At 33.2% G+C, this 72,089-nt stretch overlaps 8 protein-coding genes across 10 annotated transcripts in view; all 8 read right to left on the bottom strand.

Moving 5' to 3' along the window:
- Positions 1–2,579, bottom strand: part of LOC122603003 — a 6,130-nt gene extending 3,551 nt beyond the window's left edge. Inside the window, exon 1 of the mRNA XM_043775616.1 lies at positions 2,485–2,579. The gene's annotated coding sequence lies outside the window, so the exon portion shown is untranslated. The remainder of the gene's footprint in view (positions 1–2,484) is intronic.
- Positions 2,580–6,739: 4,160 nt separating this feature from the next.
- On the bottom strand, positions 6,740–7,507 carry LOC122604784. The gene has a single exon (XM_043777651.1). It carries the CDS (start codon positions 7,505–7,507, stop codon positions 6,740–6,742), a length of 768 nt encoding a protein of 255 aa, XP_043633586.1.
- Positions 7,508–8,670: 1,163 nt separating this feature from the next.
- On the bottom strand, positions 8,671–14,443 carry LOC122606264. Its single transcript, XM_043779227.1, has 4 exons — positions 13,372–14,443; positions 11,808–11,911; positions 10,008–10,678; positions 8,671–9,829 (listed from the first exon to the last, which is right to left on the bottom strand). The coding sequence occupies exons 1-4, from the start codon at positions 14,389–14,391 to the stop codon at positions 8,811–8,813; spliced, it is 2,814 nt and encodes a 937-aa protein (XP_043635162.1). The 5' UTR covers positions 14,392–14,443; the 3' UTR covers positions 8,671–8,810.
- Positions 14,444–21,502: 7,059 nt separating this feature from the next.
- LOC122605794 (protein CNGC15b) lies at positions 21,503–25,288 on the bottom strand. Its single transcript, XM_043778748.1, has 7 exons — positions 24,978–25,288; positions 24,174–24,708; positions 23,877–24,089; positions 23,507–23,799; positions 23,297–23,408; positions 22,676–22,912; positions 21,503–22,588 (listed from the first exon to the last, which is right to left on the bottom strand). The coding sequence occupies exons 1-7, from the start codon at positions 25,004–25,006 to the stop codon at positions 21,896–21,898; spliced, it is 2,112 nt and encodes a 703-aa protein (XP_043634683.1). The 5' UTR covers positions 25,007–25,288; the 3' UTR covers positions 21,503–21,895.
- A 9,966-nt stretch (positions 25,289–35,254) lies between these two features.
- Positions 35,255–36,435, bottom strand: LOC122606278. The gene is made up of 3 exons (XM_043779239.1): positions 36,248–36,435; positions 35,852–36,022; positions 35,255–35,731 (listed from the first exon to the last, which is right to left on the bottom strand). The coding sequence occupies exons 1-3, from the start codon at positions 36,292–36,294 to the stop codon at positions 35,458–35,460; spliced, it is 492 nt and encodes a 163-aa protein (XP_043635174.1). The 5' UTR covers positions 36,295–36,435; the 3' UTR covers positions 35,255–35,457.
- Positions 36,436–51,193: 14,758 nt separating this feature from the next.
- Positions 51,194–53,569, bottom strand: LOC122603943 (exosome complex component RRP41-like). The gene is made up of 7 exons (XM_043776808.1): positions 53,357–53,569; positions 53,018–53,096; positions 52,610–52,712; positions 52,382–52,502; positions 52,072–52,160; positions 51,579–51,728; positions 51,194–51,467 (listed from the first exon to the last, which is right to left on the bottom strand). Exons 1-7 carry the CDS (start codon positions 53,493–53,495, stop codon positions 51,384–51,386), a joined length of 765 nt encoding a protein of 254 aa, XP_043632743.1. The 5' UTR covers positions 53,496–53,569; the 3' UTR covers positions 51,194–51,383.
- A 1,754-nt stretch (positions 53,570–55,323) lies between these two features.
- On the bottom strand, positions 55,324–60,332 carry LOC122603942 (receptor-like serine/threonine-protein kinase NCRK). Of its 3 annotated transcripts, none has more exons than XM_043776804.1 (11): positions 60,038–60,332; positions 59,295–59,406; positions 58,255–58,340; positions 57,984–58,103; positions 57,735–57,842; positions 57,330–57,602; positions 56,981–57,222; positions 56,606–56,902; positions 56,294–56,530; positions 55,973–56,200; positions 55,324–55,882 (listed from the first exon to the last, which is right to left on the bottom strand). In XM_043776804.1, the coding sequence occupies exons 3-11, from the start codon at positions 58,322–58,324 to the stop codon at positions 55,622–55,624; spliced, it is 1,836 nt and encodes a 611-aa protein (XP_043632739.1). In that variant the 5' UTR covers positions 58,325–58,340; positions 59,295–59,406; positions 60,038–60,332; the 3' UTR covers positions 55,324–55,621. The 3 variants fall into 3 exon arrangements, with proteins under 3 accessions (XP_043632739.1, XP_043632742.1, XP_043632740.1); XM_043776807.1 differs by having other exon boundaries at positions 57,984–58,100; XM_043776805.1 differs by lacking the exon at positions 59,295–59,406 and having other exon boundaries at positions 60,038–60,098.
- A 10,821-nt stretch (positions 60,333–71,153) lies between these two features.
- The window catches only part of LOC122605099 (E3 ubiquitin-protein ligase WAV3), a 4,394-nt gene continuing 3,458 nt past the window's right edge, over positions 71,154–72,089 (bottom strand). The window contains exon 2 of the mRNA XM_043777975.1: positions 71,154–72,089. This exon is cut by the window's right edge and continues 1,174 nt beyond it. Within this exon, the coding sequence (XP_043633910.1) occupies positions 71,368–72,089 (722 nt within the window). The 3' untranslated portion in view covers positions 71,154–71,367.

The raw sequence follows: 72,089 nt of genomic DNA, 5'->3' as shown, positions 1-72,089 counted from the left end.
CAATATAACAAACAAGTCATATGCTAAGAATAAGATAACACACAACACTCAAATGACGCCATCAATGTTATCAGAGACCCTGAAGCAAAGGTGGAAGGTGTAAAGTGGGCAGGGTGGCAGTTTGGCACCAAAGCATGGCTCAATCAGTACCCGTACCCGCAAAACACACAGGTCACTGGAGAGATCTTTGAGAAATTAAGGGTCTTGGGTTCGAGCCCTGCCTCCACTGTGGCCCACTGTGCCATGGTAGTTGCCAGAGAAATTCCTTGTAGGGTGGACAATGGCTGGTGCCAAAGGCAATAGGGATCAGGGAGTTCCCGTCATTTTACACCTTTTAAGAAAAGTTGGGAACACTCTGACAATGATATCTTAAACAATTCTATATCCCCTATCCCCTACACCAATCATTTGTCGAGGAAACACAATATCACAATAACTTCACAAAAAAAAAGTTTCTTTTAAAAAAAAGGAAAGGAGAAATAGAAGAAAACAAACTTTTCTTCAAGCCCTACATGCAATCTCAAGTTATGAACATGCTCAGTTTGGCCCAGACTTGTCTAATCCTCCTTACCTTCCCACACAGCTCATAAACTGTAAGGGCATCACTATATAACCACCATGGCACCATGGGTTGAATGATGAGTAACTGATAACTAGTAACTGATAACTAGATTAGATATAGCGAGATGGAGAACTTGCCCTTGCAAACAGGCAACTACGTTTACTAACCACTGAAAAATTATGTCTATGATCCTCTTGTTTGAAAAATACAGTGGCACCACAAACTTTAGAGGTACCACCGTCTTCTGTACTTTAGAGGTATGCAAGAACTGACCCATGTGTAGAGGCTTCCCTAGAACATTAAGCAGTGCATATAACTTTTTTGGATAGCAAAAAGATGCTACAACCATATAGTCGTCTTCTTATTTCAGTTTTATGATAATGCTAAACTTCTTAGTGACTTGTAACGTGCATTTAGATTCAAATCATAAGTAACCATATCAAACGTTGAACAAAAGATATTAAATTGTTCCGTACATACCATGAGTACCAAATGCTTTTTCATCTTTAACAAATCTGAATTTATGTGGTTTAAAGTCATGAACCGAAGAGGATTTCAGACTATTACCCTTTTTTGTTCTAGTACACAAATGATTATAAGAATATAAGGTGAGGTTTAACTGGTTTAAAATGTTATAACGACAACAGCGATACTCAATCCTGTCATGATCATGTCAATGATATACCGGTACTAAGATATATCATGTTAAATTGCAAACTACTGAACTCTATTTAACATGTTTCCGCATTTACAAAATAGATGCCCCATAAAGACACATGAATTTTATAATTAAATTAGAATATAAAAATTGGATTGATTATTGGCTTACAAAGGTATATCTTTTAAGATTTAAAAAGGATTGTTTTTTTTGGATTTGATGTTCACAATTGTATTGCATTGAAGTTGTCAAACTGTCAAATCAATTAGATATGAATACTTGACAAAGTAATACTTGCAGTATTTTCAAATGACTTTACCTAAATGAGAAAACAATTAAATGTGTTTACGTATTTAGCTATTGACCGGATCTTAAATTTGAAGATATATCTCCATCATTTTTATGTATAACTCCCTTTCACTTCTAATAATAGATCGACGATCGCAATTCTGTTTCTCTCTGGTTTCACAAGAATGATCAGTTTCATTATATTATAGATGTTAGAGAAGGTCAGCTTAAATTTTGTAGGTAGGCTGGCTTATTGCTCGTTTTTCTTGTTCCTATTTTTACTCTAGAAAGATGGTGAAAATCAGCCCAAATTAGAAATTTTTAATTCAATAGCCATTATAAATGATGCCAATAGCTAAATAAGAACAAAGTCAAGTCAGGACGAAAAAGAATTCACTGATCATCGATAAAAATAATCCATCATATCGTTCTCATTATTAGCACTCGAAGGATAGTTATCCAAAGATCTAAGCAATGAATCCGTAAACAAATTCTCGAAACTTAAATAATGTCACAAATGTCTTAAACATATCATACTAAATGCCAAAAGCAGTCCTAACGAACATCCGAAATCACTCATTCAACCGGCATTTTTTCTGATTCGAAGCCGACAAAGCTACGTAACAATTGATCTACAGTATCAATCACCTCAACAACATCCGCATCAAAAATAACAACACATGAACTTCAAAAACATAAGATCTAAAAGTTCAAATCAAGTGATCCGACTTAGCTCGAAAAACATCAAGCTAGTAAATCGTAACTATAAGCACAATATACATCAATTATAAACCCTAAATCACATCGATGCAGCGGAGATCAATCATATTACATCAAATGTGCAAATAGAACACGTGCTAGGAACTTAAGTAAACATAAATCGATATATGTATGCATATATATACATGTATGTATATGCATAATGATGAAGATATAATGAAATTCAAGAGATAAAATAGGGTTAGCAGATACTTACAGTTTTTGTAGGAGACGCTGAAGAGAGAAAGAGAGAGAAATGCAGGTTTTTTTTTTTTTTAGTTCTCCTGAGACATCGGTATGAATTCAAGGGGAAGGATTTTTAATTGCGGCGAAATATTTATTTTTATTTGGATTTTGATAATCAACCGTATAAAATATTTACTCGTATATTTTTATAATCGGTTTGTAATATAAAGGGTAAATTTATACAAATTATTGACAGTATTAAAGTTGTCGTTAATAAAATACTTTTCATTTCTATCTACATATAATTGGAACATCTTTATCTACATATAATATCTTCTAAATTCACTATGTAACCTTAAAGGTGAGATTTTATCAAGGTTTCGGGTTTGAGTCTTTAGTTTCTTATCTTAAGGTATTTTTTATGAGAAGGTGGTTGGAGGTCTAGTAAATATCTGGTTAAAATTCTCCGACTTATCTGAATCGTAACTAACTTTACAGGGGGGAAAAATTAAGTCATTTTAAATTATATTAGGACGGTACTCGCACGTTGCGGCGGTGTAATCATGGTGATGGTGACGTTGGGCGGTAGCGGCAATGTAATAACAAAGGCAGTGGTGGAGGTGGTGGAGGTTTTAGCGGTGACGATTGGTGGTGGTGACGACAGCGAGTAGTGTAGGTTATTGATGTAATTTGATTTTGATGATTTGCCGGAATGTTGAAATTTATAATTTTTTACAAAGACTATTTGCTTTGTAATATAGTATAGGCACTAGTATTTAGACCCGTGTCCAAAATGAGTTACAAATATAAGTTGGCTCGCCTATATCGATATATTTTGTTACAGGCCAACATTACAATAATGTATTTTTTATTTGATTTAGATGTGTACCTCTCGATATTCCGTTTTCTTATTATATAATTGATTATTGAAACTTTATATAATGATGAACCATGTTTTAAGTTATCTTTTGTTACATCTGTTATACCTTAATTAATTTTTTATATTTGTGTGTCTGTTTTTCATAAGATTTCTTGAATTGTTGTTGATTATGTTAATGAGTTTGTGTACGTGTGGATGTTGAATTTTAAGCTTCACAAAATAGAAAAAGATATAAAATTTTTGTTTTATAATACAATACAGATAACAAATCTTGTTTACTTTAATTATAAAAAGTAAATTAATCTTCTAAACTTTCTAATAACTATTTTTATTTAAAGAGTTAATTAATCTAATAACAACGTATACTTAAAATATACTTTAGCATTTACATAATTAAACACAAATAGATAATTTAAAACTTAAATTAAACAAAAAGCAAACTTTTATGTATCTATACAAGATTTTGAGATTATATATGATTAATTTTTCAGTATTCATACATATGAGATTAACTCTAAAAAGTTATATGTTAATTTATTTTTTTGATGAGTTTATAAATATAAAAATGCCAATATAACTAAACCATTTAAAATGTTGAATATAGTTACTTTAATCAATTTTTATATTAATTATATTAATATTTAGATAACATGTTAGAATTTATAGTTATATTTATATTCATAACATCTTATAAGAAACTTGACCCTTTTTGTTTTTTCAGAAAATAATTTGACTTACTCAAATTATTCATTTTTTTATAATTATTTTAAATGGAAGCAGCCTCTCTACTTAGGTAGAGGTAAGGTCTGCCTACATCTTAACCTCCTCCATGCACCGTCGAAGTATTAAGACTCAAAATTTGTGAAAGACAGCACTGAGCAGTTACTTACTTATTTGAATTTATTTATAAATACTTAAATAATTTTTTTTCAATATATATCTTTAAACTCCTTTGATATAAATTATTTTTACATTAATAATCATAATTCATACATTTACCATTACCATCTGTCGTCGTCACCATTGCCAACACCATCACACCCACGTGATTATTATTAGTAACTAATTTGATTTTATTTTGATATAGTAAGCTGCATGTATTAATAAGATGAGGTGTCCACGTTTTACTCTCTCAATTTGATCCCCTGTCTTTTTCTTAATACGCTTTCATCTTTTCCTGACTCTTGCCCATTAAGTTTGTTTTTTCATCCTTTGTCTTTTTATCTTGTTTTTAGTTTAAGCAAAACATTTTAAAATATTGTCATTTCACATTACTAACAACTTATATTGACAGTAAATTCTAATTTTAATATGAATAATAAAAATTTGAAGAACATGTAAATGTTAAATATTTTAATAACCATCTATTATTACATATTATGATTTTAGTTACATTATAAACATTAAAATACTATATCATGTACTACATTAATTGCCTGTTAATAAAGCGCAAGGTCGAAAGTGGAACATGTCGTTGTTCCTGTCTGTCTATGCTTATGCTCTTTTCTACTCCTTTCGGATTCCCTCGTTAAAATATCATAATTTAAGTAAAATCACGTACTTTGATGTGTAGCGTTTGTTTGTATTACAAAAAATTGCCTGAAAAAAATATCACATTACTTTATCAAAATAATTTCAAATATTTTTTTTTTTTTAAAAGTGTGGATCATTTGCTCGCAACAGGGGATCTAACTTACATTGTTCTAACCGGGTCCGCGCTAGAGAGCCCCCTCACCCTCAATACCTAGTAAGAGAAGAAACTCCCAACTAAACCACTCTGCCAATTAGGACTCAAACCTGATTCACTGGAGGGCTTTTATGATTCCTTTTAAATGTCCTTTCCATGTCTCAAACTCAAAACCTTCAGCATATAAAACTGGTGTTCAACCACTCAGCTATAATGGGAAGTACATCCTTTTCTTTCAAATCTGTAAATAAAACTTAAAATTATTTCTAATCCTCTAACAAACCCAAAATAAGTAAACAACCTTAATACAACAAATCTACGATGCCATGTGGAGTTCATTATAGGGGTAACAACAAAACAATCCATATGCCGCCCACCCACTCGGTTGACCTCTAAACACATTTCAAGTCCCAAACACGTTGTGACAAACCCAATTGTACAATGTTGAGAATCATACAATATATGTTTCACTTGAGTATATTATTTGACTCCAAAGTCCGACTTATGAACTACAATACTACATTACTACGTATAGTTTTGACTTTTGAGCATATATTGATTTCTTTGAAATGAAAATTAAGTAATCAAATATACAAGTAATCGCAATCGGCATCATAAACATCGCCATATTTCTTTTGATTATACAAGAAATACATAGGGTGGCCAACAAACTAAAGACCAAACTTTACTCTCCATATACTTACAAGTTATCTACCATGTTGGAACCCACAATTTACAAATTGATAGATGATCACACATATACCTCAAGGGTATCTTAACCAAATACTAATATCAATGAGAAATGATAATATATTTTTATTTCAAATATATTCTTTCTAGAGGTGCAATAAGCGGTTAACCGATTTCGGTTATTAATTTTAATAACTGAAACCGGATATTTTTAGAAACAATAATAACCGGTTAATAATCGATTTTTGTTTGAAAATAAGGATTGGTTCCTAACCGATGGTTAATGGGTTTGTACGATACCGGTTCCTAACTGGTTACTTATGTTAAGTTAACTGATTATTTTGTGCACCTTTCAATACAAGTATGGGGGTTAAATAGTTAGTACTTGTTATGGGAGTGATCATGGACCTCAATCCAGCTCGACCTAGATACTAAAAAATACTAGAAAAGTGAATTGAGGATCGGACAATGTTTCATGGGTCAGTTTCAATCCGTTTAATAATCTGGTCGCGGTTAGCCCATGATTAGCCAAAGCCCAAATCATGTGATGGAAGAACCTATGTATTTTGGATAATGAAGCAACACTAAACTTGTTTTATACATCCACATGACTTGATTGTGCTATGAAAGAAACAAACTTGACTGTATCAAGTAGTACTAACTTTCCTAATATCATAAGCAAACAAAACTTTTTTTTTTTTAGTTAGAATGGATGCATAGCTCCTTTACTCTTCCGGGTCGGGTTCTCTGGGGCCTCTGGGCTCATGTGTATTGGCAATAGGGCATGGTACTGCTGATGATGTTTTTTTTTTTTTTTTCACCAAAAATCTATACAGTAGCTCATTAGCTCTTTACAGATCATAGACTACACTATATATATTTTAATGTCTAAGTAGTCCATATGTATCATCTCTATTATCCATAGTAGTCATTCTTTTTGTTCAGTTGTATCTAACTTCTATTCCTTTCCACCATCAATCAGCATCCCTTCTTCAAACAAAAACCAATCCCACCTGCAGAACCAATTTTTCATAATCTTGGTCTATGCTCAGCCATATTTATTTCCCAATTCTCTTTCAACTCCTCATAAGTTGTGCATTGTTTAAACTTTAAACTCAAAATTCTCAGCTTAACACACTCCACAATCTTTTCCTTTATTGTTTCCTTGGGGATTACAATCTTTTTGAATATTCTACTATTTCTTTCCCTCCAAATCCAATAAACACTTGCAGCAAATACAAGTCTTTGTACCACATTCCACACCTTGTTTGGACATTTTGAATTTATAAACCAAGTAACAATTTTCTCCCACTCATTTGGAATATCACTCCCTTTAACTTTTTTCTTTACTTCCTTCCAAATCCAACTAGAATACTCACAATAAAAAAACAAATGGCAAACAGAATCACTTTGATTTTTGCAAAATACGCATTCAAACTCATTCTCCGGATACCACTTAGCCAATTTATCTTGGGTATTAAGTCTACCTCTCATTGCTAACCAAACAACGAACGCATGGCTTGGAATACATTGAGTGTACCAAACCATCTTAGCCCACTGCACTTTGTTACCATACTCCCTAGTATCGTTCCATACATTTCCAACAGAAAATTTAGTCTCTACCCCTTTTTTATTAACCCATACTAATCTATCATCTAATTGATTCTCAAGATTAGGAACAACAACATTTGTCAACTCTACAATCCTTTCTTTCCACTCGGTTGGCCACTTCCATTCCCCATTACCAATCATATCAGCAACGGTGGCATTTTCCTTTAACTGTGCAGCTTTTATCATGGAAACAGTAACATACTTACTCAACGGGCATAAGCAAACAAAACTTGTTTATATATACATCCACATGACTTGGCATCAACAGAATCACTTGCTACCTCATTAGCATATAAGTTAACATTTGATTCCCATTTAAACTTTTAAATATAGACAATTATCTAAAATTAAATTATGTTATAATCATTATATGATTCTTAAACTGTACAATTTTGCAAAATGGACAAGAGTAAGGAGGTAAATCAAATTAAAGAAATATGTGACTATGTGAGGGAGATTTAATTTTAATGCACCTTCATTTAATCACTAATGAAAACACGTGATTTTAAAATCGAGCTCTAATTAACTTGATTTCATCGGTGCAGCCCAAATGGTTACTACTGTATTTTAAATTTTTTAACAAATGACATCTACACATATATGCTAAAAACTCTCTTAATTTGGATGAAACGTGGGTCTTTATTTATAATAGCATGGGTTGGTTCTGAAGCACCATAACTAGACACAAAGAGCCCGACTCAAAAACCACATTGGTGAAACCTTTTTAGTCCTAGCGGCTGGAGGGAATACGGGTCATAGCCATTCAGTCCTTCTCCAATAGATCCAATAGCAGTAGATTTTAACCAGCCCATAAACATTACTTTTGGGCCTAGCCCACTCCAATGGACTTTAGGAAGAACTTCAGTCTCCAAGAACGACATTCACATCACTAATCACTCCATCGGACGTGTAGCTTTTTCTCAAAGCGTAAAGCCAAAAAAAAAAAAAAAAAGGGAAAAAAGGAAGACGACGGATTAGTCGACATTTTTCACAGGTACAGTTTCTTTTATTATTATATTGTTTTAGTCTATATATTAGATACAACTTACAATCTTACATGACCTTTTGTTACTGATTTTGTTATATGAATACTTATAACTCGATCAGTTGAGCAATCTTCACCAAAAAGTTGTAAGCAAAATAAAAAATACGAAAGTATGAAACAGAAAAAAAAAAAATGACCAAGAAATATTGAAGTTTCCTATTATCATTCTAAATTTCTAATAGGAACTAAAGCAAAATAAATAAAATTACTAATACTAGAAAACATGTCAAGGTAGAGAACTAAAATGTAAGATTGCCATTTTTGGCCTATAAAAGTATACAAATTTAATTTAATCGATCCCAACAAGTTAAGTCATTTCTTAACAAATTTTATCCCTTTCCTCCCCTCCAATTCCCATTCGTTTACAAATGGGAATCAATCATTCCAACATTTAAAGAAAATAAACATAAAAAAAATGAATCTGTTAGATATATATCATTACAATCAGAAAGTTGCACAATGTGAAGGAAGACCAGTTTCATGATCAACCATCACTACCTCAGTAACAGTGCAATTAATCACATCTTGTCTCAGTTTTGATCCTGCTGATTTCAACCCCTTCAATGAAACTGCTTGATTAAACAGATTTATGGATGGCAACTTTGAAGCCGGTGGCATTTTCCCATTTGGCAAATAGTTTCTAAAGTCATCCTTCAACAAGGGAACCTCGAAATCAGTCTTGTTATGACGAACGACGTTGTCTTTGGCACTAATATGCGCCCCGGGCTCCATATGGTTCGTCGAAAAGCTCATTTGGTTAGGGAAGTTTGGGTACAAACTAACATACCCTCTCAGATACATCATGTCAATCAAAAACTTCTTCCATGAAGCTTGCCATCCATTTGTTCTTGATTTCGGGATTTGTACAGGGTTTTTCTTTGCATCTTCGGTAAACCTCATGTTCATGTACACATAAAACTCTCTCCAGTGTTTTGGAAAGAAAACCGCACCCCAACTACACGGTAATTGATGGAGGTAAGGTGTGTTTGGATGAATGTGTTTAAAGTATTCGGTTGCATTCCATTTGGGTCGTTCTTTAACGACCTCAACCAAACGTGGTGTGTATAAAGAGATTGACGAAAGTTCAGGGAATGAAACTTGAGGGTCATAGTGATATGACAAAAGTGCGTATTTTACCCATAAGTAGTAATAAGGAGAGACTTCGATATCGTCTTCTAATAGAAGACCAAAGTCATCATCAGACGACGGGTACCAACTTTCACTAACCGCTCGTATTAGACCTCCTTGGATGATTCGTCTTCTTAGAGTTTTTGGTCCATGAGGCCAATCAAAGCTCTTTATGAGTCTTAGAGTTGAGTTGTCGACTCGAGTGTCCATGTTGAAGCTTATTGGGACCTCGTCTCCTAGGTAATATGCATCCTTTAGCGACTTGAGTAGCCTCATTAGAGAGTTCACTCGGTTTTGAGTTATAATGTTCACAGATATCGTCATTCGGTTCCAATCTGTTTTTGATCACAATATATATGATTAGTATATATAATTCTTAACATAGATTATAAATGTAGTCTGCGACGGCCCTGAAGATTTAAATGCTCAGTTCAAGGGGGGGAAAATGTCCCTTTCCCATAGCGAATTCAAATATATGAACCAAAATTATGATCGACATGGTTATAAACTTACTTGGTAAAGCGGTTGAGCGAATATCAGCCATCCAAAGAGCCTTTGTAATGGTGGGTCTAGGCAAATGAACCAGAGCCGAACCATTTGAATTTGTTTCAGTAGCCATTTTCAAGGCTTTCTTCACGCTTGAATCGATATCATCAACTGTGATCACGACACTCGGGTTATGAACCTTGATCAATCCTTTCATACTAGCATAAACTGCTTGCATCACCGGCACCTCAGAATTTGAAATTCCTGAAACCGCACCTACACCCAAGTCAAAAATCTTAAACCTTCTTTCTTTACACACTGTTTTTGGCCAATGCAGGGCTAATGTGGCTTCCTCACACGAACAAAACCCGCCCCCCGGGACTACAATGTAAGCCTTTTTCCCAAAAGTTGATCGAAACTTCTCAAGGAGTGGGGCCAAGGCTTTGACTTCGTCTACTGAGTGAGCGTAGAAAAGGGCGTCGATTTTTTGAGGGTTCATCGCGGCCCATTGAGTTACGTAGCCGGTTGAGAGAGCTCGCCACCATTGGTCATCTCGGACTTGAACCACGTCTTTGAAAATGACAGTGGTTTCAGAAACGTAGGCAAGTCTGTGCTCACTGTCGCCCCAAGTTTCCTTATCCTTTGGGTCGACAGGGAGCACAAATGAACCCGCGTTTCTGTACTTCTGAAGTTGGTAACTGCAATATTAAGTTGACAAGTTAATCCACAAACATTTTATTAGACATGATAAATACGTACGGAGTATTAACCAAATAGGCATGAATGATGTCAAATGATGGGATTACACATGATTAATCTCCAATGCATATCAGCATATGGCAATGCTTACTATTTTTATAATTTCTATTTTTAAACGAGGGAAGGAATTTGTCAGATGTTCATTGTTCAAGAGAATTATTTTAAGAAATAAAACAAAATTATTGTAGTCTCATAAATCATATAAGTTAAACATCTATTGATTAATATTGTTATTGCTTTTGTTAAGAAATACAAGTAGTTGACCAAATCTTTTGAAAAATAAACAAGTACTCGTATATATTAGGTGTTGATAAATGCATGCTTCCAATAATAGAAGGCAATAAAGTTCTTATTTTATAACCAAATTCAACTTAAGTTTATTTTAACTACACTTTGGTTGGATACGATAGAATTAAGTTTGTTTGGTCGAAATAAATTTACATATGAATTCTAAGTACGCATAGATGACTTTGTTTCGCTAACAATATATATAATTGAAATTCAACTTTATCATTTAGAGAATTCAAATTTGTATACGTTAGTGTCATAGTATTTCAATTAATTTTATAAGCATATATATCTACAATTGGTATTTGAATATTCCTAAGACGAGTTGAAATTTAGAATATATATACTCGTTTTTTAAGATGACGTGAAGTTAGTTAAATAATGGACTAGTAGTTTAGTTTATTGGATCTGTACCCAATCCATTGTAGGTACTAAGTCAAACATGTCTAGTTCATCAACATATATGTATGCACATAAATAGTGACATCCATACGGGGGTCATATATAATCATCATTAGCTAATAATAAGCTTAATTAATGTCGACTCAAAAAAGTTAATTAGCTATTTGTGACACTAATTTACTCAGACATAGATTACAAAACTTAAGATCGTAAAAGACAGTTTAAAGACGCAAGTTTATTCTTGGTAAAGTTGATTCCGGCCGACGTACGTACATGTTAATTATTAGTAATTTCTAAAATGTTATACAGTTGATATTAGATAAATAGTTATAACTTGGTTCTACTACGTACCCGGCCTTCTATGAAATCATAACGTACCTTAGATGCAGATCTTCGCCTGTCATGAACGTGAAAGGAGTCTCGATAAAAAGAGTTTTGACTAGTTCCGCTGACAGAAACCAAGAGCTTGAAAGAAAATCAACCTACACATGCACAATATTAAGAAAACATATAATCAGCATTGAAACAATTAATACTTCAAATAAACACATAGACAATTACTTTTCGTATTAAGTGTCTTTGACTTTCAAATTTGTTTTCCATTGACCATAAGTATGTATTATATAATAGTTGATAAAATTTATATCATTGAAAAATATATTAAAAACCCAATCTAGTCATTTATTTTATATCAAATATTATATAATACACTAAAAAATAATTACGGTCAAAGTTCAATGAAAAAGACTTTGAAAATCAAATTAAAACATTTAACATTTGACACACGAAGTAAAAGTTAATAACAATAGCCACTTAACACAAAGGTTGCAAAGCTAGGTTGATTTGAGCTGATTCATAATGCAGGTTTTTTTTTCCTGAAGGACTATTACTTCTAAACTTCTAAACTATCCCAGATAATACAAAACTATATCATGACAAAAGATTCACACAATGCTTAATTATTTAAAAAAAAATTAAATGTGAAATACTCTTCTATTTTTATGACACAAAAAGAGTTTGTAGTTACAAATTACAATTAATATTAATAAATCAACTTAAAAGTATGAAGCATGATTACCATATTACGAGTATATTGTTATAGAAGGTAAGGATTCTCTCAAGTTACTCGACTTGAGTAGTCAAGTTGTGGGAATCTTAACCTTTGAATTAAAAAAGAGTCAAGTTGTGGGAATCTTAACCTTTGAATTAAAAAAGAGTTAAAATTAAAAGATTAACTTTAAATTTTAACATTCAATTTTCATCCAAAGGTTGAGATTATAATAACTTGACCCTTCAAGTTACTTTCAACTTGAGGAGGGATCACCACACATTATAGAAAACTTTTTTTTTTTTGGGATAAGTATCTTGTAATGCAACAAAACTTTGAACGAATATCTACAGTAGGAAATAACTAAAGTTGTGTGTATTGTATGTAAACAACTCAAAAATAATGTTTATTATATGTAAGAAAATGTATTCAACCAATTAAAATCAGACAAGTGGCACCTCTATATGGTTGTCACGTATGTTTTCTTACATACAATAAACATTTTTTATAGTTATTTACATACAATACACAAAACTTTAATTATTTCCTACTGTAAACATTCGTCCAAAATTTATTACATTCCAAGATACTTATCCCATTTTTTCTTTTAACATTTGTTCTCTTCAACTTGCATTCTTTTAAACACTATTCAGTTAGTTGTCCACTATAATTTGAATAGCATAATAGCAATAGCAATAGCAATTTAGGACACTTCCTATCTATTGACTATGCAGATACATTTGTAATACAAATATAGCAAAACAAATCTACTTCGACATTAGGATATAGAGTGTATCATTAATTAAACTAAAAATAGAAACATGAATAAATACATGAGTAAAGTTTGTCAAATAAAAATGCCAGGAGAAAGTAATAATTATTATATAAACGAACCTGGACAATTTTATCAACTGTAATGTCATATGCAGGGTCAGGCAAATATAGTCCTGCTTCTTTCGATCTAAATTTGCGGTAACTCGGAAACGTAAAATCCTTTTGCCGGAACGGCAAGATCCTTCCAATACTCCCCAACACCGAATTCTTATATTTTTCGGTTCCAGCAACATGTGACATGATTTGCAACATTTTTGTCCCGGGTATCATGTCATCATCCAAAATGTACACAAGATCAGCTTCGGTTTGTAATGCCATTTGAAACCTCCCATAGTACTTGAAATCGTATGTCGAGCTAATAAAACTTATCCTCGTGTCGTTGTAGCTCTCGACGATTCTTTTTAAACCGGCCTCGTTTGGGCTTCCAAATGAAAGCACCCAAACATGATGAAAAGGCAGAGTTTGATGTAACAATGACTCTATTTGAGAACACAGGGTCTTACGTTTAAAATGGTTTAAAATAACCGTAACTTTTGGTGTATTTTCTGGACTTTTCATGTCCCATTTCGACTTCATTGCCATCAACTCTGTTAACGACTCGGTCCCAATGTTTTTGCTTTGAAATTTAAGCACTTCATCATAAAGCTCTCTTTTGATCTTGATCATAAGTGCATCGTTGGACTTTTTTTGTTCAAACTCGATTTTTTCATGCTCACAAACTTCAATAGGAGTCGAGATCGATACCATGGGTTGTGGTTCGAGGATCACGTTTGAAGTGGCTTCTTGATACCGGCTTATAACGTGTGGTGGAATAATGTAATGTTTCCAATGTTGCGCGATTCTTGAAGCCCAAGTGAAATCGGGTTTGGGTGTAGTACGTAAATCAATGGATGGGCTCATGTAGTATAACAAGAAAGTTGCATAAACAGCAAATGCAAATTGAAGGCAAGTAAGGAGGGTCACAAGTCGGGCCGATGTGCTCTTTTGTGACCTCCATTTGTTCGTTTTGACACCGTTGTCACCCAACATTCCGTCTAAGTAATCTGAGCTTCTTGTATTCGGGTTACGGGCCAAGCCCATTCCTAAAACCAATTCCAAAGCGAAAATGTTTAAAACGAGTCAAACTCGAGCTTTGATCAATGAAGATTAATGTATTGGCCGGAATAAATTGTGTTGGTTTTGAATGAATGAAAGAATTTTGGTGAGAAAATGAAGATTGCGGGAAGCTTGTAGCAAAAGATATAAGTTACGTACGTTATATATAGAAAGAAGAAGGGAGGTGGGGGGAATGCAATTAGCATGAGAAATTGAAGAAAATGTCACATGGAATTAACGACGTATCATAAAGATTAATGATAGTTCAAGAAACCAAAATTAAAAAAAGCCACTTTTGTTGCCGTATAAATGGCAATCCCACTGCGTTTTCATTGCTAGTTACCCCTACATTTTATTATAAAAATATAATTCATGGCTTAATTTGTAAGAACTTGTATGACTTATTTAGTTATCGTACGTTGAATAAGAAGTTTGATATTAATATTTAAATATGCTTCAAACTTATAATAAAAGGTTAAATTGATATCATATAAACATACTTTTAGGTAACTATTTAAACCTATCCCAAAATGAATAGATTTAGGTAAATTCATGACATAATAAGACACATTGAATGTAAACACCTAAGTACCTTCAATTTTTTAAAGATTCAGATTAAACATCAAAACAAAAGGGTCTAGACTATATTGTCTTAACCGAGCTGAGTTCACATTAAAAAGCCTCATAACTTAATATCTAATAGGAGGAAAACCATAATAATATATCCAAAAGCACGACAACATATTTAGGGAAAACTCTGTCTTAAAATACTTGAATCCGAGTCTTCTCTAAAATCCAAACTCTCATGAAGAGACTTCCGGGCTATTAACCTAAAGGTTGTCGATCCCAAACTTAACTATCTAAGACCTCTTTATTTTTTAAAATCTTTGGCGCGATAGACACGAACCTATTTATTCCTAATGTAGTGTTTGAATACCACTTGAGCTATGCTCAATTAGTAAAAACAAAAGTTCTCATTTTATGCATTTTTTTCCATATTATTTTTTGCTTTAACTCTTAGTTATAAATAACAAAGTATGATACTAAACTCATTTCATACATAATTACTTTTAAAGTATTTTTTAAGCATCTCAACTTATATATTTGTCTGTCTTTGCCTTAAAAAAAGTTAAATAGTCGTTAACAATTACGGGGCCGTTACAAGTTAAAGTGCACAATGGGCCTTTTTGTTGGGTCACATTTTTGTACTGAGTTATAATAATGAAAATCTTGGTTAAACTAATGTTGAGTATTTGGCTTTCAATTGAGAATCAAAATATTTTTCCAAAGTTTTATATTATACTACTAGAAAACAAACAATGTTGAAATAAAAACGATCTCGTGCTTATAAAATGTAGTTTCAAACTTTAAATAGTGAATCCATGACATTGATGATACATAGCTTAATTGTTAATTTGCTTTCCTTACGCACAAATTTAAAGCATATGAATCTAATTGCACTGAAAGACCAAAATTGTCAATCCCAAATTTCAAGAACAACAGATTCTCATAAGTCTATAATTAATTTTTAAAAAAAATAAAGTTATTTAACAAATTAAAAATGAATATATAAAACAAGAGGGAGAATGGAAGTCCACTTACTAGCTTTTTCATGAAGTAAGAATTCAGAAAACAAAAACCCTTTTCTTCATCAGCAAAACAAGTCCTAAGAATCAAACCACAAGCAGCTTACACACCATCAACAACTGAATATTTTAACAAAGTCAAAGATGGAATGGGTTGACTTTTTTGTTTGTATGAACATGAAGCAAATTGATCCCCTATGGCTTTTTGCCAACCCATTTTGGGAATGAAACTAGAAATAACGTCTCCCAGGTTGACCACCTAGCTATAGATTTACATCAATACTTTATTGAATAATACTCGTACTATATAAATATTTGGCCAGATTGGGTATTGTTGATATATATTGGCACCAAACTATAGCTAATGACTTTTAAGTAACAATGATGAAATTTGGAGAGATATTGGAGATGTTTTTGATCTTAGAGAAGAAGTGACACTACTAATAGAGTTGCTTAAACTGAGAATAGATATATTAGTTAGGTGATTAATCCCAATTTATTTACGCATTGGTTTATAACTACTCTGTATAAATTATTCCAAAAGTACGTATGTGTTTCTAACTATTTGGATACTAAAAGGCTAATGCATGAGAATATATGGGAGCGTATCATAACAATGTAAAACAAAATAAAAGCACATTTTGTTGATCGGAAGTGAACCGCTAATGTTATTTATAGAAATAATTTTGTTAACTTGTGTTTAGGACACAAACTTGTAAGAATAAATGGACTTAGAGCAATTTTTTAAATTGATGTTAACGAGGTTTATTTTTTTGTTAATTTTTTTTTTGTACAATACAAGTTCCGAAGGTTGATAATTGTAAGATTATACGCATCAGTTCAAGATATCCTTTTAACAAACATCTTAATAAACATGTTATGTCAGCTTTTCATTCATCCTTCTCACAAACACTTTTTACCCACGACAATAACATTTTCATTCTTCTTACAAACAACCAAATAAACTCCTAAGTAACTTTTATCTTTTACCTTTATATCTCATAATCCTTCCTTATTCTTCTCTACAAACAACCATGGATGGACATCCTTTATGTCATCACCCACATCAATAGTCTCCCTACAAATACTTTCCATGTCACCACAAATTTTCTATAGACATCCTTGTTGTGAATGGTTTAATATCAATCCTTGTTGTGAATGGTCTAATATCAATTTTTAGCATGGAGTAACCATCATCTCTTATTTTTTGGAATGCATTGCCATCTAATATGCGCACGTGGCTTTATTTGATTTGTTGATGATATGTCAATTTGTCAACCATACCTTTTATAATCTTTAGATATTTGACGGTATGAGAATATAATTGTGAAATTCTTTTAGATTGTGTACCTAAAAAGTATTGTAAATGGATTACCCGTCAGTAATGGTTTGGTACTGTTTAACTAAGGTCTTGAGAGTTTGATCTTTAGGGATGACAAAACTTTGAGTTTTTCAATCTGATTACTTGTAACGGTTCATGATCAACATCTCGTTATCCTTCACCATTATACGATGAGGTTTCTCTGATACCGACTGAATGAAGGGAAAAAATGAATTACCCTTTCTTCGGATGGAATATATTATTAATTAACGCGAGTATGCAAATACACATATATTAATTTTAGGGAGAAAAGCCAGTAATAAATCGAGGAGAGGCATAGGCCTGTATCACAATTAAAGTGGGGTATAGCCAGAGGCGAAGCCATGATTTCACGTTGAGGAGGGCTCAACTGTATTTCCTTTCCGATTGTTCTATACAGTATAATGTGAAAGACATAACCATTTAATAAAAAGTTAGCAAAATAGAATTTTATTGCGATGATTTACATTTATAGACCAAATATAAAGGTTTTACTTGAACTGTCATGGCTAGAAATCAAACATTATTAGATTGGGGGTGACTTGCTTCAAAAAGACCTTTGTATTAGTTGGCTATAAGCTAGCCTTACAATGGAAAACATGAATGGTTGGCGGGGACTAACAATACAAATAATATTGCATTTGTTCATACTTTTAGTAAGTGTGAACAAATTAAAAAGTTTGTCACGTTTTTTTTTGTGTATAAATATATAGAAATGAAAGTGTGTATAAATAATTAAATTTCTCCACACTAAAAAGTGTGTAGAACTAAAAGATCACACTTTTTAGTGTGAACTTTCATAATTATTTTGTAACACCTCATTTGTTCACGCTAACTTTTTAGTTACCGTGGACAAATGAGGTGTTACAAAATAATTATGAAAGTCCACATTAAAAAGTGTAAGCTTTTAGTTCTACACACTTTTTTGTGTGGAGAAATTTTTATACACTTTTAATTCTATATATTTTTACGCACAAAAAAATGTGACAAAATTTTTAATTTATTCACACTCACTAAAAGTATGAATAAATGTAATATTGTTTGTGGTGTAAACACCCCTACTAGCTCCACCCTTGGGTATAGCTTTATTTACATGGTTTCAAAAATGATGGGCCTGAAAGATTATGTACATGATTGTTGGAGTTTGTCTGGATGTTTGCATACCAAGTTATTTAGTTAATTAATTTTCACCTTAATTGCATACCAAGAAAAGTACAAAATATATACTCGTATTGTACTTTGTTTTCTTATTTAAAGTTTCCACCTTATAAACGTTGCATAATAAGCTTCCCACTGAATTTGATCCATCGTTTTGCACTATTGCTTTTAATGTATCGGGTAACTTATATCAGCATCATATTACTTTTTTTTTTCATCCATCACCAACTGATCATTATGTTTATCCAAGTTGAACAATAATTTAAGGGAAAAACCAACATGCTTATAACAGTAGGGAAGAAACATGTTTTCTCCTCACAAACTTCCCCTCATGAAAATCACATGTATAAATACAAAATCTTCTCCTTCTCTCACAAAATCATGAAAGTATGTTGCTTCTAGCAACATACTTGTTACCCCCATAATTTAAATTAAAAACATTCAAAAAATAATGATCAGTAGATCACAATTTAAACTAATACTACAGAAAGTCTTACATCTTGACTTATAAGTTTCGTACCGAATTTGACACTTTACTCTTTGGGTGGCAAAAAGGGTGGTAGAAGCTAGAAACTCACGACTTGACAAGTCATTTCGCATGCACGTGCAGTGAAAATCAATGAGACTGAATTGATCGAAGTAAAAATTAAACGAAGAGAATGAGACAAGTTGAGTTTAACTTGACTCTAATTCAACCAAAAAATAAAATAAATAAAATAAAAGGTGAGTTTAATACTTCAATCCTCATTTTATATTTGATGTGTATGACTGTTAAAATAGTACCAACGCAACATGTTTTGGTATACACCAAAGGCCTTAAGCCAATAATCGTGTACAACTAAATATTCAAGTAAATAGGTAAATGTTCAAAGAGATTTTCTCTTTTCATCTTATCCGAAAAGTGTATAAATGTATGTAGCTTAAACAAGATACTCTCGTGCGGGGGCGATATGAAAGATTTTGGGATTTTCCAAAAATGCAATTGGGATCACATTCATTTTGGCTTTTTCTTGACACAATTTTTACGAACATATAAATGCAAGTACCATTTATTAAAAAAAATTCAAGTATTTACGAATGGACTCTAAGATGGACGTCCAACATCCGACTATCAAAACACGAAGATGGTATATATATCTTACTACAGTGACGGAGCCAAGATTTTTATTTTGGGGTCGCTGAACATTTTTCATGATACTAATAAGTGTAAACTTTAACTATAAAATTCAATTACACTATTTTTGGGTTGCCCATTACCTTAAAATTGAATAATACTTAAAAATATTACTAGAAGTATAGAGTTTTATAAAAATTATGGGTTTGTCATGGTCACTCTTGGCAACCACTTAGTTCCTCCACTGTCATACTAGATTTTTATCCTGCGGGAAACCATGGCTAGATTAACAAAATTGTTTATAGTAAATTGGGTAAGAGTTAACTAAAATCATTAAAGAAGTTTTCGAAAGAGGTATTATATAATAAGATCGAAATGGAATTCGAATGATTTTTGATATGCAATATGCATGTTAATATTATTTTAACACTAAATTCAAAATTATTATTATTATTTAATCTAAGTTACGTTAACCATTTTATGTTGAAAAAAACTTTATTTTATTTATTTTAGTATAAGAATAACATCCCTGCAATTTTTAGGTTTTCGAAGAAAATAAGGGAGTCAAAATTTGTTGAGAGAGCACTTGGATTTTGACTTGGGTGCCAGATGGCCGAATTTTAAAGGCTGGCTATGTTTGACGAGTATGTCGATGCAGTCAAGTTCTAAATAAGAAAATCTGTCAACATTTTGACTTATTGAAATTGTAATTAAAATTGCAATTTCATCACATTTAAAAACGTTTATTAATTTATCATGAAAATCTGTTTTAACAAAGACAGAAAGTAAAACTTTACACATCACTACAATTACATTATGTTCTCATGCATCATATGTATATCACCGCTTTTAACAAAATAACTTTCTATTAGCAGTTATTTACTTATTTGTCATCATAACCATTGATAAAAGTTAGACGACCCTATATAACAAATTCAAGTCACTTCAACGTTGTTAAACAATGTAAAGATGATATATGAAGAATGTAACTAATGTAAATAATAATACAAACAAATCCTTTTAATGTCAATGTTGAAAAAAAGAACTTGATAAGTTAAAATTGAACATTTAACATGAAATGGATAACGATTGTGTGTGTATGTTGTTTAAACCAACAACATCAAATATATAAACAAAAAAATTATCCAATTAATTTTTTTTAATTCATTCTAATGATCTATGGAGTATTTATTATTTACTGTTGGGAGTGTTTGGTAGGGTGGAATAGAAATGGTGGAAATGGAATGAGAATCACTTCCCTTGTTTGGTTACATAAGAGAATGGAAATGAAGAAGTAGAAGGGGGAATCATTTCCATTCTCATGATTCCTTCCAAAATGGTGAAGAATGGAATCAAATTACCTTTTTTTTCTTTTTTTCTCATGTATTTAATTATTAATTTTAATTATTTATATTATGATATTATAATTAGTTTTTGTTAAAAAATAATTTCATATTAATTTGTTTATTTTTTAGATTTCTCTTATTATGATTCTCTGTTGTTACCAAACAATGTAATTATTCTTTTTTCAAATACTCATTCTCTTTCCTATTATTTCCATTCTTTATTACATTTTCATTCTCAATGATTTCCTCTTACCAAACGCCCCTTGCATATTGCCTTTGCATATTTGTACAACTTCTTCTAATTACAAAGAGATTAGGCTAAATATGTGCCTCACAATTTGTCACACTTGGTCCATCACGTTGAAATGTAAACTCAAAGTGGCCCAATACATCTTACTGAAAATTGGGCCAACGTTTAAGGATCTTTTTGGTGTCAAGCAATATATAGATGAGAAATTCCCCAGTACCAGGTAAACTCATATTGGCTAAAGTGAAAAAGAAGAAAATGGATACATGAAATCCAGTATCGCGATTGATAACTAGAAGAAAGGATTATGTTTATATATTCATGTAAAATTATCAACACTTTAAAACACAAATCCAAACACAAAATTTACCATACAGTAAAATAGTAAATACACAAACACAGAATTAATTAAAATAGATGCTGTGTCAACCAAATTTACAAGTACAATAATCATATCTATTTACAATTTGAAGTTTTGAACCTACTTCATCTCTCACAGCTTTCCTAAAGTTACTTTCTATTTATCTTCAAACATCAAAGGTCAACTCTTTTATGAAGTTTCAGAAAAAAGATATTTAATAATTTTTGTAATGAAGTTAAGTATTGAGATATACTCAAATTTTTTTTATTTTTTTTTATTTTGCTCTCTATCTATAAAGTGTTTCTATCTGTAATGAATCATTCTTCTACTGAAAAATCAGGTTCAGTTGGTTTCTGTAAGGAGCTAACACTACTTGATTTCGACCCCGAGTGTAAGTTCCCAGATCTCCTTGTACTCGCGCTATGAGCGCCAAACCCTGGCTCGGGTCCAACCTTTTGACCCATGTGCATTGGTGGACTAACATTTGGCTCATAATCAACACTGGCAAAACTCTCAAGAGCCCTGAGTTCACTTGCACATTTCCTTCGTTTATACCTCCTCCATGCAGCTTGCACGAAACAAGCTGCCCAAGTACGCCACTGGTGGCTATAAAACCGGAACTTATGCCTTAGTTGTTTACTATGCAATCTTCTATACTGTGATGCAACAAACTTTAAATCCTCAGCAATGAGTGCAAAAGCTTCTACTTCAGAAATGGCTTTTACTGTTCGAGTAGAGGAGGGAATCACGACACTTGGTCGTGGGTCTAAGGCCCACGTTAGAAGCTCCTCACCACAAAAGTCACCAGGACCAATTTTACACGAGTTGAAAAACCCTGTTCGGCCACCATTTGTAGTGTATGAATCAAGGTTTCCACGAATAATAAATAACATTTCGTCCACTGGATCACCCTCCCTGACCAAACATGTGCCTTGTGTACACAATGATGGTTTTAGGCGCTCACATATCGCGTCAAGCATCCTTTCGTCCATTTGATCAAACAACGGAACCTAGATCATCAATATAAACATTCATCATTAAGTGATATATAGATTTGAAGATTAAAGTTATATGCTATTGGTATCTGTAGAACTTACTCGTCGAACTAGGTCATAGCAAAGGTGCCGTTTGATATCTCGTCGAAGGTCTAGAGGAAGGTCTTTGAGAAGAGATTCTTCGTCAACTCCTCGGGTAGCCACCCATTTGTACTGATCGTATCTACGAACAGCTTGCCGGAGATCAGGTGGCAGTTGCCGGTGACGCATCCATTGTTCTGTATCAGTTCTCCTGATCCTCCATTCTTCTAAGCGGATGGTTGTTGATTGAAGATATGTCTAAATAAAGATTTACACCATCAGATCATTCATGTTACTGTCAAGGAAGTCAATTTCCACCAATTTAATTGAATTTTTAAAAACTTGGCTAAAATAAAATAGGCCCAGTGGGTCAACTGAATTAGAAGTCGTCCAAAGTATGAGCCAATGTCCTCAACCTTCTAAATCCATTTACCTAAACAATATTAGTATTAATTTCATCTGTATGATGGTTTTTACAGGTCAGTTCGACCCAAACCAATTTGACTAGTACAAAAAAATGACCCATTTTGACCCGTTGCCCAACTTGTCTGCCCTGTGCATCGTCGCACCTCTAGTTATCATAGAGTATATTAGAAGGAAGGACCACGGAATGGAAGAATATAATTATTAATGTTAACCTACCTGCATATTTCCGATCAACAAAGCAAAGAGAACTAGCCCCACGGTAGCTATAATGATTGCATAAAGGATTTCTCCAACATATGTAGTCGTTGAAAGATTCTGTCCCAGAGAACTACATATGGTGAAGGGACGAAAGCATTAGTGAGTTTCAGGTCTGTATTTGGACCAAAATAGTGTAACGAATATCGTTGTGAATATCCAAGAAGTTACCTGAGGTTCTTCAAGCCAAACCAAAGACAATAGAAGTACTTGTTGAAGAACAAAGCTGATGTAACTTCCGATGTGACAGCTTCACCATAGATACCAAACGGGTAAAATCCACTTGTGGGGACACATTGCTTTGAGATATTACTTGATTGGAACCAAGTTTTTCTGTTATTGTCATGAAATCTTTCACAGTCAAAGAACTTATCCTCACAAGTTGGATCCTCACGAATGCACAGGTCTCTCCAACAGGCTTCTTGTCTCTCTATCGATAAAACATACCAAGAAGCTCCTAAAACCTGCATCAACAAAATTGTTAATATAAAATTTTTAGTTTTGAATTATGTATTCTTGATAAGGTTGGTTGGAGGATTACATGACTTGCTAACATGAATAACATCAGATTATAAGCAGCTCCAGCCCATGCTGTTTCAGTGACAACACCTGTAGCCCCGACGATTTGTGATGTTAAAGGAAATATAAGATAGAGTCTCGGGAGGTATTGGAAGATTATAATGAACCGAAGAACGTTCTTTGTGTTAGCCATGGTTGAGCCACTTAGACTCGGTATGATCACCCAGATTAGCAGCTTCATAACCACAAAAATTAAACGGTTAGGAGCTAGGCATTTTTATAAAACTTACAAAAACTATGAGCTTGAAAAGTTGTATACCTGTGGAAGAGGCAGAGCAGCAAGGACGTCAATCCAAAGACCTCCTCTGATGTACTTTTTAGCAATCTTGGAAGAGTCTATAACAAGTTCGCCTCTTCCAAAAACACGAGAAGATGGTGCCACATAGGCAGTACGAAACCTAACGTAGATATGAAACATGTAAAAAAGATCTGCTATTGACCTCACAATAGTAAGACCGATCTCAAGGGTAATCCCGATATGGATGCAAACGTTCTCGGTACGGACAGATGGCAAGTAAAAGAATAAAGGGTCAACAAACAAGGAGATTAAACATGCTATCAAGAAAATATGGTTCCACTTTCGAATTGTATGCCCTCTAGGATCCAAGATTTTCCTTTTCTCCCTCTCATAATCTTCAGAGAAAACTCGAGATAGAACCTTTGATTTCAACGATTGTCTGTTTTCTTCAATTCTTTGCTCCGGAATTTGCTTGCCATCAAGATTGTATTTAACTTTAAACAAATTATCTTTTTTCATAGGAGGAAGTTTTAATAGCCCAGCATCATCTTGAAATCTACAGAATTCATTCAATTTCAAAATTCTTACTAGCCCAAGTTGTAAATATTCCATAACTAATACTAATAAAAACTAGAGCATCATATCAAAACCAAAAATGTTGAAATGCCAATATACTAAGCTAATTCAAGAATTTGACCAAGTCAACACAATTATAAACTAAGCTAATTCAATTAAATGGCTTACATTAAAAGCATAAACATGAAACAGCAATTACTACAAAACAACAAATACCGAAAGTTGACCGAATTCTGAAGAAGTAAATACCTGACTGATCTTGAATTTGCATATGCCATGTTGAAACAGTAAAAAGATTGAAACTTTGAATTGGGTTTCACTTTAAAACCTTCAAACTTCTTTTGTAGGAACAAACGAGACACGGGTTTACGATTACGAACACGAAAGCCAGAAAAGTTGGCCTAAAGTCACCGGAAAATAGACCGGTGATGAGTTGCAGACCACTAATGAAAAATCACCATAAATGGTGTTGCTTTAAAAAGTATCAAGAAACATGTGAAGTAAGTTAAAGCAAACAGAAATTTAAATTTTTATAATCAACTAGACATATGAAAATTTAAAGTGGTTCCATTCCTTTTAAACCAGCAAGTCCAGGTCAAACATGTGACCAATTCTTTGACAAAGAAACTTATAAACTTTATAGTAAAAATAATATTATTTTTTTTCTTGTCAATATCTGAACTTAACTAAAGCTTTAAACAGACCCATATTGCCCAGTCAAAACTTCTAAATTATATGACATACCCAGAAAATGATAAGCATAAAATTTGAAGCTTTTTAAGTTTTTATAAAGAAAAAGCATAAAACTTGAAGCCTTTTTTTTATATACATAAAATAAAAAAATGTAAAGCACATGCTCTTTCTCATATCTGTATTACAACAATTCAAAATATATTTAAAAAATCATGTCTTTGAATGCACAAGATATATTTGATATAATCTCATGGCCCAATAATAAAAGTTAATGTTTCTTGGTGTTAAGTTAAACATTAATGATAAATTTTTATGTTATTTTTTTTTCAGTGGGGCTTTTTATCAAACAGGTTGTCTGCAAGAAAAAAAAAAAGAGAATCTGATGCCATTTTGTGTGTGTGTGTGTGTGAATCACTTTTACACCTACAGGGGTTTGTGGTAATGAAAGAATAATTTTTAAGAATCCAGAAAATAAAATAAAAAGTGAACAGGGCTATACTTCAAAGTCACCAAGAATGTTTTCAAATCATTTGAAAAATCAAACCAAATGAACAATGATTACAGTTTGATTAATATATTTAGTAGGACGTGACATACAATCTAATTTTGTATTATTGTTGTTTACTCTAGATATAATGGAAAGAAAGAGTCAAATACGTTTAGGATAAAGCTATGATTATACCAATACGGGACGGCAGATTAATTTAGATTTTCTTTTAAAAAACAATTTGAGCGACCAGAAACTATCGAAATATCATTTTAACCAATTGATTTCCCGTTCTTAAAAAATAACAACGAAAACGTGATCTTCAAAATCGCAACGCAAATCCAAAAGGAAAATGATTAATCCTTACCAATATTAAAAATCCTCTTAGAACCTTATAAATATAACATGTGATTTCATTTATTTTCTTTTTTAATCTTACTTTTTAAGGAGGAGATTCTCTCAAGTTCCCTAACATGAAGACTAGTTATGTTATGTTAAAGAGATCTCAGCCCTTGGATTAAATACTAAGGTAAAGATTCAAATATCAACTTTTGGATTTAATCCAAAAGTTAGATGTTCATAACTTGATCCTTCAAGGCCTAAAGCTAAAAACAACTTGAAAAAAATCCCCTGCTTACTTTTTATCTTGTAAGTAGAACTTTTAGAGTAATTTAAGAAGATATATCATCTTTCTATGAAGTTGCTATTTTCATTTTCCACCCTCACATTCGTCACTACCATTACCCAAGCCCTAAAAACACTACAAATGGAAAACCAACCATCTTTTTATAGCGATGCAATTTTGGATATAAAATTAATATTTTGATTTGACGTCATAATTTTAAGTGCCTATCCCATCAATGAAAAATAAAAGAGAAGAAAGATAAAATAAATTTTAGGAAAAATTATACTTTTAGTCTCTAAACTCGACACGTTTTTCATTTTTAGTTACTAAACTTCAAAAATTGTAAATTATACACTGAACTTGTCACTTTTTTTCACTTTTGGTCACATCGCTCGGTTTCGTTAGTTTTGCTCCATTAAGTTGCCCAGATTCGTTAGTTTTTTTTTCACTTTTCATCTTTCCCATTATTGTATAGCTAAAATCGATAATCGACAAACTTCAGTTTAGTTTTTTTTTTCACTTCTCATCCTTCCCATTATTGTATAACTAAAATCGATAATCGACAAACTTCAGTGATGAAAAGTGTAATTTACCTAATTTTTTTATATATACCTTATTCGTCCAATTTTAAATGTTATTATTTTGATTTTTTCTTAGTATTTTTACTTTTAACTTTAACTCTAAACATTTTTATTTGTAATATATAATAGTTGGTGTAAATTAAATCAATGAAAAGTATATTTAAAAATTAGTTCATTATTATATGTTTATAACAAATTTATATAACACAGATAAAAATATTTATGGTTAAATCATAAGGCGTTATAGATTATCAGAAAAACCTACAACACGTTACTTCAGATAAACATTACAATATCATTTTTTTATTTTCGTTTATTAATAGTTAATAAAATGAATTAAGAAAAACTATATAAGTTTATATAACACACAAAAAAAAATTTACGGTTAAAGTAGACATAAGAAGACTCAAAATTCAAACATAGTCACTAAATAGATTTATCTTTATAAATAAAAATTTCAATAACAATTATTTCATCTAATCAAACTATAACCAATAGATAGTAACTGTAAACATAAAAAAATTGTCTCAAAACATAATAAATGAATATGTATTTTCATTAATCGGCCAAAACAATATATAAGACATGAAGTTGGACTGATTATCGATTTTAGTTATGGAATAATGGGAAGGACGAAAAGTGAAAAAAAATTAACGAATCTGGGCAAGTTAACGGAGAAAAACTAACAAAGTTGATGCAGTGACCAAAAGTGAAAAAATATGTCAAGTTCAGTGTATAATTTGCAATTTTTAAAGTTTAGTGACTAAAAGTGAAAAATGTGTCAAGTTCAGGAACCAAAAGTGTAATTTTCCTTAAATTTTAATATGACGGATTCATTACTCTACTTAAAAATTTGTATTTCAAAACAAAAGATCAAATACTTTGTGAGATGTTCTTTAACGACAATTTGAGATTTATTTAATAAAATTGGAAGTAGGGATAGGTAAGAGAACGTACCATACCGGTCTCAAAAAATCATCAAAGCTAAATACTAATTTCGGTCCCATATGAACCAATATTTTATAATGCATATTTTGCTTATCCCTAATTAGAACTATATATATATATATATAATATATATATAATTACATTATGTATACGATAATAGTTTAAAACCCTAGAGGAAAGTAACTCGAAATGGTAATAGAGTAATTCATAGATCTTTAGGCATTGTGTTCCAAGGATACATGGTGTGTGAATCAAATTATGTTGTGCTACATGCTAAGTAGCTATGATATATGTTAGGATATGACCGCCTGACCGGACCACTTGGTTTGCTACATGAAGATTGAGACATTTTAAATTTAAAGATTAAGACCAGAAGTGTGAAAATGGTCAAGTCAGAGGTTCAAAAATGTATTGACTAATGATTACGCACAACTTTAGCATATAGGATTATTTATAAATAACTTTTTAGCAAACATTATTTATTAATTTAGATTAATTTGAAGTTATAATAATTTAAGCAGGGACCGCTGTAGCTTGGGGGCAGCGGGGTCAGCTGCCCCCACTTTAACTTTAGTATAATGTAATTTTTTTCAAAATTTAAATGATATATTTGTAATTTTTTTTATAAGTAAGAAATAAATACAAATGTTACCTATATTGTCATAAGCTTATTATTTGGATGTCATTGGTCATTGAAACATTAATTTTGAGATAAATTTTTCCGTTGAGAGATTAAAAAAACTTGATTTGTTCTTGATTTAAATAGAAAGAATGAAGTATAGTTTAACAAAAAACTTTTGTGGTTTAGATATGTAATTATATAATACATTAATAGTGGAACTGTTTGTGAAAAATTTATTTTCTTTCAAATTATTATATATATTGATCACAAACAATTTATTATAATTATCAAAATGTAGGAAATATATATATATATATATACACACACAAGCTAATTATATTTCTAAAAAGTATATTTTTTTGGGTTTTCTTGCATTATATAATTGAATGCGTTTTCATTTAATAAGACCTTGTTCGACACGCGTGGTCATTATTTGTTTAAAAAAAAACTAGTATATTTGAATATGAGTGTTAGACCTAGTGTGAATTAGTAGATAACAAATTTCTTTTGAAGGTCCACTTTTTATTTTCGTGCTAGGGCCCTTTTTTTCATTATCGAATATAACTTTTATAAGTATGATAAACACATTTTAGAATTGCCCCCTACCAAAAATTTCCTGGAGTTTTTTCCAAAGCTAGTGTAATGGAAAATTTTATTTACCAAACTAGTATACTTTCAAAAATATTTACCAAATCAGTATAGTTTTAAAATTATGTTAAGTTTTTTTCTTCTCAAATTAGCGTGGTGAGCAAACTTATTTATTAAAATTAGTATAATTTCAAAAATATTTATCATTATAAGTAAATATCTAAATTAATATTATTATATTTAGTTATTTATTAAATTAAAAAATCCCCAATCGCAATTTTTTTTCCATATAAATTCGTAACTATAGAGGGCGTTTGAGTCTAATAAACTAGTTGAATGTCATTTATGAAACGAACATTTGTAACAACAAATACATCTATGCATACGTATATTCTTATTAGCGATTAACATTTTTTGATGCAAGTCATTCTTGATCATGCATACGTATATTCTTATTAGTTGTAACATTATTTGGTTGGAATGTCGTTTCTGAAACGAACATTTGTAATAAAAAATGAGTAATTCTAGGTTTACAAACCTTTTACAAACAAATTTTTACAAATTTAACTTCCACCAATTAAACCACCTCTATATGTTCTCCCTCTCCTTTCTATCTCTTGTTTGACTGAACCATCAAACATGCTACCTATGTTTTAACAGTTAGTTTGTAATTTGTTTGTCATTCTAACATGGCTCTTAACTTTTAGATGGTTCTCTTTTGAGCCAAACATATACATAGGTGTATTTTTTTTATGGCTCAAAAGAGAACCATCCAAAAGGTAAACCGTACATTAACAAATGTATTTTTTTAAACGACCCTCTCTTCGTAATATAAGTTATATGTTACTGTATTTAATATAGTCAAGCAGAATTATATATAATTCTTATAAAATAAAAGAAATGTGCATAAAATAAATAAATAGGATTTACATGAAAGTAAACTTGATTATCTTTTAATCAACACTACAAACAATGTTGCATTTGTCCACAATTTTAGTTAGTGTGAACAAACTAAAAAAAATTCACCCTTTTATTTGTGTAAAAATATTTAGAAATAAAAGTGTGAAGAAATTTTTACACACTTTTGTTTATTTTTATATTTAATAAATATAATATTAAAATAAATTTAACCTATAATATTTTATATTTTTAAAACTATACTAATTTGGTAAATATTTTTGAAAGTATACTAGTTTGGTAAATAAAATTTTCCATTACACTAATTTAGAAAAAACTCAATTTCCTGGCTCGTCTCTGAATTTATAGATAGAAACATCCGTCATGGTATTTGTTTCTTTATACCGTGAAATGCAAGTTATTATGCAATAAGTATAACTTTCACAATATCAACATAAACATCCACTAAGTTATTTACAAATATATTTGTACTTTTGTAGGGAGTATCTCATCCAAATGTAACAAAAATTTACGCATATACAGATGAATGGATGATCAATATAACGTAAGACCATCCTTAATCCTACTCTTTCACTGTACTTTTTCTAGTCACTTCAATATCATCTTCTTATTATTACCATTTTCACCTTAAGACATCACTTTCAAATTTAACACCTCACAATGTATTCGATTAGAATAAAACAAAACAAAACAAATAATTGTAAATATGAACCTCGCTACTCCATAGGTGAAACTATTTACCCATTTTTTCATTGCCTTTGATAATAATAATAATAAAAATAACAACAACAACAATAATAATAATATTTTCGCACTAAATACAACAATTGTAAACTTGCAATCCTTGGAGGGAGAGATAGGGGTGTTCGCGGTTTAGTTTTTACCCGGTTAAAATTTTAAACCGAACCGTTTAAAAAACCAAAAAAAACCAAACCATTTTTGAATTTGGTTTTAGGTTTGGTTTGTAACCGAAACCGAATTATATATTTGGTTTTTGGTTTGGTCATGGATAAAGGATAATGAATTTGGTTAAACCGAACAAACCGAATAACTTATATTACTATTATGTATTATTAAAACTATTTAATTCGTATTTTTTATGGACAATTATTAATGTATTTTTTAATTTTTATGTCTATTTGTTTATTATATTATGAGTAACATTTTTCTGAAATTAGATAAATTCAATTTTAATGAATAATTTTTAATAATGATGTCAAAGAAGAGTTTAGTTGTTTCACTTATGTTATTTGTTTATCCATATGGTGCTTGAAGTCTAAATTTACTACTTTGGTGAAAATTGAAATTATGAACCTATTTTGGTTAAACACAACTTAAACAAAAAGAAATGGTAAATTTGTGTTTTTCATATTTGTTTTTTTCGGTTTTAAACCGAACCGAATTCTAATTTGGTTTTTGGTTTGGTTTTTCTATTTTGAATTAGGTTTTGGTTTTGAAAAATAAAAATAAATAACCGAAAAAACCGAACCAAATAGACCAAATAACTGAAAACCGAACCGATGAACACCCTTAGGAAGAGATACATGAGTTGGGTTGTAGCTGGGTTTGGGCCTGGGGCCCAAGTTATAATAGCTTCTTAATTTTTTTTAAAGAAACAACTAAGCAAGGAGGCCATGAAAGGTAGTTTGGACTTTGGAAGCTGTATCTGTAATTTAATTATCTCATTGTTCATAAATGCAAACTTCAACTTAACGTGTTTTTTTTTTTAACAATCTGCACGGGAATCGACTTCAAGGGAATACTCTGAACTATACAATGGACCAGCCCAACATAATACTTCAACCCGTTAGAGGTTTAAGAGCTACTGATATTTAGGAAAAAAAAACTCATACTTGTTACTCTAGAAAGTCTAACTTAAGACCTTTTAGAAAAATCAAAAATGCATCTACCAATTAAACTGACTTCAATTTAACCTGTTATCAAGAATAAATTATAGGTGACAAATCAATATAATAGAAACTGAAAACATAATAGCTAATAAACGTGTAAAAATGGATGAGACTTTCCAGATTAAGTTTTTCGGAGAATATCCTTTCCAAATTATGACAAACTAACAGATCATCTTGAAGTTGTTTATACTTTATTTACTCCGTATAACTTAAAAGAAAAATAGTTTGTATTATAGCATGTAATAGTACTTGTCGTATACCTAAGATAAGTTGATAGTTGATAATTAGAATGTTTTGAAGATGCTTCTAAGTTATTTATTTTAAATGAATACGCCACTTATATTATAAGTTTGAAGCAAACGTTTAGGTGCTTTTGCCTTTTGGTTCATATTTTGTCGGAATTGCTTACATGTTTAGTTGTTTACAATAGATTTTATTACAATACATGATTTTTTTTTTTACCAATTTCTAGTGCTGTAGTGCATGCTAAAATGAAAAGAAACTATAAAGTAGGTAACAAATTATTCAACCAATTTATTTGTGATAAAAAAAAATTAAATAGGTTCGCTTGTGAATTGCGATGACTCTGTGGCATGCAATACACAAAGTGGGTCGTCATGACGTCATCCACTCATCCTGTGTCAGCTCACAAATTGGTTCAAATACCTAAAAAAAAATATTAATTAACAAAAATCACAACATACAGTATGTAAAAAGATATCATGTGAAGTAAGTACACTTCTTATAGAAAAATGATAATACGTTGAAAAGAATTATAGTCAAGGCCTGTTATTTACTTAACAGATATATTGATCAGTTCAATGTGTTACTAGTCAGTGAGGAGGTGACTTGGTGTGAGTCAAAAATCCCTTTTTTATTGTGAAGTCAAAATCCCTCCTTTTCTTATATTAACAGGGAATTTAAGACTCATTCTAAAAGACATGATATGCTAGCTTGTCAAAGTGGGATGCAACATTTTCTTCGTTTAGAAAAGATCAAATTTCTACATTTTTTTCCTTTTGATACATAAAACTGTTAAGGAATTATAGTTTCACACCTTATTGTAGTTGCATGAAAAGACTAATTTGCCCAAGTAACTGAAGTACAAGGATTTTAATATGTTGAGTGGTTTTATATTCTGAAGACATATACGTACATCTACAACTTAGGTGGTTAAATGACTTGCCTGAATAATCAGCCGTTTGGTCAAGTCTACTGGCGCCGAACTTTCAACGACTGCTGATTACTTAATGGTTTGCAGGGGCCAACTGATTATACATAAGACTAAAATTTTGGGAAAAACAAAATTACCAATTGTTGTCATGTAACCTTTTCCTTCTAGAACAGACCCTCCTAACTCCTAAGTCCTAACCTCTGACATATGCCCACCAGCACCAAAAGTTGAACGCAGATGAACACATAAAGTCCTTAATTTCATAAGCACCAAAAGTTAACCCCAAACAACCAAGTTTCCAGTATTCTTTTAATTTCTTTAATGCGCTTCGACTCCATCTTTTGTTGTCCATTGAAGTAAGAACCTGAAGCATAGAAGAACTATTACTACAAGTTTTTATGACTTGGCTATCAATGATTAGGAGATTAAATAGAAAGTTTGCATTGAAATCTGCCAACCACAAATTGCAAAAACTGTAAATAGACAATAGAGAGAACAATTTTGATCAGTTGATTTATATGTAGGGGTTGGATTTAACTTAAACGGGTCAGATGGGTAAATCAAAAAGTCAGCTAGAAAGGAAATTTATAAAATCAATCCAATTTCTTACACATCTTCTTGTGCTTATTAGTCAAACTTGTAAACCACCACTCTTATTATAGGAACTTCAGATTAACAGGTGGTTAAAATTGCTCAATTGTGACTAACTCAGCAGAAGTAGTTCAAGTAACTATCTGCAGTATAAATTATTCAACAGGATCTCAAAGATACATAGCAATGAAAGGAAGACAGCAGATAGATCAGTCCTGAGTATATCCAAACACCGTCACTTCACTTGATCAATTAAGTCGTCAATTGCAAACTTTAGCTCCATTATATTTTAGCTTTATAAGCATCCAAATCGCATAATACACCTACAAATTACTTATGCAAATACTAAGGAATTAAAAGTACACTTATTTGACTTAAATAGCAAACGAATATCATGCACATTAAAAACAAATACAGTGAATGTTTCCCATGCTCTAGCTACTTTAGCAATACCAGGCACTGCAGAATGTAACCCACCAACACAAACAAGTGGTTCAAGCAATGCAAACTATGTTTACAGTAACCTTATAAGTCAAGTGTACCGCTATGAAACTTTTTTTCAACCTGGACGAACAACTGTATCCAGGCAACAACTTTACGTAATCTAGGTAGCAGATTTATCGGGATGTAATGGGTATGTAACAGCTGTATCTTCTTCATCACCATCTTCATCATTCTTGTGCCTCATCTCCATGATCCTATCTTTTGATGATTCAGAAATTGGGGACATATCTGCAGTAGGCTTCTTACTGGGCTAAACTAACATCATATCCCCTTCTTCAAGATTCAATATAAAGTATGACTAATATTTCATCTAATAAAACGAAACAAAGAAAGAACGATTATTTAGTTAAATCAACACTACAGTTTAGATTAGGATGTACGTGTTTAATTCCACAGTTTAAAAAGTTTTTATGTAAGGCAAAATCCCAAAAACTCAAACAGAACCTGCTGTCAAATGTAGAAATTTTATTGCTTATTGTTATGAAGTAAACCCTTAGTGAACCTGACGGACAAAACTTACTAAGAACAGGTTGCTGAAACCTGACAGGATAATATACTAAGACTATTCAATCATTATAAAGCAAGAATAACAGCAAATCCTCTGTACATTTAAGGTTTACAGCTATATATATTTGGGCTTTTTATATAAAGAAATAAATCGAAGACACAAAAGAACGACATAACTACATAAAAAGAAAGATGGGACAAGTGGATATAGGATTATAGTTCATTTGTCCAACCTCATTCTATCAAGAACTTACGTCTGACAGGTGGCACCATCGTGCAAAATGACAGCCTAACTTCATACGTAAAATAAACCCACGCCAAGCATTATATCAATGACGCATACAAGGAGGGTGAGATATAGCTGCAAGCAATAGAGGTTGTAAAATGCCAATCTTCTTAATACATGAAACTGTAGACTTCAACAGAAGTTCAAGTTCAAATATCATGCACTAGAATATTATATTATATTTTACATAATAATATAGCTAGGAAATCAAGTCGTAATCACGACGAAATAATGTAAAACAGCAAATAAACTGTAAAGCAGTAATAGATTACAAAGTTCCACCCGGGAACAAAGTTCAAGTTGTTAAGGATCCATCTCGAAAGCGGCCACTTTCTGAGTGGACATTGTCGTCTCTTGACCACGTGCCTTCCAGCGCCTTTTGTTCATTAACACCCTTGAGTTTCTTTTTAGGCCCGCCTGGTGCATCAACGTCGTCATCATGACAGGCAGCAGCAGCAGCAGCAGCAGCTTCTTTGAGAGCTAACTTATTCTGATAACGAACCCAGGCATCATGGCCGCAAGGGGGCTTAACCAAACAATCAACCTTGTTCCTAAAAAATGGTTTGTATCTAGAAAATTCACACATGAATAAATCATCATTAATTAGTCGGTTTTATAAGAAGACAATTATAAGTTCAACGAATTAATAATATGAAAAATATAAAAAAGAGAGAAAAAGGATGAATTACTCCTCCTCGTCGCACTCCTCATCACTATCATAGGAGCCCTCTTGTCGTCTTTTTTCTCTTTCTTCGCATCGTCTAATACTTTCTTTAAGAAAGTAGTTTGCCAAGCTTTCGGGAGTTACGGCAAATTTCGACTTCAAATATTCTGCCCGTGTTAATGGTATATCCTTCACGCTGTATATCATGTCAATATCAATATCATCATGTATATATATATTCATTCACATCAATCAATCATTATAAATATTCACTCCTTAATTGATATACAATATAATATGACTTTGAATAAATAAATTAATTTATTCAAAAGGGGAAATTAGTATCCATCCATCCAATAAGCCTATCAAAATATTATATCCGTCCATCATTCCATCCCAACATAATAATAATAATACGTACCTTTTGTTGTTGCTGATGTTGTTGTCTATCGAGTTTTGGTCGGCCATGCCTCCCTCCCGTCGATTCCTTGCTCCTTTGTAGTTTTAAGTTTCGATATTCCCCTGTGTCAGTTATTTACAAGTAATTATACATATCGGCCGTCTCAATATAGTTTTAAGTTTCGATATTCCCCTCCTTTGTAGGTACTTTAATGCCAACACACTACACATATTTAGGTTCTGTTTGTTTTGATTAATACTTCTGTAAAGCATCTTATGTCTGCGGGCGTGCAGACGTTAGGGCCGAAGACGGTTTGTTTTTTAAAAGAAATAAGATCTTAAAAGTGCTTTTATAACCTTAAAAAAAAGCATTATTCTACCTTCTTATATCATCTGCAAAACAAAACTTAAAAACAAAACAAAATCTAAACACATTACAACCGCTCTTCCCCATCAACAAGACTCCCTCCATCTCATCTCCTCCACACACCACTGTTCGCCGGTCACCCTTCACCGGCCAACTTACTCGCCGATCATCTCCTTCATCGGAACCCTAGGTATGTCTTCTATCTATATTTTTTCCCCCTTTTTTTGCTATAATTGTATATTGTTTTTCTTTATGTTTGTTTTTTCTTTCTTTGATAAAGATACTTATTTTTTAGTGATTATTGTCATTTATATTTCTTTTTTTTCTCTTCTTATCTGATTGTTGTTGGTGCACCTTCAAAAGAGCTTTTTTTCTTTTGCTTTCTTCGATCTCAATGCATATTCTGTTTGTTTAATTTTTTGTTCATTCATATCTTGTTTTGTTTAAGTTCTTGTTCGTTAACTAGTAATAAGATACTAAAAATACTCTGCAAAATAATGCAAAATAATGTACTTTGAGTGTATTTTGCTTCTTTTTTTTTGTAGTTGTTATTTTGTGCTTTTATTGTATTTTTTATATAACTTGAATGTTAAATGACTTCTAGTCTTCTATCTAGTTATTTAAGTTTGATAGTTATATATTTTCGGTTTATGCAGACAGTAACCAGTTTATAAAACAAACAGTATTATATTTTCAGCTTACAGATCTTCAGACCACATCTTCAGTTGCAGACATGAAATCAGATTGCAGACAGTAATGTCTTTCCACTAAGGCCAACGTATAAATGTCCCCAGGTAACTGTCATATATCATGCTATCATACCAACATATCATGGATGTCTCATATCACTACACTAAAGACAATATATCAAGGTTCCCATGTCAAGTTCACAACAATTGTCCACTATCAAATCAAGTACAATACTCATATTTACCACATTATACAATATAAGTAACTAACACGAATGGTTCAAAGTATAATCTGAATTCGACATGTTTTTTAGTTATTGATCGGGTTTGTATACAGGGTGTACCAACGGTTAACCCTCCACCCAATCAACTTCCATAAAGCATGTCGGTTCCTTATTATACCCTAAGCCAAGCGCGTGCAATCCGTGATGTCATTAACTTGTTATAATACCGGGTGACCATAAAATAGTTGATCAGGCTCTTTTAAGGTTACCACAATATTATACTAAGTTAAAGCCATAACTTCACTTTGCCCTAAATCATCAAACTATCACCAAGCCATGACAACAAATCATCTCAACCACAATTAAGCCCAAATCAATATACACATTAATCACATTGTGCTCATCATACACTACACATTGTCCACCTTCTACACATCACAAAACAACAACTTGTCCAATTGTACTCACATCATCACATAAATGATCCTGTCTACGAACTCATAATGCATAACTTTTAGGGTTCATACAATTTCACGTTGCACACAAAATTCCTAATTAACCATGCATGTTATACGAAGAGTTTTAACTTAAGCCGTATTCTAGGTCAAACCGCCTAATTCTCTACGACCTGCATGGGCCACCATTCTGTAACACCCCGAGCTAGGCTCGAAATATTACCGAAAAGATATAGCGTATGCATGAAATTATTGTAGAATAAGTCTAAATAAATAAAAGGGATCCAGTGAATCCAATCCTCAATATAAAGTACAAAATGCACAATCAAAAGATGGTTATCGATCCTAAGCATAAAGTAAAGCAATGGGCGAATGAATCCTTGATCAACAAAAGTCCAAGCCCGAGTCCAACATAAGTATCTAGCAGTAACAACAAGTAGCCATCAAGGCTCCAACTTCACACGAATACCTGAAAAGTGCACTAAACAAAGTCAACACTAGGTTGGTGAGTTCGTAGTAATGGTTCACAAGTGACCATCGACAAATATCACGATAAGTAAGGTAAGTAAAGGCTTACAAGTAGCCTTTACAAGGCTCAACATCAACCAGGATAGGTAACTGAAAGTAAACCTCATTACATAGCAAGCCAATAATGTATCAACAAGAATGAATGGTGCGTGTCACACTTATGCATGAGTAATATCAACGTCAAAGAATATGCATAGCAATAAGGAATGGACAAAGTATGTATGTATGCGACATGATCAAGCAATGCATGAGTGTAAATCGTGTGTCTCTCAACCATCATCAAAATGTGCAAGTCCCCCGGGGAGCGAACGACCTCGCACACGTTTCCCATACAAAAGGGGTGCGTACGTTCTCGCTCACGTTTCCCATTAGCTTGGGGGCACTTGCGTCTCATCAACAACCATATCAATACGTACGCGTGTTTACGTTCCCCGGGGAGCGAACGGCCTCACACACGTTTCCATACAAGAGGGGTGCGAACATTCCCGCTCACGTTTCCCATTAGCGTGGGGATACGTACGTCTCATCCATAACCAACAATGCATGTTACCTCAATCACAAATCCATCAATCATCAACCAACCAAAGCCATACGTACATACACTTAGGAGGATTCTACTTTCAACGAGTTCTCGATGCTTATATATAGGGTCACCCGCAGCCTTCCCACCACATCTCAAACCCTTTGAAGGTATAACCGACTTCCATGTATGTACATCTATCCTAAATAATCACAATATCACAATCATATGCGTAATCAACCAAACGTGTCAATCAATCCATTATTCAATCAATCAAGACCATCCATCAATCAAACAATCAATCAAGACTATCCATCAATCAAACAATCAATTAAGGCTATCCATCAACCAAACAATCAATCAAAACTATCCATCATTTAATCAAACAATAAGTCGTCAATCAATTTAACCAAACAATGAAACAAGCACGTATGTGTACACCTTTCAGCCCGAATCTCAATTGAGTAGGGAGCTACGGAACTCACCTTGATTCAACAACAAGAAGTTAATATCAAGCTACGAATGTCCAATGATCGTTTAATGTCCACAACCTAGCAATATATGTCACAATACAAGCCATGGTCAATACTAGTTATACTATACCACGATTTCCTCAAAGGTGTTTTGGAAATGATTCGAGAATGTTTAAACGACCAATAAAGAGTTTTGGTTAAACATAGTTGAATGACTTAATTAGTACTAAAATTTGACTTGAAAATCAAGTGTTTAGAAATATGTTTTAATCAATTTTGTTGACCTTAAAATGATGATATAAGACTAATAAACAAGCTTTGGATCATTGAACATCGACCGATAACCGAACGAAAATGATAAGGGAGGTCAGGAATCTGCGGACATTGTGGCGGATGATCCGGCGGATGATGTGATGAACATGGATCATCCGCAGATTTTCGAAAAACAAGAAAACGGCTTTTGACCTCAAAATCGACCCACTTAGAAGCCAAATTCGGTTACCAAACTTTAACACAACTAAATTTCAAGTATAACCATGACATAAAAACATACCAATTCACAAACCCATTTCCAATTTATCAAGCTTTGATTTCAAACCCGTTTTTGAGACAAAACACACATTTTACACTCAAATCGACCACCAATCGTTAAGATCTATAGCAAGGAAGTATTCTACAATGTAAGAGGAACATTTTAAGCTAAGAAACACTTACCAATTTGACCCGAAGCTCAAAATCCGGTTTTTGAAGCCTTAAAGGGGATGAACACTTTTATAACCCAAAATCCTTCAAGTTTTGCAAGATATTGTTGTTATATATTCATTTACTAACACTTTTGTTACTACCACAAGTTCAAATCCAGATTTTTTAAGAAGAAAAGAATGAGATGATAATAAATGGGGTGTTTGGTCTTGCTTTGAAAGAAAGAGAGAAAAAAGATAAGATAGAGAGAAAAAGTGAGTGATAAATGCGAGGGGAAAGAGAGGTGGGTGGGGTTTTGTTCCCCTCTTGGGCTCTCGCGGCTCCTTCCGGCTTTTCCCAAGAAATGATTCGTTTAGCTAAGACTTTTAACACGACACTCGTTCAAATTCTTCGTTGACATATTGTTATCTATTTCAAAATTACGTTACTAATGACTATTAACAACAACTGTATGTGATCTAGGTAGCAAATTAATTGAGCTGTAATAACACCGTACCCGATGTAAGTAACATCTTCATCACCATCTTCATCATTCTTGTGCCTCTTCTCCATAATCCTATCTTTTAATGACTCAGATATCGGTTCTTCATGAATCATGTTCAAAATGAAGTATTACAAATATTTAATCCAATAAAATGAAGCAAAAGAAAGAACTATTACAAGTTTTTAATTAAATCACAACAGATTAGATTAGATTGTGTTTAATTCCGCAGTTTAAAAATTTGTAATGTTAGGCACAATTTGGTTATGATCCCAAAAACTCGAGTAGAAGTATTGAAACCTGTCAAACAAAGATATTTATTGCTTATTGTTATGAACTAAACCCATTTAATGAATCTGATGGAAGAAACTTATTAAGAGCAGGTTGCTAAAAAAATGACATCTAGGTTTGTCATTTGTTTGACCTGGAGATTGAAGAGCTCAGTCCAGCTCAGACTGAAGATAACTGGTTTAACCCAGGTAAACGTCAGCTTTAGAAACTTACTTGAAGTGGAAGAAAGGATATCTCGATCTTTAAAAGATAAGAATATATGAAGATCAAGATAGAGTCATAGAAGATATATATGAATTCCTATTTTAAGAATATATATTTTAAGCATGATGATAGATGTTGTGGGTGAAATCGGAAAAAGTAGGCACTGACACTTTCGTGAAGTACATATCTCAGTTAATCAAGAATATAATCAGGACAGTACCTGATGAGGTCTCATGCAATAAGCATCATCTTATAACCCTCTGATACAAAATATGTAGCCGTAGGAACATCCTCCTTTTTCAATGCAATATGTAATTTTGGAATATATATTTTTGTAAAAACCCAAAACAATAATTTGTACAGAACAGAATAACAGACATGATGAAAGAAGAACATATCAATGATTCCGAAATCAGGTAATTATAAAGCGGGAATCGCAACAAATGCTCTTTTCGTTCCAACTGCATTTGGGCTTTTCATATTAAGAAATAAATCGAAGACAGAATAGAACATAACTACGTATAAAAACCGATGGGACATATAGATTATAGTTCATTTGTCCAACCTCATTCCATCAAGAACTTACTTCCGGCAGGTGGCACCATCATGCAAGATGACAACCTAATTTCATACGGCAAATTCAACCCACATGAAACATCGATTTTCTTCTGAACAAACCATAGAAAAACTAGAAGCACGTATCAATAATACTTGCAAGGAGGGTGCAAAGATATACCTACAAGCGATGCCCTATCACTTACATTATTAGAAGAAAATAAAAGACATGAAAGAAGAAAATACTAATGATTCCAGCAAAATAGGGTATCAGATCATTATAAAGCAAGAATCGCAGCAAATGCTCCTTTTATTTCAACTAAATTTGGGCTTTTTATATGAGAAAATAGATCGAAGACACAATAGAACCTAACTACATAGAAAGGACGATGGGACAAGATATAGGAAATTAGGAATATAAGTTAACAAGAGGTACCCTTTACCCAAGACAAGATATAGGAATATAGTTCATTTGGCCAACCTCATTCTATCAAGAACTTACTTCTGAGTTCTGACAGGTGGCACCATCGTGCAAGATGATAGCCTAAGTTCATACGGCAAAATCAACCCACATGAAACATCGATTTTCTTCTGAACAAACTATAGAAAAACCAAGTACTGCATATTAATGACACATACAAGGAGGGTGCAAAGATATATCTGAAAGCAATGCCCAATCTCTTACATTATGTTATTGCTCATTATTATGAACTAAACCCTTAGTGAACCTGATGGACAAAACTTGTTAAGAGCATGTTGCTGAATAAAAGACGTCTAGATTTGTGTAACTTGAAGATTGAAGAGCTCAGTGAGATAAGCTCAGACTGAAGGAAACTGGGCTAAGCCCAGTAAACATCAGCTTTAGGAACTTAGTTGAAGCCGAAGAAAGAATATCTTTTAAAAGATCAGAGTATATGAAGATATATGAATCCCTACTTAAGTATATATATCCTAAGCATGATAGATGTTGCAAGAGAGATCGAAATATGTAGGCACTGACACTTTTCTGAAGTACATATCTTAGGTAATCACTTAATCAAGAATATAATCAGGACAGTACCCTGATGAGGTTTGCATGCAATAAGCATCATCGTTATAACCCTCTGAGACTAAATATTCACCCCCATTAAAATCCTCCGTTCTACCTGCAATATATAAATTCAGAATACATATTGTCCTCGACACCACATACAAAGCAAACCCATGATTAGGCCGCATTATTAATCTATAAAGCAGAGAATTTGAATACTTTAAAAATGAGCGAACCAGGATAAGCAAAGTTAGATTAAAGGTCCTGCATCTCCTTCGTTCTGACCGACTTTCAGATTCAATCTACAGACATCTATTTATAGAAATAATTTATACATGCACCATGAACGTGAACTCAAATCTGTAGACATGGCAACACGGGCGCCGGGCAGTAATACCATGGCTTTCAAAAATCCAATCTGTGTGATTGTTGTGCATCCCCAAAACAGTAACTTGTACAAAACAAAATAAGAGACAAGATGAAAGAAGAAAACACCAATGATTCAAACATAAGAGAATATCAGATCGTTATAAAGCGAGAATTGCAGCAAATGCTCTTTTCATTGTAGAAATAGCATTTAAGGTTGCAACTAAGGAAGGTGTATCAATGACACATGCATACAAGGAGGGTGCAAAAGATGTAGCTGCAATAAATTACAAAGTTCTATCCAGGAAACTCACACATTTATTTTATCAAGAGCTTACTTCTGGCAGGTGGCACCATCATGCAAGATGACAGCCTAACTTCTTCCGTAATATCAACCCACGTCAAAAATCGATTCTCTTATGAACAAACCATAGAGAAACTAAGAAGTGTGTATCAGCAACACATACAAGGAGGGTGTAAAGATATACCTGGAAGCAATGCCCAAATCTCTTACCTTAAAAGAAAAAGAAAACAAAGGGTCAGCCATATTAGAACAAAATCAAGCATACGGCTAGTTAGGTTCAAAAAAGAATAATCAGATCAACCACCCAACTATGCCGAAACCCTAAATGAAGGTAGCAATTAAAAAGATAAACATTGAATTTTGAAAAGAAAGAAAAAAACTCTATAAGAAATGTTCATCATGGGGTAACGTGCTGGCAACGAAAATAAATATTCTTCTTCAAGGACTTGATATGCAACAACAAAGATAAAAAGCACCAATTAATCATATGTATATACGACCGGAAAGGGCTAAGAAATACTAAATCAACAAGAAGCAACGTGGGATAAAGGTTTACATTAATTAAACAAAAATCGAGTCAATAGAGCTTGTAAAACACCAGTCTTAATACATGAAACTACTACTTCCAACAGAAGTTCAAGTTCAACCATCATGCACCGCGATAAAATATACTCCGTATTACATTATATAACTTCAAAGGGAACAGGCAAACACGTAGCGATAAAGTAAAACAGCAAGTAAACTATTCTCAGCTGTAATAGATTACATAGTTCCACCCAGGAATAAAGTTCAAGTTCTTAAGGATCGATCTCAAAAGCAGTGACGGAACTTGAAATTTTTTTTGCGGGGGCGAAATTCGATGTTCTGAAAATATACGTATTTTAAATATGTATATAACTATCTATATGTTTGTATTCAAAGTAAACATGTACAATCAATTGAAATATATTAGCTAAAAAACGCCTTTTAAAGCCTTTTGAATGAGCAACTACAAACTTCAAATCAAGGAACAACATAATAATCTAGTTATCATATTGAACAAATTGTTGCAAACTAAAATTTAACACTACATATAAAAAAAAATGATATGAACCAAACTAATATAAAGCTACTGGTTACATATTATAACACTAATTCAATCCAAAGTGAAATTTAATCAAAAGAGTTCATATTTAATGGGTGTTTTCGTTTTGGAATTTCATAGAGTTTTGTCTCTACATGACTACATCTACACACATACATAGTCATCTTTATTATATATCAATATTTATTAATGTAACATTCATATTATGATACAAATTTTGGAGGGGCTACCACCCCCCTTCGCCCCAATGAAGTTCCGTCGTTGCTCAAAAGCAGCCACTTTCTTTTCCATCATATATCATCCTAGTGTGACTTTGATCTGCTTATCCATTCCAGATGCCTTGGCTGAGTGTTGTGGTTTTAGCAGGTCATTTCCTGTGTTCCTAAGCAGCATCCTTTGCCATACTTGCGTCGTGAGACTAGGAAATGCAAGCAGTGTCAACAACATACTTATATATTAAAAAAACCGAGGTAATAAAGTCAAGTGCTTGATATCCAACCAACATATACTAGTAGCTAAAAAAGCAAGCAGCCTCAAGTACCTGTTCTTTTCTTTCTGAGTGGACGTCGTTTCCTGATGAACCTTGAGTTTCTTTTTAGGCCTGCCTGGTGCATCAACGTCATCATCATGACAGGAAGCAGCAGCAGCAGCTTTTTCGAGAGCTAATTCATCCCGATAATGAAACCAGGCTTCAGGGCCGCAAGGGGGCTTATCCAAACACGGAGTAAAGTTCGTAAAAAATTGTTTGTATCTAGAAAATTCACACATGAATGAATCATATCATTAACTAGTCGGTTTTATAAGAAGACAATTATAAGTACTACAAATTAATAATATGAAAAATGTTAAAAAAGAGAGAAAAAGGATGAATTACGACTCCTTGTTGCCCGCCTTATCACCGTCGTAGGAGCCCTCTTGTCGTCTTTTTTCTCTTTCTTCGCGGCGTCTAATCCTTTCTTTAAGAAGGTACTGTGACACTTTTTCGGGTGTTACGGCAAATTTCGACTTCAAATATTCTGCCCGTGTTAATGGTATATCCTTCACGCTGTATATCATGTCAATATCAATATCATCATGTATATATATATTCATTCACATCAATCAATCATTATAAATATTCACTCCTTAATTGATATACAATATAATATGACTTTGAATAAATGAATGAATTTAATATAAAAAACTATCATCATGTATATATTCATTTACATCAATCAATAATTATACATATTTACTCCTTCGTTGATACAATTTAATATTACTGTAAATAAATAAATTTAATAGAAGATAAATCCATCCATCCAACATCTTAATAATAATAATAATAATGATGATGATGATGATGATGATGATGATGATGATGATGATGATGATGATGATGATGATGATGATGATGATGATGAAGAAGAAGAAGAAAGGTAAAATACCTTTTGTCGTTGTTGTTGTTGTCGATCGACTTTTGCTCCGCCATGTCTCCCTCACTTAATTCGATTCCTTCCTTACGTACTCCTCTCTTAATTTTGAGTTTTATTCTATTTTACAAGATTATATATATTACATGAGATATGGGCGGACTTGGGTTGGGTTTCCTGGGACAGAATATATAGTTTCACACCTTTGAATATGGGCGGACTTGGGTTGGGTTGTTTAAAAATCAAAAATTTATCTCTGCATGCTTTCTAAATGGTACGTGGTGGCAATTCCACAAACAACCTGGTAGTCTTTGGAGACGCACTGTCACAGCAATTCATTCATCCTCTAGAAACTGTTCTCCTATCCCATGCATATAGATCGAACTTGATGGGAGCTTGGTTCGTCATTGCAAATTTGAACTCCCATATGTATTATTTCGTTGGAGAGTGTTTTTAGAGGTACGTACTCTAGGTAATGGTAACACTTTTGAGATTCTCCTGGCTCGAGATTTGTAGAGATTAGAGAGTCATAAGGGCAGCTTAATTAGAGACAGGTGTACTAATGGTGGGAATGGAAATGGACACGTCCTCCTTCAACACCGACTGAGCTGAATCAACTTCAGGACTTCCTCTTTCGACTCTCTCGCATTAATACAACAGTTTTTGAAGACGTCTGGACTTGCAACTTAGATCCCTCGGGCAAATTCTCGGGCAACAAGAAACTGCTACGCATCTGCCCCTTTGCTAACTCACTCTGGTCTTTAGTTCAGCAATGGTGTCGACCCGGAATGATAAAATCTTCTCCAACAAGGAGCCATCTCTTCGTTTTGCATTCAAGGAAATTAAAAGCACCAGCTACTTGTGGCTGACAAATCAGAAATGCTCCCTCGATCTTTTTTTTTTGAAAGGCAGTAACGGATAAATGGCTAACACCCCCCACGCGGATGCGCCCACGCCAGTTCATCTCCTGGCAATGCCCTAAAGGGTTTGCTCCTCATGTGTTTGATGAGTATAGCATTGCTAAGGCCCCTCGACCTTAACTGGACTAAGTGGAACTGTTTTCAGTTTTGACTTCTTTGTTTTCATGTAACTCTACCCCGTACGTACTTGATCTTTTGTATGTAATACTAGCATCTTGCTAGATTGCATATATATAATAAAGTTGAATGTTCTGAGATATGTCCCCTCGTCGGGTTAGGGTTTCGTTTCTTAATGGGTCGGGTCAGCTCCCTTTCTTAAACACTTTAGACAATTTAGGGGGTATGTTTGGTTGGTTATCAAATGTTTCCTTTCTATTCTAATAACCCTTGCACCTGTCATACTATAAATCTTTTTTATTAATTTAACCAAGTGTATTATAAGGGCCTGTTTGTTTTAAGTGACTGAATGCAAAAAGTGACTGAATTGATATACAATGTCTGTATAGATTAAGTCAATATAGTTATTTTTTGGTTTATTAAGTCAAAAACAAACATATTTTCTTGACTTAATGGATTAAGACAATTAAAATTAAGTCATGGCTTTTTAATTAAGAGTTTATCAAACACCACCTAAGTTTATTTTGGGTATTGTATAAGTTGTTACTGTAGAAATGTAATAGTATGATTTTCCAGTGAAGAAATGGTTTAATTTTCCACGTTAAGCGAAAAGGTTTAAGTTATTAACCACCCCATTCTATTCTGGATTTGTCTTAGATTTTGCCCTAACTTTCATATTTTGTCTAGGTAACCGTATTAGATCCACCATACAAATTTTAAGTTATGTTGTTTGGTTTTTGTGGGTTTAATCTAGGTTTTTGTTTAGATGTTATGTTCGATTGGGTTCTGTTTTACTTGGGCATGATCACATGATTCCTGTAAGCACTTGAATTGATTTGAAGCCAACCTTTTGAGATTAAAAAGCAAATTTGTTATATAAACGTGCATCATATTAACTTTTTAAGAACTTAAAAAGCTCATTTTCAAAAGCGTATGGGATGCAAGTTATTTTGGATCTAAAATTTTATTGATCAAACAAACTAGTAAGAACCTAGCAAAATCAAGTACAAACCATTATCTATACTATCTAATACTTCTAATACTATATTATAAAGGAGGACCTCTTTTTTTGAAATTCTCAAAAGATGAATTGAAGTACTTATATTGCCCCTCTTTTTTATTCACTAATTTAAACATCTCTACCTAATATACATATAATACCCTTAAATCTCAACTATTCATTTTTCTCTCTCTTCCCAAATCTCAATCACTCATTTTTTTTCACTCCTCCATAAATCATTTTATTCCTCTAATTTATTCAAGATCTTTTATCTCAAAAAACGTATATCGATAAATTATAAAAATTGTATGAGTCTTCTTAAAATTTCGTGCTCTTTCATTAGACATGTCATTCGATATACCTTCGACGATATTTCAAATTCGAGGGCGTACGGCTAAGGCATTTGGCTATTACACTCTATGCCTTATCACATCCTATTACCTACCACCCCACCATCTCACCGTTGCAACGCGCGGGCACTATCTCTCGTATTATAAAGCAGATCTACCCTGTTTACATTTTAAGTTTCAACATTTATTTTCCCAAAATGCTCATATATCAATTCTATATTTACCTAAAACCCTTTCTCTCTTTTTAAATCTCAACCAATCATTTTTTTATCTGTCCTCCATAAATCATTTCTTCCTCCAATTCATTCAAAATCTTTTATCTCAAAAACCGTACATCGATAAATTATAAAAATTATATGGGTGTTCTTAAAATTTAATGCTTTTTCATTAGAGATGTCATTCGATATACTTTCGACGAATTTTTAAATCCGAGGGTGGAACCCGTACGGTTAAGGCATTTGGCTATCACACTGTATGACCTATCACCCCCACCATCTCACCACCGCAACGCGCGGGTACTTGCTCCGTAGTTAACAAGATAAAATTACACCAAGCATTCCAATCAACTTTCTTAAATGTCGACTGACTTTTAATCGAAAGATACCCAAGAGATCTAACTTCTCCTAAGATTTTATAAGCTGCAACTGTAGTTTGTAAAAATACCTTTTCATTTTTCGCCTTCCGGATACACCATAAAGCTGTGAGATCATAGCCCTCAATCACCTTAACTTTCTCTGGGTCCAAGTGTGAGTTATTTTGAACCTAAGAAGATCTCTAACAGAAAACGCATACAAGGGAGGTATAGGGCAGCAACTACTAATCAGTTGTCACACTTCCAGAGCAATATTGCATGAAGGGAATAAATGCTCACTAGATTCATTTTCAAACACACACAGATGACAAAGAGTTGAGTTTATCCCAATACCTCTCTTTAATAGAGCCTCGAGAGTAAGTATACGATCCATCTCAACCCTCCACGCAAACACATTGACTTTCTTGGGACCTAGTTATTCCACTTGATAATGAATGAGGGAAGAGAAATATTAACCTCACACAAACATTTCTTCATAGAAGCAACAAGAAAGCTCCTTTTGAATCGATAGTCCAAACCCATTTGTCTGGCGAAGATGATGGTTGCCACTGGTAAAGAAATGCTAAGCAATTATTTAATTCCATTGTCTCCTCATAGTTCAATATTCTTTTCTGGTAAAGAGCCAAGTTTACATGTTTTAATGGTGATAATCCCAACCCTCCATCTTCAATTCTGGTTGTAACCTGCTCCAATTCACCCAATTGATCTTTTTTGTATCCTCGGATCCATCCCACAAAAATTTTCTTCTTTTGACTTCTAGTTTCAAAATAACAGAGGGGGGGGGGGGGGAGAGAAAAAAAAGTGTGTGGGAAGCAATTCCATCACTGATTTTAAAAGTGTTAACCTCCCCCCATTGGCCCCTAATTGATAATGATGATGCCTTCCAAAGAGCCAATTTCTTGTCAAAAGCATCAAAAACCGGCTGCCAATTTGCCACCCGATTCATATTGGCACCCACAGTTAAACCCAAGTATTTGAACAGAAATTCTCCAGACTTATAGCCGATAAGAGAAGACATTGACTTTTATTTAACCTCTGAGACTCCCACACCAAACAGAACTGACTTTTCATAGTTAATTCGAAGGCCCGATATCAAATAAAAGCATCTGAGCAATCGTGCCAGATTTTGAATCTTACAAGACGACCATTGGCCAAGCAAGATAGCATCATCTGCATAAAGAAGATTGGATATACATAACAGTTAAGGCTTTCATTCCGATGATAAAAAGTAATGGAGATAAAAGATCTCCTTGTCTCAGTCTACGCTGAAACTGTAACTCACTTGAGGTGGACCCATTAACCAATACTGCCGAGCGAGCTGATCTCACTTCTCAGAACAGCCTGCATCCATGATCGCCACTTAGTCGGGAAAGCCATACCCTCCAAAACTAAATCCAGAAATGGGCAGGACAAATGGACAAAAGCCTTTTGAAAGTCAACTTTGAACAGCAACATAGACTTATGGTTTTTCTTAGCCCACCCAATAATCTCGCTAACCATCAAAGGAACTCGCTAACCATCGCCAATTAGTTGGGATGTAAGTAGTTAATTTGCGAGAAACATGGTTTTTAATATCTCATCTTTCTTTTGAAAGGCAACAACGAACGAGCTGGGCAATCGATCTAAATTCATATCTGAAATGCCGTATGTATGTGGGCCATTCTTATATATAGAAAATTAACTAAATAAATCCATATGATTCTCACACATATTTACAAAGTATCCATCCAAAAACTTGATCCCACTCTATCACACATACCACATAAGCTTAAAGGGTTTATTTTAAACCTAAACTAATCTTAAAACCAAAATATAAACAAACAAGGGTGAGATTAAAAATAAAAAAAAAAAAGAGATGCAAATTTTAAATCAAGATTTTAAACGAGGGCTCACTTTACTCAGGTTGATATAAGAAGCATCCATCTAACTGGGTAGTTACAGTTAGACCTCTGTTCTTCGTTTGAAAATACAGTTATATTATTCCGGACTCCGGAGAGTTGTAATGTAGACAAATGAATAAAAAAAAAATTCAAAAAAGAATATGCTATACTCATCTGGAACCTCTTGTAGGCACAGCAAAACTTACTAAAGATGATAAGAATCATAGGGGCAATGATAGATACTAGAATGACATCATGAACATAGTACTCGTAACAACTAACACCATGTTTAATGTTGTTTCCTGCTAAATATCAGATGTGTCTAAGACAGTTAATTCAGGTAGGAATGCTACCGTTTCCGAACTAAGAAACTACAAAAGGTAATGCTGCATTTATATATTGATAATAAAATAAAAAACTGATATTTGAACTCCTAAAAAAGAAACATAGATATAAAGAAGTAAATTTAGGCCGGCAACAAAAGAGAATATTTTCACACGTTCAAAATTTGGACAGTGCAAAACAAGATACTCAAAACTAAAATGCCTATTATGTATATCTTGTAAGGAGGAAAAAATTAAGTGGGGAGCAAACATGCACAACTGAAGCTATTCTTATGAGGTGGATGTAGACTCTTTCAAACACGATCTCATGATCTTCCCTAACTTTGAACAGGCGTCAAGACATAGCTCCATTGCCTGTTGATCATCAAAGGTAGAAACTTTCACCAGTTATACTAAATATCACTTAACATCACCCCAGAAATATGATGTGTGCATACAACTGCCTGTTTAATGAATGAAACATACCTCATGAATCTTTGGGGTAGACCATTCTCCGGTTATCGTCAGCTGAGTAACCTCATTACGAGATGGCAAACATGTAATCATAAGACTGCCATCTTGATAGTTTTCTTCTTCTGAAACTGGATCAATCACGAGATTTTTCCCTAGGCAAGACTACGCAAGAAAAAAAGATGTCAGAAATGAAGCGTAAGTTCGTTACAGACTAACTTTCAAATTTACCCAATTAACATAAAAAGGGCAGGCGGCAAATAAAAGACATCAAAATCCAAAATCATCAAATTTCAATATCTTAGCCACTAAGCTGAAGTCCTAACAATGACATGCAACAATACTAAAAATTCACATCTTGTTTATCTGATACGGTAGTCAAATAAGAAAAACAAGGAATTCTTGACTAGTTTGATACAACATCCTACGTCTATTAACTGCTTTATACATCCTGATGCAAATATGAGCCACCGAAGAGTAAAATAAGCACGTAAGCTTGTGTACATACCACAGAAACAGCAGCAACCAAATCATACATCATAATCCCTGCATCCGCCAATGCAAGACTGGCACATGAGATTACTACAGGAAGATCACCTGCACCAATCATTTGCAAATGCTCAGCATCAAGTGTAAACAGTGGTAATATGAAGCATTTGTTAGCCTAATAACAGATTCCTTTGACAAGGGAAAACCCAATTCACATAGTCTTGAAGACATACATAGATAAAAAGAAGGGTATTTTTCAAACCTTTATCTTTTCATTTGATCCATATTTTAACAGTATGGGTATAAATAAAAGTATTTTATAAACTTACAACCGCCAGACTCCAACACTAATGCAAATACATCCACGGTTGTTTTTGGAAATGTATCTAGAATGATGGCACCCTCCAAAGACTTATGCAACTGTGAAGATAATTCTTTGTTTTCCGATGCCTATGCCGTGCAATAAAAAATAGAATGGAAATAAGGAACGCAGAAAAAATGATACAGAAAGTAGGAATACAATAAAAGTTATACTAATCTAAGTTCTATAGACATACCTGCCCCCTTACTGGAGTGGCAAAAGTTGTATAACTAACATTACAATTCAATCGACCAGTATCACTGTACATCATTGCTTTCTTACTTTCCCTTGGCCCAAATCTGACTCAAAAATACCGAAGCAAATTAAAAACGGTCTAGATTGATGCAGTCAAACACATTTCGAATACGGTTGATCAACAAAATATGCAATTATACGATCATCAGCAACATTTGTAACAAAAGTTCTAAAGATTATCCTCAAATTCTTAAAGATGTCAGAAGGTATGCAATTACACATAATCAAAACTTCTTATTCGTCAAATGGGCAGGACGCATAACGTTGGCACAAAAGAGCAATAAAGTACTCATCTTTGCAAAACAAGTAATATATATCGAATCATCAACAATAAAAAGGTGGAACTTACATAGAGACTATGACTTTAGTATTTCCGAATTCAGCGTACGCAGACCCCGACGCTGCATTTACGGCACCTGTTCGTAAAACTGAAAGAAAAAATACAATAAAATGACAAATTGAACTCTAACAAACAAAATAACAAAAAGCCCAACTGCATTTGATTAATTTCATGTTTATCGAATAAAAATCACCTTTGAAGGCAATATAATTAGGGTTTTATTCTTCTTATATATAATATTTTTTTCTCTGCTAAAATACAACATATATAATTATAAAAAATTATAATCAATATTAAAAATAAAATAAGAATAAATAAATATATAAAATAAAAAGTAGATATACATACATGCAGGTCTGCACTGATGGAAATCACGACCGTCGGGACGGACCCAATCGACATCAGTGAAAATGGAAGGTCTGGATTTCTTGAAGGATGACGGAGACGGTGAGTATGTCGGCGGAGCACCTCCACCTTTGGCGGCCATTGATCAGGTTTTCCGTTGGCCGCTGTCTCTGAATGTATAGCCAAGCCAAGCCAACACTTACTGTTTGTTTGTGTTATTTGACTATGGGCTTAGTGTTTTATATTTGGGCTTGTTACTTTTTCCTTTTTGTAATTTAAGTTGATTTATTGTTTATGGGCCTAAGTTATGGAGCCCATATGGTGACAGATTTACCTTTAGACTGAACGGAGCAAGGCGTGTAACGCCTTCAATTTCACTTTTTCCCCCTCGGAACGCCCCAGGAACTCCCGGAACAGTGCCCCGAGAGGCGTTCTTGGACAAAAACAAGAAGAGGCGTTAGAAAAGCGACAAGCAAAAAATGGCGTTAATTCTTGTTGGGCCCACTTGGCGTTCAAAGGGGAGCCTTGTTCTTGAAAGCCTTAACAAAGGTAGAGAAGTTGCATCCAGAAGGACTTCCGGCCTAGGGTTTACCGTTAAAAAATTTTCGGATGATCAAGGCAAAACCAAAGCCGAAAGGGGAGAAAACTCTGAACCTTAAATTTCCGATGTAAGTACAGTTGTTAATGTTAATATCTGTATGCAACTATGCAAGTATACATATGCTATCAATTTTGTTCAGTGTAATATATAAATGGTTTCAGATCATGAAATTTGTTAGTGATTGATGATTAAACACAATAAATAGATGGTTGTCTTCAAAACCTACCAATATAGTACTATTATTAAGTTGTGAAATTTTTAAACATTAGATGAACACTAGTGGCATGTGTTAAAATCAGAAATAAAGTTACTGATTTTCGTATTCAATAAATTTACTGTTAATTTTGGGATACAGATATTTATACCATCAAACTTACAATATAAACTTGTACAATGTGTTTTATATGCTACACACCCCTTATTGGTTTCGATATATTATTTATATATCAAATTGATTTATATTTTACCAATGTCTGGTCCACCAACTAGTCAAACATACATCTACTATTTTGTGGATGATGGAGTTTGTTACTTAGGCACACCCCCAACCACTATAACAAACTTCTCAAAATTTCAAACTTCAACTCAACCACAATCACTATATCATGGGGGTGTTTGGCCTGGCCTAGCTTTTATTTGTAGGTTTATGCTTTTAATTTGTAAGTTTATAAGTTTTTTTTTTTTTTTGTGTTTGGATTAGCTTATCTATACAACCTAATAAAGAGAATCCACCTTTTTATTTTAGATAATTCTACCTTTGAATTACCAGAATTATCCTTGACTTTTTATGTTTAACCCTACACTCTAAACATTTATTTTAATAATTAACACTTTAAGCTTTTATCTTTTAAAAAATCCACTATCACAATTACATCAACTTACACTACTTAGACACCGCTATCACCACGAATAGCACCATCACCGACACCATTAGACCGCCTTTTCGCCGCATTACGCGGGTACCATGCTCGTATCATATAAGCTAATAAGCTTTTTTAAAATTTAACTTTTGTTAGTAAAATGACTAAAAAAGACATGCTCACATATTATCACATAATTTATATTATAAATGGCTAACCACAAAATAAGAGCCAATTTTTCTCCACCTTCACTTCGTATTCTTCATCTCTATTAAAATCCATTTTGTGACTATGATTAAATAAAATATACGAGTAACTTCATAACACAATGGCAAAAAGTAAATAAAAGATAACAGCTCCACCCAAAAACAGAGTGCATATAACATAAAATCTTCATAACATATAGTTCTATATCAACGTCTCTATGGTTAATAAATGAAAACTTTGGATTCATTTTCACAAAACTTCACATCCTTAAAGAGTATAGAGGCAATTTGCATCATTGTATATGTATCTATTGTGACTTTCTTAAATAAATTAAAAAAGGTTACAAGGCTACATAGTAAACTAATCATACCATAATACATGTACACAAACAAGGACTACATACATGTTATACATCTCTATATATTTTCTATAAAGTGGCTTTATTAAAATAAAATGAATCAATAGATATGAACTTGTGGCCTGCCTTCAAGATATAATCACCACGATAGATTGGACAAATGCCACCATGCTAATAAATTATGCATAATGTCACCCCATGAACCAAAACTAACACACATGGCATTGTGTTTTTGATGCAAATCAGGTATCAGATGAAAGATTTAACACACAGAATGATTCAAACCGGGGTTCAGTTAAATCAACAGTTGTTTCATCATGGTCGACATGTGAACTTTCTAAAGTTTGATAGATCCCTTGATCAAGGTTCTTGGGTGAATCTATAGCTGATTCATCATCATTGTTCTTTTCTTGAGTATGCATGAGCAGTGAAGATTCGGATGAATATGATCTACTGGATGACGTTTGTTGCTCTGTGGCACGATCCATTCTAATAGTGTAGTCCTATTCAATAGAATAAGTATTAGATCGTCAATAGCGTGTACTGAATACTGTTAGATAACAACAAAATATACGATTCTTGCAAATTTGTACCTGATGATGGTCAATGGAGAAATTTCTTCTTTTAGATTTTTCAGGGGCGATAGTTAGAAGTATTTGAACAACCTCACTCATTGTTGGGCGAGCATCAGGATCCAACAACAGACACTCCTTTGCTAAGTAAGCCATCACTTGCAATTCTTCTTCTTCAAAGTTTCCTTTGAGACGTGGGTCGGGCAATTCCTTGCTCACTCTTTTGCTGTCCTGTAAAAGTGGTGTTGCCTGCAAAAAAATTTCATACAAGTGAATATATTAGATAAAAAAGTATAACACGGAGGAGAAATGAAAGCATAACAGTAGGTACGAACTACGAACCCATATGACAAGGCTCTCTTCCCCTTTATCGGGTGACTTGTATATAGGATGTCGTCCACTAATGAGTTCAAGAAGCACAACACCAAAGCTGAAAACATCTGACATGAGTGACGCTCTTCCTACAATAGCATATTCAGGCGCAAAATACCCAAAAGTCCCTTGCATTCGAGCAGGTGAACTAGAACAGCTGGGGAGACCATCACTTACCAAGCTTTTAGCCATGCCAAGATCAGTAATCTAATAACAGAATCAATCTCATCAGAAACCAAACTGTACACATTATAGATCTTTTTATGATATTGAATATCTTACCTTTGCTCGCCAGTTTTGATCTAAGAGTATGTTTGATGATTTGACATCCCTATGCAGTATTCTTGGTGCAGCCGCTTCATGGAGATATTCTAAACCTCTAGCAGCACCTATTGCAACCACAATGCGAGCTCCCCAGTCAAGACATTTTTCGGAGATTCCGTCAAGGCACTCTCTGAGGTTACCATTTGTCATGTATTCAAATATGAGAAGCATCTCAAGGTGCTTTCCGTGATACTCTAAGCAGTAGCCAAGCAAAGGTACCACATGACAGTGATGGAGTCTTGATAGCAGTTCAATCTGAGCATAAATTAAAGTTAATGTGATATATTCTAAATAATAGAGTCATTTAACAGAGATTACTCTATCAAGTATTACCTCTGTCAAAAAAGTCACTTCGGCATCTGGTCCTCCATGAGATTTAAGCCGTTTAACAGCAACAAGTTTACCATCTCGTAGCTGACCGTAATACACATGGCTGCTTACCCCAACCCCGATTAAGTTGGAGTCGGAGAATTTATTAGTTGCAGTTTCCAAATCATTATATGAAAAACTGGCGATTGTTCCATGTACAGTCCTTGTTTGCTTTTTAAAGAAATATGAGGCCTTGTATATACACCCTGGAATAAAAACAAAAAACATGAACTTTTGTTATTATGTCTCCTAATAAAACTATAGAATTGTGATTCATTTGATTATGCAAAGAAGGTTGTTAGATTTCAGATACCTGTGATAGGATTGTTGGGAGAATGCATATATATTTTAGACTCCGGGACCGAAGCTGTTTTATAGCTTATTAAGTTTGTAGTGCTGCTGAAACTTGTATCTTTATCAGACGAGGATAAATGGATTTGCTTAGGGCAAATATGCTTTCGATATACATAGCACATCACTGAAGCAAAAATTGCAAGAGTTGCAACCAACATGGATAACAGTAGGATGATTAACAGTGATTTGCTGGAGAATTGCTTCTTGGAAGACTCCCCCTCACTCAAAAGTCCTGTGACCAGATAATATCAAGTATTAGAATTAAAATAAACTTTCATGGAAGAGTTTCATGTTTATTATTTTACAAATAATGTAACGGCAACATTGTGTTAACTATAAGAAGAAGAAAAACAATAAGTTATACCAGAGTTGCAATTGCAGGAAACGAAACAACCAGATTCACGATCTGCAGCCACTTTAGGAAGTCTATCACCGTTGCATACGCATTTCCATCTATTTTGACGTGGACCTTCTGCAGAAACAGAGAAACAAAAGACAAGGGTTATTATAGCAAAAATGTATAAATGAATGAGAATAACCAAATGAAGTTACTTAAAAAAGGAGCCAAAAGACTAAAAAGGAAGTTAGATTATAAGCGTGATCAATTGCATACCATAGCTGCAATCACAGGATGAAGAGCAGTTGGTTGCAATAGCAGATTGCTGGTTCAGTTTGCTTGTGTGACATGTACATGTCCATTTGTTTATGTCTAGAGACGCCAAAACTTCATCTGCTGCAAGTTAAGGGAACAAGCTTAGCTAGTCAAGCGTACATCCATCAACCATAAATTGGTTAAACCAGTAAGGCATATATATATATACACTTATCGTTATTGAGGTAGTGTGTTTCCAAATAAAAAAGAGCTTACTAGAGTTGATACTAACCGCATAGGATATGCTGAATCCAAATCAAGCTGATAAAGCAGGCTAATGTGACACCCAGTCGGAGCCTCATCTATTCAGTCTAAACACTGCGATGAAAGGAAATGACGGCGGTCAGGTGTTGCTTCGTATTAAGACAAACAATGTATTTACTGATAATACAACACAACAGTAGTACCACATGCACATTAAGAACATAATTAGAGATATCATATGGACCGTTGTTTTATAAGTAAAGAAATGCATACTTCACAAACAAAATCATTAAGAGCCAAGCCTCTATGAAATTGATGAATTTGTAACTAAGCGGTCACTTCGAAAATGGGAGGGTCTGATATGAGACCACACACCATACAAAAGCTGCATTAGGTTTCAAAATGAATAAAAATGCTTAAAATGTTATAAATCATAAAATGAGAGATAACTTGAAATTCGGGGAAGAAATATTCTTCTGCTTGTTAAACCTGATGACTTCAAAGACCAACCACTAGAACTTAAATATATAAAGATGTATGAAAGATAGACCGTAAAAAGAGTAAAGAGTAGCAATTACTAAGCACGAGTTAATTAGCCGACAAACTTATTGGTTTAATTGTCTCAGTAAATAATTGTCGGTCAAATCATAAGCATACAATCAAAGAAGCTCTCTATTATATATAGAGGAACAAGAATAATGGGTTAGGATGTATTGAAACTAGAATTCTAAAAAGGGAATTCTTGTAAATTCTGGCTTTATGTATTTAAGGAAACTTAAATTCATGTATCTAAATGAAGATAATGACTTACATTGTTATAACCTTATCTAACAAGTTTCATAAAGTAGTATAACATTAATGGACTATCCAAAACAACTTTTAGCTAGAATAATACAGAGCAGGATATGGTAAACTAACCGCATCACAGAAAAAGAAAGAAGTGAAACAAAATGTAGTCAAATTCAACATTATTTTTTCTTAAGTGTTGTTGTCCGTATATCGCTTTCCTAGTTACGCTTTTTTAATCCCCAAGTAGGATCAAAGATGAACGGCATCAAGAATACCTACCGATTGATTAACCACACTGACCCGGATCATCAAACAACTTTTGACCAGGGGAGGTGAAGCAGACTTGAGAGCATTGATAGAAACCCGACCGACAATTTATGCCAGACAATATCTATGGAAACATATTAATACAGGTACAAAAATGTCAAATTTGGTTGAAAACTTAAAACAAGGCATCCGATAGCGACCTAATTACAGATTTTGTATAATAAAATAGCAAGATTACAAGGCCATCATATTCACCCACTTCTATCGGGCTACGAGAGATGCCTTTTGGCTAACCCGAAAACGACGTCCCAACCAATTTCAAACAAATACAAAGTTTAATATAATTCCAATCAACATTATCAAACTTATTTAATTACACACTTGTGCTTAATGCCATCATTTCTGTACGTTGAAACAGTAATAGTAAGACCATTATTATATATATTAAAGAAGATTTTACACATAACGGATTGTACAAAAATAAAAAATAAAAATAGATTCTTGACTTGAAAGAAAAGAAGGAAAGTCTCTATCCAACAATCGGGCCCACAAAGCACCGTGTCGGCTAACCGGACTTTTACATGGTTGTAAAAATGGTTGAAACAACATTTTCTATAATGTGAATATGTATTAGCATAGCATTATACCACAACAACATTATATAGAATCTGGTCATAGTAAGAGACTGTTTTTGAAAATAAGCAAAAAAGTATATGCAAGTAAAAATAAAAAAGAGTAATTAAAATTGGTGTAACCTTAGTAACAAAAGAGAGATCCGGATAGATAGATAGATATAGCAGAATGAGCTGATCACTATATGAAACCAATCATAATAAGAAGAGATTGTGAGGGCAATGAATGATGATGGATTAAGCTAGCTAGGTGTTGTACTTTAGAGTGAAATGGGTCAGTTTTTTAATGGTCTGTTTTAGTGTGTGGGAGTGAGCAGTTCAAGAAATGGGTTGTGCTGTGGCAGATGGTGATGGACTTCTGGTCATTCAACTGCTACTACAACTTCTTTTTGTGGACTTCTGGTCCATTTTAACACATCATTCAATTACTATTACTATATTATATATATAATGGTCCCTACTTCCCCACCTTTAGTTTTTTTTATTTTGTTTTTGTTTGTGATGTATAGTTACACATTTAGTCCCTTCTACTTGCATAAATTCAGTTTTAGTTTCTAAAAATTTAATTCTATATGTCATATTGGTTGAGGGTTGAAAAGTGTTTGTTCATGTTTGGATCCGTGGTAAAGTCTTTGAAGACAGAGGTCATGAGTTCGATCCCTAATCTAATGCAAAGGTTCAGAGGCGGAGACAAGGGGGGCTGGGTGGTGCCAAGCCTCCCCCAATAGGCGTAAACGCAACGGATTCTCTATAGCTCGACCAAATATTTTTCGAAATTTATATAGTACGACCCCTCCAATGAGTCAAAAACATCGATTCCCGGCTCCACCACTGCAAAGGTTGGAGGGCATTTTCAAATAAAAAATGGAAGCAGTCTGTCTACTTAGGTAGAGGTAAGGTTTGCCTATAAACACCGTTGAGGTATTAGGCTTCAAAACCCGCAGAAAACGACATTGAGCAGTTTCTTTCTTTCTTTCATTACTAGTCGTTCAAAAACATAATAGTAGTTAGTTTTGTCTGCTTTGTCTAATACCATCTTCTAACAAGCAAATTCTCTTTTTGCTTGGTAATAATTGTTATGAAACATATTAATGGATGATTAATTCATTATCGGTCTCATATTAACCGATTTTTTGACGCAACATAACAGTAGTTCACGCTATGTACATGGAACAATATTTAAACCTTTTACCTCCATAACTCCATTCTATGTTGCATACACGATAGTGGAAACTACAAAGCATATGATAATATTAATATGGATTTTCAAGCTATGTTTTTCAATGACAAATAATATAAGTTGAACGATCGTGGTGACAAAATCATATACAATTGGTCGATTAGTATGAATGAGTGAATGACATCAAACTTTTAATTAAAAAATATATATTAAAAGGATTAAAGGATAGTATAACAAAACAAAACCAATGTCTACATTTTGGAAACCAAAAAAAAAAAATGTTTATATTTTTTAGCTGACACATCATTGTTATATTTTAATTTCTAAAATCAAGTTCAAGAACATTTAACAACTCATTTATAGCATCTGTTTTAATCTTTCTACATTGATAATTAGGAGTTTAAGACTGGCAAAATTTTATCATTGTGGCTAAATTAAACGAAGAGAAGATCAAAGTAGTTACAATTTCACTTTACTAGCTTAAACTGTAAACACATAGTTTACAGAGGGCTGTTATTGTCAAGTTGTCTAATTTGGCCGTTCGAACAGGTCGCTTCAAAAAATCAAAAGCATAACTTGAACACCCCTTCCCTCCTAAATTTAACCCTTTGCTTTTTTTCCTTTTGTCTTTAAACCCCCTCGTATTCTCTTTTCATTTTTAATTTCTTGGAAAGTGAGAATTCATCTTGATTTTTGAATTTTAATAATTAAATAATAATTATTTTATATGAAATGAAAGAATTCACGAATTGTAATTATCACACCTGATTTTTTTTTATATTAAAAAATAGCTGCATCATCACTCATTAAAAAAATAAACTTTTGAATATGTGCCAAATGCTAGTAATATTCTTCTTTCTTCCTATATTAATTTTTTTTTATAAAATGCAATCTTTCTTGTAAATGATGTTCGGACGTTTTATATAAATCAAAATTAAAAATTTTAACTATAATACCAATATTTTTCTCTTTCTTCCATACAGAAAACATTGCTAGATCTATGGATCAAAATTATGAACTTACTCTTGTTTTTCCTATGATCCTATCTCTGAAACGGGAATGTCACAGCTAATCCTAGTATCAAAGTCAAACATGACTTTTCGAATGCTAGGTGTTCATGGTTAGTAGACTAACTAAGTTTAATTTCTTTATGCAATACAAGTAAAATAGGATTGGAAACTAGCAAATAATATATGACTATCAGCTTAAGTTTAAGACTTTATAAATGAGTCATCAACCTCATTTATTATGATTTATTTACATTTAAATAATTTTCTAGGTTGTACAGTGTTTTTTAATTATTTTCAAATTTAGCATTCAATCTTTTATAAACTTGAAATTTTCAGCTTATCTCTCTATATATAAGTTTACTAGCCCTAATACCCGTACGATGTACGTTAGCTATATAAATTGTATCATAAAGAAATTCGAATATGCCTAATACATGATTTGTGAGTATGAAATAATTTGTGGTTAAAATAAATCGATTATCGAAACTAAATTTTAATAAACAGTAATGATAAATATAATATATATTTAGTTAAAGTTTTGGATTTATCTTAAATTTTTAGAACCACATCAAAATCGAAACTTGTAAGCATAGTAATGATGGCAAATAGCCTTCTGATTTTGGACCGTAAACTCAAAATTTTGAAGTTTTCATATTAAAAATTTATTATAATGAATATAAGTAATAGGAGTTGAAGAATTGAGAAAAATAGACAATTTACGAATAAGAAAACGATCAATCAAATAAGGTTATAATGTCTTTTGTATTAGTAAGTCAAGAGTTAGAATTTAATTATAATTCTAATAAGGAAATTGAAGTTATATACAACTAAAAAAGCTAATTTAACAAAATAAATAAATTAAAAAGGACACGTTTCGATCAAGGATTACGCCATGTGTCGTTTCAAGAATATATCAATCATGTTTTAGTTTATTGGTAAATGTTATATCCTTGATAAATATAATCATATATGAAAAAGGATTAAATTTGGCTAATTAAACAAACTTTAACATAAGGAAAACCAGTAAACCACTAACGGTAAATTGATAGGAACTATTTGATCTCATGTACCGAATTGGTACCCACATAACCCCTAGCATGGATAGTGTCAAGGTAATTCAACAACTTAAATTTAATTTTGCCTCTGACAAGATTCGAACTCAGATAACTCCTAGAAAGTGGCAGCTGCAGGCCAACTGGTTAAAACCAGTAAACCATTATATATCAAAGAAAATCTTATTAACTGAAAAAGTAACGAATAGACACTTTAGTAGACTAGCGATATATCGTGATGCTGCCTTAGTTGGTTTAGACTTTAGATAATATATTAGTTTGCGCGTTGAGTTAATTAGTCATGATTAATGATTAACCCTATAAAATGAAAGTATTGCATGGCATGATGGGTCTCAACAGACTTGGGCTGGATCCGTAAATGTACTAAAGCAAATGCTAATTTTCATAGCCCACTAATAGCAAAGCTCTTGACAAAATTTCACATGATAAAATTACACAGTTCTTTGTATCTATCCTCTAAAAACTTAATTGCATAATATACTGACTTTTTTTTTTTTAATTTCATCATTTGATTTTATCAAGTATAATGATTTACTACTTAAGTGGATTATTAGGCTAATTTTATATAATTATATATCATTTTTTTTCTATATTTTATACTAGATTAAACTCATATGTTGTACAAGGCTGACTGAGAACCTAAATAAAAATTAATTAATTGTTATTCATAGTTTATGATAATATAATCAAAGGAACGGTCAGATTACGATGTAAATAATGAGATTGTGATGAATATATAATATATGTCAAATATGTTATAATATGACTAATGAAACATAATATTTATAAATCGGAAGAATCTTCTTTATCATCTATATTTGTTAAATGATAAAGAAATAATAATAAATAATCTCATTTAAAAATGATAACTATCTTAACTCAATAAAAGACATAGTATAAAGTATATAAGCATTCTTGTGCTAATAGTAATGTATAAAACTACATAAAAGATTAAAATAGTTATATATTAAACAACCCAAAACTATGATACAAAATATTTTACAAATAAATCGGTGTCTTCTAGTTAGTATTAGTATTCACGAAATATCTACCGTAGTTCGCAAAAAGTAAACAAATAATAATTTAGATCAAGTGGTTTGTGCAACATATTTGAATTTAAGTGGGTTATAATATTGAATTTAGTTTTTTAATTTGTTATTTAAAGTTTATTAAAAAAGTTTCCCACATATAAATGCCAAAATGATGTCGCGAAAAATGAAGTGACATTAAAAGATAGAGATTTCATTGTCATAATATATTAGAAAGAAAAATTATCACAAAATGACACATAAGTTAAAATATGAGTTGTCAAGCATAAAAGATAACCACATAAAATCAAAATATCCTTATTTAGTTATATGAATAGATAAATAAAAGGGACGCTTATAGTTTTTATGTCTTTAAATCCACAATCACCTCATTGAATCATGGATTAAACAATTGGGGTTTTCTCAAAAAAAATAACTTATTCTTTTAACATGGATAAAATCATTAAATGGTTGTCCTGTATAAATAAATAGAGTAAATATTTCAGTTTGACGTAAAGTATCAACCTAAAATCAACCTGTAGGAGTGTTTTGAGATTGTTTTTTAGAGTAATCACTCTTAATTTGGTTCACAAAACATAAACCATCCTAACAAGTATTTGCCAAACAATTGTTTAGCAGGGTTATCATAGGGATAAAATGTTTTAAAAAACAAGTTAGAAATATGTTTTTTTCAAAATCTAGACAAAGTTGATACCTTGACACTAATCATTATCTACCTCACAAAAATGACTATCGATAACTCTCTTGAAAGAATGGGGCATCAAGGAGGCCATGTTTGATCTTGTAACCTTGAGACACATATGTTTTGCCGTAAGGCTGGCAAAATGGGCGGGTCGGGCGAGTTTGGGTAACGGGTCAAAACGGGTATGGGTCGAAACGGGTGTGAGTTCAAGCGGGTCATTTCAAGAATGCGAGTCAAGCGGGTAGGGTCAAAGCGGGTAGGGTGCGGGTAAACTCACATTTTTTTTCCTTTTTCAAACCAGATTTAACACTTTATGAAAATATAACAACTAAAACTAATCCAGGCAAAACATAAACCAAAATTGAAAGAGTTCATTCAAGAAAAAAAAAAAAACTAAATTGAAAAGTAGTACATATGTACCTTGCAAACGAAAGATAAAAAAAAAAACAAAACTTGTAGTACATATATTTTGAGCTGCACACAAGACGCCTCCTACCCCACATACATAAAATACCCAACTTTCTTTCAGATTACTCACACAGTCACACTTTCTCATGATTCCATCCTCCGTTTCTCTCTCTATACTATCTATATCTATATCTATATATAATATAAGGGGATGGAAATACAAGGCTGTCGGGTATTTAAGCTTAGGTGTGGAACACTCACATATTATTTTTTTAATCCATAAAAATCATGAGGGCCCATGCATTTATTCATTAAATAAGAAATAATAAAATATTAGTATGTGAGGGGTTCCACTCTTAAGCTTAGGTGCCGGACAACCTTATATTTACTTTTCCCATAATATAATATAATCAATTAATCATATATAGATTCATCTTCCTGATTCACCATGGATCGACATCTTCAACCAACGAACTCCAAAGCATAAGCTTCAACGATCGAACCACTACCGTGACCATTACCCATCAACCACAGTTACCGCTGCCAACATCAAATACATGAAAATCAAACTCAGAGATATCAACTTCTGATGAGAAAGTTGTTCATTGTTTCTTGATCCATCGTGTGTGAATATGTGATATGTTAACCCGCTAGATAGACCCGCTCGACCCACACAAGGAATTTAAGTCTTACCTGAAATAATTTCACCAATCAGACCCGTTCTATCATTCCAAGGGTGCCTATATCTACCCAAATGACTTAAAAAGTTACCCAAACTTACCCATATTTTCTTGTTTGGATAAATTTTGCCAAGCCTTTTGTGGGTATGGATATTGACTGATGTATGATCGCTTGGTCAAGCTTTCTCAAAAGATGCATATTTGAAACTCAATTCTATTATCTAAACACCATCTCAGTATCCTTTTAAAAATATACCAAGCTAAAACAATTACCCCTATAATTATACCAAAGCAAAATAATTACCCGAAAATGACAAAATGTATAATCTTCCACCACATGATTCTTGATTTATGTCTAATCGACAATGTTATCCTTTCACTATCTATCCCAAAACGAAAATTTGTGTAATCCATTGTCCCATTAGATACAGGAAAGAATTGTCCAATACGATTCTTGAATTAAGATTTGGAATAATTTAACCTAACACTTGTCATATAATATATGATAATTAAAAAGAACGTGAGAATAATTCTGGACCACTCATTTTCTTATATTTTCTCTCTCTTCCATTAAATAAGAAAATTCACTCAAATCATTTAAAATGTTTTATCTCACAAACCGTAAATCGTTAGACGAAACAAAAAGCATTGGTAGTCTTAAAATTTCGTCCTCTTTCATTAGAGATCCAATTAGATATAATTTTGACGACTTTTTAATTTTAGTTTTTTTTTTCTCATCGTGTTCATCCTACACATGTGTAGGTTCATCCTACACATGTGTAAGATCATTGTTTTCACATGTAAATTAGTAATGAACATATGTACACAACAATGAAGGTCAAGGGTGGAGCCTGTCAATCCATGGCAGAGCCATGGTAGCCAAGGACGGAGCCCGTCAGTCCATGGCTGAGGAATAGCGTCTAAGGGCGGAACCCGTTAGGTAGATCACCCCTCACTGGTCACCCCCTATGACCTATCACCCTCTATGACCTATCACCCTATGACCTATCCCCCTTTATGACCTATCACCCCCACTAGCTTTGGTTTATGAATATCCTTAAGGGCGAAGCCCGTTACGAATCATAATTTTTGTTCAACCTACACATGTGTAAGTTCAACCTACACATGTGTAAGTTATGTGTAACTACCAAAAAGAAAACGAAAATTAAAAAGTCGTCAAAAGTATATCGAATTGGATCTCTAATAAAAGAGGACAAAATTTTAAGACTAGTCATGCTTTTTGTTTCGTCTAACGATTTACGGTTTGTGAGTTAGAACATTTTGAATGATTTGGGTGAATTTTATTATTTAATTGAAGAGAGAGAAATAGGAAAAGAATGTGTGGTCCAAAATGGTTATTGAGTTCTTTTTTTTTAGAAGTTCTCAAAATAACTCACCCCTAATCAATATATACGTATATATCACATTTAGTTGACATTTAACCGTCAAAAGAAGAAAGTATATTTAAACTCATAGATTCGGAAAACCATGAAATGAGTTATAGTATATCTAATATCTAATACGAGTACTATCTTATAAAGCATTTTGTCTTTTTTTTAAGAAAAGATGATTTGAACTACCTAAATTACCCCTCTTCTTTATTAATTAATTTAAACATCTCTACCTAATATACCTATAATATCCTTAAATCTCAATCACTCATCTTTTTCTCTCTCCTCAAATCTCAACCACTAGTTTTTTTTTCTCTTCTCCATAATTCATTTTATTCCTCTAATTCATTCAAAATCTTTTATCTCAAAAACCGTATGTCATGAATTATAAAAATTGTATGAGTGTTCTTAAAATTTCATGTTAGATATGTCATTCGATATACTTTCAACGAATTTTTAAATCCGATGGCGGAGCCCGTACGGATAAGACATTTAGCTATCACACTATATGACTTGACCTATCACTCCCACGTCCCACCATCTCACGGTCGTTATCTCTCGTAAAATAAATAAGTACGAGTAGTTTCTCATGTGATAGTTCGATAAATTTTACTTGTAAAGCAAAATCAAACACAATTCAATAACATGTTATATAGTTTTGCTATTTTGATAATAAGAAAAAATAAATAATAACTTTATGGACAAATATATTGTAAAAATATGTATATTGTCGACTAAGATTAGGTTTGTAAAACCAATAGATTGATTGGAATAAAGAAATACTAATTAAATTAAAAAATCTCACTAATGACTACTGATAGTTATATGTTAATTCCAAATCATCAATCTCAAATATTTAATGTGAACTATAAACATCTAATGCGCATACCATCATATGTTAACACAAGATTACCCATAAAAACAAAATGAAAGATGTATGTAAATATCATTCCCTTTTATTTTATTCGTATGTTGTAACTTTACTTTAAAGTTTTTAAAATAAATTTACAATTTTAGCTTAAGGATAAACCGCCTTAACTTGACTAGGTTTAAACCTTTTGAATTAATTATGTTGTATAATTATTTTTTTAATGAGTTAGTAGTGAGTAGTCGAGACACCACGGTGACATCCAATTAGGCGGTATGCGGAGCTCGACACAACTCAAGCTTTTAATAAGAAACATCTTTTCGATCATTTCGTTTTTGGGATCTGATTTTTCAAGATCACTGCTGATATGTCTTAAATTATTAGCTTGTAAGACAAAAAGAACAAGAAGCTGTTTAGAACATTGCACGCGATGTAACATTTAAAGGGGTTTGAAAATTGTTTGTTGAGTAATTTCTCTTTGATAATATAGTTTGGTGTTAGATATTGTATAAACTAAAGGGATGCGCATTGGAGTCAACCAACAAGCCTTAGGGGGGTGGGAGTCGATGCGGTGTGAGAGGCGGTGAACCCCGGCCCCGCGTGGGAACGCCGCCGCCGGTGGGTCGGGGTGGGGAAGAGGAGGAAGAAAACGGGGAGACTTCACCGAGGAGAGAGAAATTGGAGTGGGGCCCGCGCGCAGGAAAAGAGCCAGTGGTGGCTGGACACGTGGCGAGGGGAGCGTGTTTCTAGCCGTTGCTTTTTTTTTTTTTTTCTTTCTTTCTTTTACCTCTTTCTCTATATATATACACACTCTTTTCTTCTTTAAACAACACACAACTACTCTCATTTTCACTACATTTTTATAAAATTCAAACACCCCAACCTTTTCATCACTAATTTCTTACACCCAACACCAAAAAATATGGCTTCCGGTATTTTGGATAATTCGAGCGACTCTCCCGACGAGTCAAACGATAACTCTATGGAATTCTTTGTTAACGCGTTACACTTTCTTGAAGATACGGCAACTTCTAGTGCTCCTCAAACTCGACGGTATACGGACCGGCATCGGGAAATTGGTCTTGATACTCTTTTGAACGATTGGTTCGTTCAACAACCAAAATACGAAGACGATTACTTTCGAAAGAAGTTTCGAATGGACAAGACCATGTTTTTAGATATCGTGCGCGACATTGAAGCAAACTTCCCGTATTTCCAAGAACGTTACTATGCAAGAGGAAGAAAAGTTTTACGGCGATACAAAAATGCACATCCGCCGTTAGGCAACTCGCGACGGGTAACGCACCAGACGAGTATGACGAGTATTTGTGCATGGCAGCCAGAACCGCACGAGAGACCCTTGATTATTTTTGTGACGCCATCATTCGGTTGTATAGCCGAGAGTACCTACGCAGGCCGACGTCACACGACGTTGCACGCATCTTCGAGGCCCACGAGCTTCGTCATCATATGCCTGGGATGCTTGGTAGCATCGATTGCACACATGTCGAGTGGTCGGCATGTCCTAGACGTTTGAGAGGGCAATACACGAGGGGTGACCACAACGGTCCAACTATTATGCTTGAAATCACCGCGTCACATGATTTGTGGATTTGACATGCTTTTTTCGGTGTCCCGGGGTCGAACAACGACATCAACGTGTTGAACCAATCCGATTTGTATGTCACAGCGCGTAACGGAACGGCTCTGGATTCTTCATTCCACGTGAATGGGCGAGATTATAAACGTGGCTACTATCTTAGTGATGGGATCTACAACAAGTGGTCAACACTTGTTAAAGCATACCGTATCCAACCAACCCTAAGGAAAAAAGATTCAAGAAATTGCAAGAGGCGGCCAGAAAAGATGTCGAGCGAGCTTTTGGTGTCCTCAAAGGTAAATGGAAAATTCTTCAACGACCTCTTCGACCTCTAACGAAAGACAAAATTGGAAAGTATGTTCATACATGTATTATCTTACACAACATGATCATTAAGAGGGACGGGAGGGCAATCTCACCGGTCCATATAATGGACCCGCCAGTGCAACCGGTGTTCGATGAAAGTGTGTATGCGGAGTTGATTGACGAAGAAGTTCACCATTGCCTTCGATATGATCTTACGGAGCACGTATGGGCTCAAGATTTGGCGTATCTCGATGATTAGTTTTTTTTTTAGTATTATGTAATGTTTCTTTTTTTTTAGTTGATGAGTATTTATTTAATGTTTATTGTTTTTAAGTATTATGTAATGTTTATTTTTTTTAAGTATTATGTAATGTTTCTTTGTTTTAATATAATAAAAGGGTATGTTTTTTAATTTTAAAATAATTTGTGATTTTGTTAAGTAAAAATAAATGAAAATAAAAAAGATGATGTAGAAATTGGGGTTGGGGTGAGTAGCGCCACCATTTTGGGATGATTTGGGGTGAATTGAAAAAGTTTGAGGTGGAGAGTTTTTATTGGAAGATGGTGATGTGGATATTTGGGAAACTTTGGGGTTGGGGAAGCCACTCCCACCCCCTTAATGCCTTATCCAAATGCTTTATGCTACAGTAGTATTTGACATTGCAACCAAAGGTACGTCAAGGACTATAGTAATTACATTACATTAAAAATTAAAAATATAATGTATATACATCCGGTCACAGTCAAATACGTACATTAGAATATCATATACGAAGTATCTCACTACCTCAACTTTTAGAATACAAAATCTCTCTGCTTTGACAATGCTACTCTTTATACAAACATTATATTTCTTTTTCTTCTTTTGAGTTTTAGAAACAGCTATTTGAACTATCACTATCAAAATCTCCTCTTTTTTTAGTTTGAATATTAACCATGAAGATGTATAAAACTATAAATCACCTCCATTCTAATGTTTAATGAGATATTGGTTGCAAAAGCCAAAAGAGCAATCAAAGTTCCTAATATTCCAAAAAGAATTATTCCCTTACAATCAACCAATCCAATTGGAAGAAATATACCCCATATTCTTTAATAACATTCACACCCCACCCTTCTTTCTTTGCATTTTCCAAACTAAAAATTAAAAAAATGCCATAGAGCTGAATGACCACACCACCCTTTTATATGGTCTTGTCCAATTCATCATCTCGGCTGCGGTGCTGGAAATGAGTGTATGGACCTTAATGATTTTTTGTTATTGGATTGTCCAGCCGTAGGGTTAATCATCGATGTTGATGGACTCCGGCTAAAACACATCGTCTGAGATAGGCTAACCATATCCACCATTGACTGGGTCTGGTAACTTGTTATCTCACTCGTTAAATCTGTCGAGTCACCCCTAGCTGTGGCCCGCTGCCATGAGTGTGAACTCAACCCTGACAACACATAAGCCCTCCCTGATGACTCATATACTCTACGACTCGCCATTCTCTCTTTCATCTCCCTCAATTCAGCAACCAAGCCAGTGCACAACCTGTCCCCAACACGAGCAGAAACGGATTCAGCTAACTTTTTTCTGCAATCCTCAAGCAGCAATGTTGCTGCCGCTAGATCACCACGTTCCGCTGCAGCTCTTGCTTCAGCTATTGCACTGGCGGCTCTAAGCCGGTTTCTCTGTCGGTCAAGTTCAACTGACACAATTTGCTTCCCCGCAGTTGTCTCGGGCCTTGAAATAATCACATCTTCAGTTCCTAGAACTGTCGTTGTTTTCTTTATTGGGTCCTTGTGAATAACTCTAAACTTCACCAATGGCATATCATTACCAGATTCTTCAACCGGAATATCAATCACTACAAGAAAATCTCTCTCTTCTTCAGCATATAAATCTCCAACTTCAATGAACCCTGATCTCCCATTGTCATCAA

This window comes from Erigeron canadensis, chromosome 6 (genome assembly GCF_010389155.1).
Source record: "Erigeron canadensis isolate Cc75 chromosome 6, C_canadensis_v1, whole genome shotgun sequence".
NCBI lineage: Eukaryota > Viridiplantae > Streptophyta > Magnoliopsida > Asterales > Asteraceae > Erigeron > Erigeron canadensis.
The sequence above is the reverse complement of the archived record's forward strand: the minus strand, read 5'-3'. Positions and strand labels throughout refer to the sequence as shown.

Excerpts from the sequence above, each read along its gene's own strand:
- LOC122604784 (XM_043777651.1), bottom strand. The coding sequence starts at position 7,507 with ATGATAAAAGCTGCACAGTTAAAGGAAAATGCCACCGTTGCTGATATG.
- LOC122606264 (XM_043779227.1), bottom strand. The coding sequence starts at position 14,391 with ATGGGCTTGGCCCGTAACCCGAATACAAGAAGCTCAGATTACTTAGAC. Across the intron at positions 11,912-13,371 it reads CAGTTGATAAAATTGTCCAG|GTTGATTTTCTTTCAAGCTC; the intron begins GTTCGTTTATAT and ends GTGCATGTGTAG. Across the intron at positions 10,679-11,807 it reads GGCGAAGATCTGCATCTAAG|TTACCAACTTCAGAAGTACA; the intron begins GTACGTTATGAT and ends TTAATATTGCAG.
- LOC122605794 (XM_043778748.1), bottom strand. The coding sequence starts at position 25,006 with ATGGCATATGCAAATTCAAGATCAGTCAG. Across the intron at positions 24,090-24,173 it reads CTGCTCTGCCTCTTCCACAG|CTGCTAATCTGGGTGATCAT; the intron begins GTATACAACTTT and ends GTGGTTATGAAG. Across the intron at positions 23,800-23,876 it reads TATTCATGTTAGCAAGTCAT|GTTTTAGGAGCTTCTTGGTA; the intron begins GTAATCCTCCAA and ends TTGTTGATGCAG.
- LOC122606278 (XM_043779239.1), bottom strand. The coding sequence starts at position 36,294 with ATGGCCGACCAAAACTCGATAGACAACAACATCAGCAACAACAAAAG. Across the intron at positions 36,023-36,247 it reads AACATCAGCAACAACAAAAG|CGTGAAGGATATACCATTAA; the intron begins GTACGTATTATT and ends CATGATATACAG. Across the intron at positions 35,732-35,851 it reads GAGGAGTGCGACGAGGAGGA|ATACAAACCATTTTTTAGGA; the intron begins GTAATTCATCCT and ends TGAATTTTCTAG.
- LOC122603943 (XM_043776808.1), bottom strand. The coding sequence starts at position 53,495 with ATGGCCGCCAAAGGTGGAGGTGCTCCGCCGACATACTCACCGTCTCCG. Across the intron at positions 52,503-52,609 it reads CCACTCCAGTAAGGGGGCAG|GCATCGGAAAACAAAGAATT; the intron begins GTATGTCTATAG and ends TGCACGGCATAG. Across the intron at positions 51,468-51,578 it reads CTACCCCAAAGATTCATGAG|GCAATGGAGCTATGTCTTGA; the intron begins GTATGTTTCATT and ends GATGATCAACAG.
- LOC122603942 (XM_043776804.1), bottom strand. The coding sequence starts at position 58,324 with ATGAGGCTCCGACTGGGTGTCACATTAGCCTGCTTTATCAGCTTGATT. Across the intron at positions 58,104-58,254 it reads GATTCAGCATATCCTATGCG|CAGATGAAGTTTTGGCGTCT; the intron begins GTTAGTATCAAC and ends CTTAACTTGCAG. Across the intron at positions 55,883-55,972 it reads TCTCCATTGACCATCATCAG|GACTACACTATTAGAATGGA; the intron begins GTACAAATTTGC and ends TCTATTGAATAG.